Source organism: Pinus tabuliformis, chromosome 9, assembly GCF_031772625.1.
Source record: "Pinus tabuliformis cultivar Carrire ecotype Pingquan chromosome 9, CPIR1, whole genome shotgun sequence".
Classification (NCBI taxonomy): domain Eukaryota; kingdom Viridiplantae; phylum Streptophyta; class Pinopsida; order Pinales; family Pinaceae; genus Pinus; species Pinus tabuliformis.
This window is the reverse complement of record NC_142307.1, coordinates 1978475560-1978547648: the sequence shown is the minus strand read 5'-3', so window position 1 is coordinate 1978547648 and position 72089 is coordinate 1978475560. Positions and strand designations below refer to the sequence as shown.

Below are 72089 nucleotides of genomic sequence, written 5' to 3'. Positions count from 1 at the left end.
TTTAATATAGCAATAATTCGAGTTGTTTGATTAGCATAATTGTTTTTCTTGTCATTTACTTTCTTCCTTTTAATTTTAGTTTTATTATTCAAGTCTAACATTTTATTTCTTGTTGAATGAGCTTGATAGTATACAACACAATCATATAGAACCAGTGTTAGTTGTTGGTATTGTTATGCATATATTTTGCTGATTGCCTTGAAATAAAAGATGCTCTTCGGTTTGATCATTAATGTCTAAGTGATTATTGTTTTATTTATTTATTAAGCAATTAATTTTACCCAACAATTATTCTTGACCAATACTATAGATGAAGAAAAAGGGCTTGAGCTTAGTCGAATGTGTGCTAATGCCAACATCTCCTGGATTTCTCTCTATCTCATTCTTATATGCTTTGGGATGTCAGTAAGGGCTAGTGATGATAGCTTGGACCCCTTCCTCTAGTCCAATGATGTGCTCAAATCCCCTTTCCGGTGGTCGTGCTGGTGATATATCTCCAAAAAACTTGTGGTGATTTTGCAACAATGCCATGATGTCAGGGGAATACTCTATATGTTGTTATGTAGGTTTCTTCTCCATGATTCAACATTCCACAGCCCATATGATATCCCCATGTCGAAGATCCCATCCTATTAGATGTCACAATATTGGGCGGGTATGAATGCATTCCTCTCAACATCGCCTTCTTACCATCTGGACCTATAAATGAAATTCCAAGTCTTGATAGTTCACTATATGAGTCCCAATTGAATATAGTCATTGAGCCCCTAATAATACATGGGAGTTTGGACAGTCCACAACAAAAAAATATTTGTAACCATGTAGTTCCCCATTGTTAGACTCATATTATGGACTATTTTGGTGCATGGCATGTGGTTGTGTTCCTTCTTTCCAGGAATCAAAATTGTAAATCCTCCAAATTCTTCAGTTGTTAGTCCTCTTCTAGCTACAGATTTTGCGTCAATGAAATTGTGGCAAGCCCCACTATCAATCAACACGGTCACCTTCTTTCCTTGTATGGTGCCCCTAACCCAAATAGTGTGGTACCTTGGGACCCATGTAATAGAAGCAATAATCACTTCTTGGTTTTCCTCATATACTACCCCCATACCTTGTGATTCTCCCTTATCCCACTCTATCTCCTCTTCTTCGTCTTCACTCTCAGAAAATACTTCAATTTATTGGGCCTTTCCCTTAATACATTGATGCCCTGGTGCCTAAGGTTCCTGATAAGAGAAGCATAACCTTCTCCTTTTGAGATCTTTCCTGGTTTCATTATCCAACCCGCTCTTCCCTAATAGCTCCCTTTGTTGTTGCTTGACTTCCTTTCCCCTTTGAGGAATAGTTGGTTTGGGTAGGAAACTAGCCTTGGGTGTTGCATCTTGCATATCCCTTGCTTTGCTAATTGTTTCTTGTAAGGTCACCTGTTGGTAGGATTTGACCCAACCACGCAGGGGTTCTGACAACCCTTCCATGAAAAACATGACCATCCGAGCCATTAATAGGTCAGTGATCATTAGGCAAGCCTATGGAACTCTACGCTATAAGATTCAATGCTTCCTATCTATCAGAGTTGGGTTAGCTCCCGAAATTACAACTCAGGGTCCTTCCTGTCAAATATCTCTATCAATCTCTGTGTGAATTTTGTATACGATATTATGTTTGCATGTCCTAGAGTGATAATCCCATGTTACCAACATTTGTGTGCTTCTCCATCAAGATGAAGTGTGGCATATTTAATGGCATCTCTCTCACCAATGGCATTAAGAAGAAAATATGTATCCATCTTCTGCACCCATGATCTTGTAGAACACTTTGTTGATCCATCAAAGTAAGGAAGAGTTACTTTCCCCATAGCCTTTTGTAGATCTAGGTTTGACTGAGGGCCCCCATATATTGTTTCCTTCCTTTTTTGTTTACTCCTCATAAATAATATTCATTGATGGTTAAAGTTGCTTTCATGTTGGGGGGAAACACGTCATATTCCTTCATACAAGCTTTAATTGTCTCTACAATTGGTGAAGGAGAGTCTTACTCCCTGGAGGAATCATCCAAGAATGGAGGCATAGGTGGTTTGCTAAATGGGCTGCTCCGAAGGTTGGCATGTTTATGTGATGGACCATCCCTGCCTGAATGAGAGCCACCTTCCCTGTTATTTCTTTGCAAGTTAGGTTGTCCGATCTGCAATTTGAGAAGTCTATAATTGTGTCTTGAGTGGTGGCGATCTTTTGTAATGCATTTTCAAGCTTGGTACTCTCGTGGTCACCCATTGGTTCATCTAACTCTTCCGGCTCTTCCTGGCCTTCAGTGACGATCTCTTTATTTTTCCCTTCTTGACTTCTAGCCTTCCTTCCTTTCCAACTGATATCAATCCCTTTTTTTTTCTTTTCTTGGCACCCCATAGCTGGCCAAGGTTGTGGCTCAGATACCACTGTAAAATAACTTATGACCAAATATGATGAAAACAAAGATATACTCCCAAATCTTTTAACACCCCACCATTATTTGATCTAAATCCCAATTCTAAAAATCATAACCATACAAAGCAATGGGTCTCATATATGAATCCACTTCATAATCATGAGTTTTATTTCATATAAGAGTCCACTCAACAACCAAACATATGATAAATAAGGTAATCATATGATGCCATGAGAGTCCATTTATTAACCAAACGTATGATAAAAATAAATAATCATATGATGCCATGAGAGTCCATTAATTAACCAATCATATGATTAAAAAGGTAATTATACAATGGCATGGGTATTATTTCACCATGGTGACCCACGAAAACACTAATACGGACATGTGAATGGATCAATGGTTGGCGACTTTTCGCAGCCTTGGCGACCTGCACACAGCACGAACCACAATTTTTGACATGGCTTCTGTCAATGATGGGTGCTCCTCCACCTTATGTAGCTTCTGTGATCTTCTCACAACGTAAACCAACGACCCTTGACGTGGCTTCCATCAATGACAGGCCCACAACCTTCCACACAACGCCCTTCTCGTAGTGTGATGCGTCTTGTTTTTCAAGTGGTGGATCGAACCCCTGTGGTCTGGAGTCCATGATTCAAGATAAGGTCCATGCTCAATCTATCAGTTATGTCAATCAATCTAGAATGGGTGGATTATTTTGGTTTCTTTGTCTCATGAAATAATTGCGCTCAAATGACCCCGAAAGACTATCCACTGAAAAACCCTCTGTATAGATAAGAAATCGACTAGCTAGGGTGATAATAAATACCACTGAAACTGGGTTTCCAACAAGGGTGAGAGTGAATCCCCACCAAAGCTAGACTAAGGATCTCACCTAAAACCCTTGCTGGTTGAAAACTTGCCTGAGCCTTCAATTGAAATGCAAAGAGAAATTATCCAAATCCATGTCTGTTATCATTCCTCTTCCGCCCTTTTAAAAACTTGATGGCTTGAAAGAAACCATGGGAAAATACCTTGGTTGGGAATTACCTAGGGCTAAAAACATGTGCTTTACGCCCCTTGTTTATTTATTTAATTATTTTTATTTTTTTTACTTGGTACAAATGGGTCAATTGGTTAGGGATGTTACAAAATTGTTTAAGGGCACCACCACCTAGACTTGTTCCATCTGGAGTACTAGTTACCCGTTACATTGAGCCTATTATATGGAATAACTAGAGCTATAGTATAAACATTTTATGTTTTTGTTTTTTTTTTTCGGTAATATTTACCCGTCAATTTTACCTGAAATCTTGTAGAGATTTGTTTGAATCATAAGTTTGAGCTATAAAAAATGCATAATATGAGTGATCCATTGGTTTTTCAATGCACTAAATCCATTTATGCATTCAAAAAAAACATATTTTAAATGACAAAAGATCATAATTTCACTAAGAAAAAGCCAAAACTCAAAACGGTTATATTTCCCATTCATAAAAGAGGTGTTCTTTCATTTGTGTAAGTTACTTGTGAGCCTAGGCTCAAGAAACTACCTCTAGGATTGTAGCTTCAATGTTGGATGGAAGAATAATTCCCCCTTGTAAAAGAACTGTGAACTGTGAACCATTTACCAGGTAGGTTGAGTCTATGTTGGGGCTAGTTGTTACTAGGATTGTGGCCTCGAAACAACTTATTTTCTTACAGTTGGATTCTACAGTCAACCTCTCCCGCAATATATTATCAGGTCTAATCATCACACAAACAAAAAAAAATATCTAAACTTACTAACCCTCTAAACCCAACTTAATAGTAATGAGACTGGACGTTGTCTTAACGCACTGATACATGAGTACACCTTGGGAATCATTCACCTAGAAACAAAGCCAAAATTATTACAATTGAAAATGCCTCCAAAATTCCTCTGAACTCACCACCATTACTGAAGCAAACATATACAAGATATTACATCTGTCAAACAAATATTTTTAAAATTTTGATGGTTGTGAACTGATAGCAGAAAGAACATGCTTAAAAATTGCTCTTGTTTATTTATCTCTGACCACCTGCTACAACCCCATATATTAAAACTTGTCATGTGAACGATGTACACTATCCATATACTATCTCGTTGTTTCTCACTGACGAGAAAGAAAATAAATAACGCGGACTATAGCTGAGATGGTTATGCATGATGTATGTATAATTTTTTACAATATTGATTCTTCATATGACTTGAAGACTTGCTCTGTTGTTTTTTCTATATTACGTTATGGGCCACCACTCACATGTGAAAAATATGCTACATCATAGTGTCACCTATGGAACAAAAGAAGTGTCCTTTCAACTACAATTTGTACCAGATCTCCAAAGCCCAAATAGATCAGTTTAAATATCTAAAAGTTCTAGCTCATGAAAAATGATGTCTATCACCATTTATGAAATATAAAATACTTGTAATACATTGTGCTTGCTTGAATACAAACTCTCCACCACGAACCCCCACATTAATTCCATGTGACTATGATCAGGGAGAGGATGTAGAGCATGGAGGATAGCCTTCAGTCAACTCTAGAGTCTTTGATATGGAGACTTCTTCTTGGGAAAATTTCTTTATTCACATTGGTCGAAGAAATCCAGCTGTTTTCATTGAAATTGAAACATTCAAATGGTTTGATAAAAAAACAAGTCAGGAATGCTAAAATGGGGAGCATAATGATTGCAATAATGGCAAGCAATGTGAATAAAACAAAGTTCTGGATTTGCACATAATTTTTTTCCCTCTGTTTTGGAGAAGAACTAATAAGTGGAATCTACATGATTTGGGAGTTTTCAATACCATCAATCCAAATATTTCATTAAATCAATGAAGTTTTTTCTGGGTAGCTTGGATTTAAGGAAATTGAAGAATCCTTCTTAGATGGGTCCGACAAAAAAGTGGAGGAAGACAACAGCAGGAAGAGCAGGACATAAATTATTGTTGGTAGGCTAAATTGTCATATTTTTTAACCTCTATCCTACTTTAGACACATGACCTAAACCTCTACTTTAACCTAAGAACCTATTCATTCCTATACCTTTCTCTAAAATCATGCACATTCCTGCACCCTCTTTGTATTTTCATATTTAAAGGCTTGTCATGGACTTAATTACTTATTTATAGATTTTATACCTTTAATTATCATTGAAACAAATATTTGTCTTTCCTAAAGTATTTGATAAACATATGTATTAATCATTGTGATAGAATGGTCGAGTGCAAGTAGGATTCCTGCACCAGCTAGCGAATTCCTGCACTCCTGTGACAACTCACCAACCGATGCATATCTTTGGTAAAGGATCAGATGACCTCGAGTTGGGCTCGGAGTGGGAGAGAAATCAACAGATTGAAGATCATGACCTGAACCAGATATCTTAGATTAGTATTTTGTAAATAGCCGAAAGGCTTAGTTAAGCCACTGTTATGATTTCATTACAGTAGTAGGCCCGAAGGCTTGTGTATAATGTAAAACTCTAATAGGAATTAAGGAGTGATGCTTTAAAATTTTGTTAAGGTATTGTAATTATTTTGGATTATAGCCTCTCTGGAGTGGATCGCAGATCCAAGATGTATTTTTTCTTTTGAAACTAATATAAAGGAATGCGCCAATACGTAGTTTCATTTTCCATTTGCGTTGTGATGAATCTTTGACCAACTGTGTTTCTCGATTTCTTAACAGGGAAACGAGCTGGTTGTCCAGGGCCTGACCAACCCAGTTCGTTCTCCATTTCTTTAAAGGTGCGTTAACTTAATTTAAAGTGCAAGCGTGAATTTGTTATTTACTTTGATTTTTCTCTCAAGTTACAAATTTTATTTCATTTACAGTTATTGTGTTGTGGATCTATGGTGTGCAGGCTTAAAAGTATTTGATTTCAATTTACATAAGTTTTCCTTTTAATGTTTGATTTCATTTCTGCAACGTTCCTGTACTAGTGCATTTCTAGTTCTACAAGTTGATTTCATTGGTTTAGTTTCACAAGTCTTTTACACATATCCTTTTGCAAGAGTTCTTTATTCCTTTATGCAAGATTTATGTGTTCTTCTAAACTAAGGGTATTATTAATATATGAGGTTTCACTTAAGATTTAATTGTGTTGTGATGAATATGGGATAAACGTTGTAGTAACTTACATGTTTGTGCTTGCACTGAACACTTTCGAAGAAAGGATTGAATTTCATGATTAATTATTAAATGAACCCTCTGAGTTAAAACATTAAAAAGGCAGATCTAAATGCACAACTATCTCAGGAAAAGCCTGTTCACACAACTAGAGGATTTTTGTAATTATATAGAGGAGTTTTATATTTTAAAGAAACATTTACTTTAACTTTTGAAAATCATTTCTTTTCTAGAATCTAAGTTTGGTTGAAGCATATTTTTGCTTGTGAGAACTTACTTTCAAATTATGTTTGTTTTGCACTTTATTTCACTGAACGCACTTTTTATTCTTCGAAAGTAATCTAGAAACCAAGTGCAGAAAATATTGATTATCTAGTGCAGGAACCTCAGATCCAGTACATGATCAGAGTGTTCTAGCTCGAAGACTTACAACTCCTGCATGAAGGTCAGAACTTCAGTACAGTTACAAAACATCCTTCTGGTATCTAAACCTCATTCCAGTGCAGGCACAATGTTCTAGTATAGGAACACTGTTGTAGTACAGGAATAACAATTTAGTGCAGGAAAGAATATCTTTAAAGAAGATAGATACACTACTGTCTCACTGAGGGTAAATATAAAGGGTCATTTCATTACTTAAGATTGTTCACAATGAATTAAGAATCCATTTTAGTTTCTGCAAAAGTAATTTTCATTTATTCTAGCACCAGACTTTCTTTGAGTATCAATTTCCACTTGATCATCATTTTTCTTTTGATTCTGTGAATTTGTGATTTAAGAAGTAGGAATACAACTAGAGAAGGTTCATATCATTTCTTGGCATTCTTGTGTTACGCCTCGAAGTGTACGAAACCCCGGGTTGAAAAATTAAGTGTTGAAAGGAGCTTTATTAACAACAATTCCTGCACCCAACATTTTGGCGCCGTTGTCGTGGAGGCTTTTTTAAAGATTGGTAAGAACTTTCTTGTTTTCTTTCCTTTGTAGTAGGGGTAAGTCTGCTTTTATTTTTTCTACAGTGTGCTTATATTGTTGAAGGATTTCGTAGTGCTAATTTATTTATTCATTTGCAATATTTGATTTAAGATTATTTTTTGTAAATTAATAAGTTTTGTCATTTTTTGGATTTTATTTTAAGATGAATGCCTAAAAGGGGTAGAGGACCGAAGCCCAATAAGGGTCGAGTGAACACTGATAAATCTGAAACTTTTTTCTCATATTGGACCTTCTTTTGCAGGCAAAAAGTCCAAACGGACACAAACTCATCACGCAGGAACTGTCAACTTAGATTCTGGAAACAACAGTTCAGGTGTGACACAACCCAAGAAGGGGAAGAAGGAAACTAGTGGTGCTCCAAAGACCAATTTGAGCCATAGTCAACCTTCTCACTTTAACGGGAGTGGTTTGATCAAGGGAACAAAAATTGCAGAGCACGAGGATCATGATGAGGGGACTGGCGAGAATCAGGTAATTAATGAACAAACCACCTTTGGATTTCCAATAGTGGATTCTGAAACAATTACTCAAATGAAGAACATTTTGTTGTCGGCTCTCCCTCATTTTTATGGTAAGGTGCACGAAGATCCTCATTCTTTTCTTTTCGATTTTGACATCTTATGTAGAGGTTATGATTACACTTCAGATGCCCAGAAATTAAAGTTATTCCCTACCACTCTCAAGGACTCAACCTTACGTTGGTTCATGGGACTCGAAGGGAGAACTATAACTTCTTGGGACCAAATGAAGAGGGTGTTTTTGACTAAATACCAGGAATATTGTAAAACTAGAGAAATGCAGGATAAGATCTTTACCATTGTGCAAGGTGATGATGAGACCTTGGAGGATTACTTAGAGAGATTTTTATACATCCTCCAGAGGTCAAAACATAAATTTGACATAAGTACTATCAGGACCTTGTTCTTACATGGGCTTACTAAAGATTCTAGGCATAATTTGAATTTACTAGGACAAGGGGATATTTCTCATAAATCTTTTGATCAAATTTGTGACTTGTGAAGGAAATTTTCAAGGAATCAATCTAGATCCAATAGAGGAAATCAAAATAAAACTAGTAAACGTGGATCTACAGATGCTATGATTATTGGTTTGGAGAACAAAATGGACAATATGAAAATTGGGATAATGAATATTCTTAGCAAGCAAATAGACTCTTTAAAAATTCAACAGAAATTGGTAGATGAACAAGAGTCTTTGTCTATTTTTTGTCCTAAATGTAGGAAAAAGCATATTTTAAGAGAATGTCCTACTGATTTAAAATGTGTGATTTGTGCAAAGAACCATGCCACCAAGAAATGCTCCTCCATACTAGGATTAAAAATTGTATTTACATGGGAGCATTCTGAACCTGAACCATTACATGCTATGGGAGCACAGAGAAATTGGCCTGAGGTAGGTGCAGGTATGGTTTCTAAACCTTCACCACATTTTTTTGGTCATAATGCACATCCATATTCCTATTATAACATTCAACACTCTCAACCTTGGTAGCATGGCAACCATTATCAATATGGGAAACCCCCTCAATCTTGGCAACAAGGATGGAAAGGGTCAAACCATTCACATCAGTGCTATCCTGCACAGATGTTGTCATATCCTCCTACATATGCACCTCACCATATGTCACAGCCATCCTTTCCTCCCCTACCTCAACAAAGTTAATCTATGCCACCATTACCTTTACCACAACCTTTTTGACCCCACCAAGTGCCTGCTCAACCAGTACCAAATCATAACAATAAGGTGGTGCAATCGATCCGTTCTTTTAAATTGCCCCCTTCTCCTATTCATCAAACCTTTCCAGTTGGGATGCATGAGCTTCAATTGAGATCAGGAAGTGTAGTTAGACCAGAAAAAACAAAAAAATACCCATGATGATCATTGTGGAGAAAAACGAGGAGTAACTCCTGGTCATTCGAAGAAGAATGACACCATTCATCCCATTCCCGCACCATCAGAGTTACCATCTTATTCAAACCAGGCTCCCTACCCAGAGAGGCTAGTTATGGAGAGGAGTGACCTCAAGTCCAGTCTGGCTTCTGAGCTGAGGAATCTTTGCATAAGGGTACCTTTGCTTCAGGATATTAGAGAGATCCCCATCTGCACAAAGATCATTAGGGAACTCTGTCTCAAAAATCCAAGGAGGAAGAGAGAAGAACCTCAGACCATTCAATTTGTTGGTCGAGTAACTGAGTTAATGACAAGATGTGCACAAATGGAAAAGTATACCGATCCTGGAAACCCAGTTGTCTCTGTTCAGATAGGTGGTATCCTTGTCCCCAATGTGTTAATAGACCTGGGTGCGGCCATCAATGTCATGACTAGGCAAACCATGGATTAGCTTGGGTTGGTCCATATTCATCCTACCCCTACCGTGCTTGAACTTGCAGATAGATCAAAAATCAAGCCAGAAGGTGTATTGGATGATGTGGTTATCTAAATAGACTCTTGGGAATACCCCGTAGACTTTATTGTCCTTTAGCCAAAATATCCCGTGGGTGGACATCCCTTGATTCTGGGGTGACCATGGCTTGCCACAGCTAATGCTTACATTGGATGTCGCTCTAGTGATATGTATATTTCACATGGAGACTCTAGGAAGAAAGTCACCTTATACCCGCCTGCTAGATCTATTCAGGAGCTCAAGGACACTTTGTGGTTAGATTACGACAGCAGTGATGAGGAGACTCAACCTGTTTCTTTGATCCACCATCATACAGAGTCTACCCAAGAGGGTGAATTACAAGATTTCTTGAATAATTTGGACACAATGCCTAATTTTGACATGTTTCGTGAAATCTTTAGTCCAAATTTTCAAGAAAATTTTGATTCTCAACCCTCCTCATCACCAGTGTTATTAGCATATTCCTGCACTCTTGAGCTCGAGAATACTCTTGTTAAAATTAGTCTAGGAAAATCCTTACATATCAGTTCAGACCTGGACTCATCTCAACGAGAGCAGCTTGTTGATTTGTCACTTGATCACCTTGATGCCTTTGCATGGGATTACGAGGACATGAAAGGCATACCTCCTGAAACCTGTATTCACCATATTTATATTTAGGAGGGAGCCCGACCTGTTCATCAACCCCAAAGGCACATAACCCCTGCGCTAAGAGTTGTTGTGAAAGAAGAATTACAAAAACTCTTAGATGCTAACTTTATATATCCTATATCAGATATCCAGTGGGTCTCCCCGTTGGTAATAGTCCCAAAAAAGGATGAAAGATGGCGCATCTTCATTGATTATCGAGAACTTAATAAAGCCACTCTCAAGGATTACTTTCCCCTTCCTTTTATTGATCCGGTGCTAGATACCCTTGCTGGTAAAAAGTACTTTTCATTTTTAGATGGCTTCAGAGGGTACAACCAAATTCAAATCACACCCACAGATCAAGATAAGACCACCTTTACCTGTCCATGGGGTACATTTTCTTACCGAGTGCTTCCCTTTAGACTATGTAATGCCCCAACCACCTTTCAAAGGGTTGTGCTGGCCATTTTTGTTGATCTCGAGTGTGTTGAGATCTATATGGATGATTTTTCAGTGTTTGGTAACTCATTCCAAGAAGCCAAAAAGAACTTTAAAAAGTGCTTTTACATTGCCAAGAGGCTCACCTTGCTTTGAGTGATAAAAAGTGTAGATTAATGTGCAAAGCAGGAGTAGTCCTTGGACATTTGGTTTCTGACAAAGGTATCTAGGTAGACCCGACCAAAATAGAAGTTATCTTGCGTCTTCTTGCACCCAAAACACAAAGGGAAGTAAGAGGATTCCTGGGACATGCAGGTTATTATAGGAGATTCATTGAGAACTTTTCTAGGATAGCTACCCCCCTTTTCCGATTGTTAGCTAAGGATAGTGAGTTTCTCTAGTCCACAGCTTGCCAACAGTCTTTTGAGACATTAAAGGAAAAATTAGCACGGGCACCAGTTTTGAGAGGTCCCAATTGGTCACTTCCATTCCACATTTTCTGTGATGCCTCACATACTGCCATTGGCGCAACTTTAGGACAAGAAGAAAACAAACAATCCTATGTTATTTACTTCATCAGTAAAAATTTGTCACCCGCTGAATTGAACTATACAGTGACCAAGAAAGAGTTTTTGGCCGTAATTTTTGCTATCAATAAATTCAGACACTACATCACAAGATATGAAGTCTTTGTGCATATTGATCAGTATGCAATAAAATATTTAATGAATAAATCATTGACTAGCGGTAGAGTGACTAGGTGGTTACTGTTGTTACAGTAATTTAATGTTACTATTATTGATAAACTAGGAAAATATAATGTTGTTGCAAACTATCTTTCTAGATTGAATAATCCTAGTGAAGTAATTCTTGTTGATGATGATTTCCCCGACAAACATCTTTTTTCTATGTCAACAAAGTCTCCATGGTTTGTTGACATAGCTAACTATTTAGTCATCGGAAGAACACTACCACACTTATCTACTCGTGAAAAGCAGAATATCATATTAAAAAGTGTTGCATATTCTTGGGTCCAAGGAGACCTCTTTTACACTAGGCCAGATCTTATCATTCGTAGATGTATATGAGAGAAAGAAGTGTTTGATATACTAAAATTTGCCCATGATGAACCTTGTGGTGGTCACTTCGCTGATAAGAGAACTGCATATAAAATCTTACCCATTGGATACTTTTGGCCTACTTTGTTTAAGGATGCCAAATAGTTTGTCAAGCGATGTGGTAGTTGTCAGCGAATGGGTCAACCTATTCAAGCCAACGAAATGTCTTTATGTCCTTAGATTATGATTGAGCCCCTTGAAAAATAGGCTATCGATTTCATAGGACCAATAAATCCAACATCTATGAATAAAAATCATATATTGGTTTGCATTAGTTTTGTTACAAAATGGGTAGAGGCTAAAGATGTTTCTTTTGTTACATAAAAAGTTGTTGTTGAATTTTTGTTTAGTGAATTTTTCACTAGATTTGGTGTTCCTAGATAGATTGTTACTAACAATGGACCGCATTTTATTTCTAATCTGGTACAAAAAGATATGGATCAATACAAAATTCGACATAGAAAGTCCACTCTGTATCACCCACAAGCAAACAACCAAGTGGAGTCTACCAACAAGGTGATCGAATCCATCCTCACCAAAACAATAAATCTACATAGGAAATATTGGGTCACTCGGTTACCTGAAGCCTTATGGGCTTATCGAACCACTTGGCAAGCTTATCGAACCACTTGGCAAAATAGCACAGGACATACACCATATGAGTTGGTATACGGGAAACAAGTTCTTTTGTCGATAGAGTTCCAGATAAAAACCTTTTGAACAACAGTTTAGTTGGGATTAGATCTCTTAGAAGCATAGCAGCAGCGTCTATTACAGTTAAATGAGTTAGATGAATTTCGAAGAGATGTTGTTCAACAGAACGTGTTAGTACAACAACAACGCAAAAAGTGGCATGACAAGTCTATCAGGAAGAAGCAGTTCCAACCAGGTGATTGGGTACTTCTTTATGACTCTAGATTTAAACATTTCAAAGGAAAATTCCATACACACTGGATGGGACCTTATGAAGTAGTCAGAATTTTCGAGAATGGGGTTGTAGAGATCAAAACTATTGATGGGAAAAATTCAGTATTCCTTGTGAATGGGCATAGACTCAAGGTATATTTTCAACCCCTCACAAAGGAGGACTTCATGCAGCAAGTGCAACAGCAACCTGAGCTAGAGATGGTAGGTGGCCATGCCAACCTATTACAGATCTGATTTTCTCTTTTAAAAAAAAACAATAAAAAAATTGACAAAAACTAAAAATAAAACAAAAAAAAATATTTTCCTGTGATTGTGAAAATCAGTTTGCTGACATGGTCACAAAAGGATCAGCCTGAAAACCAACATGCTGGCAGGAAGATCGAAATTTTAATAAAATGGGAATGTTGCTTGATCTTTATATGTGCTAATTGTCACCAAGAAGAAGTAGGTTTTTAAGTGCAGGAACCGAACCCTTATCCAAGTTTGGGACAGCTGACACGAAAATTTTTATGCAAGCAACACTCAATTCCCACTGCATTTACTTTTTGTTCGGCACTATCCAGGCAGATTTTTGAGGTGAAATTTTTCCCTTCTTCTATTTCCTTTTTCGTAAAATTCCCTCTATTTTTCTTCTTTTTATCCCATGAAGTTTACCACCCCTTTCTTCACATGGAAATTGTCCCTATCCAACTTCGTTTTTCCCTCTTTTTCCCTTGAAATTATTTTCCCTTTCCCTTTTTTCATACGCCCTCTCGGTGGTTTCACATTTGAATTCCCTGTTGAATTTCCTTCCCATTCTGAAAATTTACCCCCTTTCCCACTTCTTTTCTCCCTCATGGATCATATTGCAGAATCTGATTCAAGATTATGAAGCAAATCAAAAGGCATGTATTGATACAGAAAAGCTAGCAAATAAAACCTCCTTTATGATTCAGCAAATCCTTTAGAATCCATCATATGACTTTTATAATAAATATCCCTGGTGCAAGTATATTTGTTTAGTGCAGGAATGTTCAGTGCAAGAATGTTTAGTGCAGGAATGTTCGGTGCAGGAATTTCCAGTGCAGAAATGTTCAATGCAAGAATGTTTAGTGCAGGAATGTTTGGTGTAGGACTGTTCAAGTGCAGAAATGTTCAGTGCAGGAATCTATATTGTTGAGCACTCCTGAGTACAAAACTACATGTCCTGGTGCAAGAACAATGCTCTTTAGTGCAAAATTTTGTAATATGGTGTAGGAATACCTGGTGCAAAAATGTGCATCTAGAAATTGTATACTTGTTTCATGAAAATCGTGTGCAGGCAGAATGACTACACCACTTCTAGATTTATAGCATTCAACAATTTTTTTATTATGATTAGGCTTTGTTTTATCATCTGCTAAAATAGGAAGGAAATCTTTTAAGTACAAGGATAGTTAAGTTATGAAATCTTATTTTTTTTAAAGTACCATGTACAAGTTGTGTGAAATAATGAAGTGATTTTGGGATGTGTATGATTTAACCTGTCATACCATACTTACCTTTGAAAAAAAATCTTGTTCCCTGCTAATGATGACACGACCTCATACCATACCACGCATGACTGTCATATTAATCATGGCACCTTAATTGTCGCCTTCACCAATGATCATCTCTGCTTGTACCACAACCTATCTGTATCGCATCCATCCCAAGGTCTACATTTAATGATGGAGCGTGACTGTTAGGAGGTGGCCAATATAGTGGCGGTCAGATAGCTCAGCTATCACAAGGTTTGTTTTAGACAGAGCTCCTAAATCCTGACCGTGTGATCTTTCTAAAAAGTTTTAGATAGAGTTCAGTGAATTAAGGATGGCACCCGTGAGAATTGAACCCTATTTTGTGAAAGAGTTAGAGAAAATGGCCGAATACCAGAACAGTCTTCCACTGTTGCAGGAATCCAGGTTCCTCCCATTTCTGCTGAAATTTAATGGCTTTGACTAGGTCGTGGCATTAGTTTTTTCTCGAACCTTTAATGGGAGCCGAGCCAAGGTAGGATCACAGGAATTTGAAGTAACGGAATAGTCTATATCACAATCCATGGGATTACCAGCAGAAGGTGAGCAGTGGTTCAAAAAGGAGAAGGTTGAGAAGAAAAAGTGGCGTCAGTTTGTGGTCGACAAAAAATAAAAAGTGGATTGGAAGAAAGGACACCATGTAGCTCCATGCAAGGAAAATGGAAAGACCTGTTGTACATATTACAAAAGTTCCTCACCTATGAGGGTCGCTACTCATTGACCTTCTTGTATCATATTCGGTTGTTGCTACATTTTGAGTGAGGTAAGCTTATCAATTTCCCTTATTTTCTGCTAAGAAGCTTGAAGAAAATGTCAAAAGGAGTTCAGAAAGGTAACTTGATCCAAGTCACATGCAAGTTATACCAGCATGGGTTGACTGCAATTTTAGTTAGGAAGGAATTGGGAGGTCAAGAATATGATCTGGGAATTATTTTTGAACGAGTTACATAAAAGAGGTGCAGGGAAATCCTCCAGAAAGAAGAGTGTAAGCAAGAAGGGGAAGCCTGAAACCCTAACCCTGTGCCCTACCAAGACTAAGAACAGAGAAGAGTTATTGCAGGTAGAGAAGCGAGAGCTCATTGTTGAAACCTCATCTACATCAAAAAGGACCCGAAGCTTGGTCAAGAGGACTGCCTCCTTGAAGGAAGCCCACATTCAATCAACTTCCCCAATAAATTTGGATGACTCCCCACCTCCTTAACCAACCGCAAACAACCTTACAGTGCTTGCATATTTTGTGGCCCATACAATGATTATTGATTGGGATATTGATGAAGAATACGTCACACCCTTGTCGGTTTTGCATGGAAAAATGAAGAAAAGGAAAATTATGTTGACACCTAGTGCAAGTGCAGGTAAAGGCCCGACAAATGATCCAATGGATGTTGAAGTGCAGGGTACTAAAATCGTTCATGATATTGAAAAGCAGGAGGTTAATGACTAGGGTGATATCGACCTCAATGATGTCGACACTTGTTTGGAGTCAACTGTTGAGAAAACTCCTACACAAGAAGAATTCATTAAGGAAGACCCCACTCTCCACCTGAATAGTTAGATAGAAGATCTCAAGCAACGTATCTATGGGTTGGAGGTACTGAAACAGACTTTGAAAGTACAAGGGACAGTGCAAAAACAAAAAAACATAGAGCTGGAAGGAGAAGTGAAGGAGCAAAAACGCCAAGTGAAGATATGGAAATTTTGAGCATCAAAGTGCTACGGTTGTCTCAGAAAGGTGACCAAACGGCTCAAGAAGGCTCAAGGCAAGAAGAGGAAGACAGTGAAAGTAGGAATTAGCATACAAATACAGGACTAAAAAAAGGCTCCCTTGTTTTGGTTTTTTTGCAGCAGGTAAAGGTTGTGTGAGGACACACAACAAAATAGGGATGGGAGGATGTTGGTAGGCTAAATTGTCCTATTTTTTAACCTCTATCCTACTCTAGACACATGACCTAAACCTCTATTTTCACCTAAGAATCTATTCATTCCTATACCTTTCTCTAAAATCATGCACATTCCTACACCCTCTTTGTATTTTCATATTTAAAGGCTTGTCCTGGAATTAATTACTTATTTATGGATTTTATACCTTTAGTTATCCTTGCAACTAATATTTGTCTTTCCTAAAGTATTTGATAAGCAAATGTATTAATAATTGTGATAGAATGGTCGAGTGCAAGTAGGATTCTTGCGCTAGCTGGCGAATTCCTGCACTCCCGTGACAGCGCATTAGTAGGATTCTTGCACCAGCTGGTGGATTCTTGCACTCCCATGACAGCGCACCAACTAACGTGTATATTTGGTAAAGGATCAGTTTACCTCGAGTTAGGCTTAGGGCAGGAGAGAAATCAGTGGATTGAAGATCATGACCTCGGCCAGATATCTTCGATTAGTATTTTGTAAACAACCCAACGGCTTAGTTAAGCTACTGCTATGATTTCGTTACAGCCGTAGGCCTGAAGGCTTGTATATAATGTAACACTCTAATAGGAATTAAGGAACAATGTTATGGTAAAATTTTGCTAAGATATTGTAATTATTTTGGAGTATCGCCTCTCTGGGCTAGATCGCAGATCCAAGATGTATTTTTTCTTTTGAAACTAATATAAAGGAATGCACCAGTACGCAGTTTCATTTTCCATTTGTGTTTTGATGAATCTTTGACCAAATGCGTTTCTTGATTTCTTAATAGGGAAACGAGCTAGTTGGCCAAGGCCCGGCCAACCCAGCTCGTTCTCCCTTTCTTTAAAGGTGTGTTAACTTAATTTAAACTGTAGGCGTGAATTCATTATTTACTTTGATTTTCCTCACAAGTTACAGATTTGATTTCATTCACAGTTATTGTGTTGCGAATCCATGGTGTGCAGGCTTAGAAGCATTTGATTTCAATTTACATAAGCTTTCCTTTTAATGTTTGATTTCATTTCTGCAAGATCGGTACAAGCACACTGCCTGTACTAGTGCATTTCTGGTTCTGCAAGTTGATTTCATCGGTTCAGTTTCGCAAGTCTTTTACTCATTTCCTTTCACAAGATTTCTTTATTCCTTTCTGCAAGATTGATGTTTGTTTCTAAACTAAGGGAATTATTAATATCTGAGGTTTTACTTAAGATTTAATTGTGTTGTGATGAATATGGAATAAACGATGTAGTAAATTACAGGTCTGTGCTTGCACTGAACACTTTCAAATAAATGATTGAATTTCATGATTAATTATTAAATAAACCCTCTGAGTTAAAAAATTGAAAATGCAGATCTAAATGCACAATTATCTCAGGAAAAGCCTATTCACAACACCTGATGATTTCCATAATTATATAGAAGAGTTTTATGTTTTAAAGAAAGATTTACTTTAACTTTTGAAAACATTTCATGTCTAGAATCTAAGTTTGGTTGATGCATCTTTCTGCTTGTGAAAATTTACTTTCAAATTATGTTTGTTTTGCACTCTATTTCACTGAACGCGCTTTTTATTCTTCAAAAGTAATCTAGAAACCAAGTGCAGAAAATATTGATTATCTGGTGCAGGAACCTCAGATCCAGTACATGATCAGAGTGTTCTAGCTCGAAGACTTAGAACTCCTACACGAAGGTTAGAACTTCAGTAAAAGTACAAAACATCCTTCCGGTATCTAAACCTCATTCCAGTGCAGGCACAACGTTCTGGTACAAGAACGTTGTTGTAGTACAGGAATAATAGTTTAGTGCATGAAAGAATATCTGTAAAGAAGACAGATACACTGAATAACTTATTTATCACACTGCCTCACTGAAGGTAAATATAAAGGGTCATTTCATTACTTAAGATTGTTCACAATGAATTAAGAATCCAATTTAGTTTCTGCGAAAGTACTTTTCATTTATTCCAACACCATACTTTCTTTGAGTATCAATTGTCGCTTGATCATCATTTTTCTTTCGATTCTATAAATTTTTGATATAAGAAGTGGAAATACAATTAGGCAAGGTTCGTATCATTTCTTGGCATTTCTTGTGCTACACCTCAAAGTGTACGAAACCCCGGGTTAACAAATTAAGTGTTGAAAGGAGCTTTCTTAACAGCAATTCCTACACCCAACAATTACAAGCTTCATAGGGAGATGTTTGAGAAAAGATACAAGAGGAATATTGAGATTATGATTGAATACTATAATCACATACAAGAATACTATAACCAAATGGAAAATACGGATAGATGTAGGCTCAAGAGTGTAATAGCCTTGGTGAAAATTCCATGTAATAAAAGTTAATAAAGGAAAAATAATAACCATGGTTGATGGTACACTTATTCCAAGTTGAATATTGTGCAAAAGAATAGTGATGGGGATCACTTGTGGTTGTTTTATGGCTAAAGAAATTGGCAAAGGAAATGGCTAAGGCTTTGGAAAGAAAAATGACATTTTTGGTACATTTATTTATGAAAATAATGAAAATTAGGAGAAATGGAGGTGAAAGGTCACAGGTTGCATGTGAGGAGGAAAATGAAGAAAAATAATGGAAAATGAAGAAAATAGAGGCCTCATTGATAAAAATGCTTCTGAGGATCAGTTGGTAACATTTTTTCAATTCAGTGTTGGAGCTCTCTCGTTATTCTCTCTCTCTCTCATACTCTTGGATAATTAATAGTTTTCTTGAAGCACTCTTCGAGGGTGTGGCATACTTGGATTTTTGGAGCAAGAAGGAAAAGGAAGAGCAGGAAAGTGCAAGAGGACATCGAGATCAGAAGCTACAATGGAATTTTCTTGCATATACCGAGTTGCATGTATGTTTTCCTCACTAGTTTTGGCATGCATGGCATATGCATGTGGATTATAGGTCATGATCTGTGACTAGCATGGAGGATTGTCTGGATTGAAAGTGGATTGCCTAGCATTTCCATTTCTTGGATAACCATGGAGATTGTGAGTTTATTTCCTTGTTTTGTTTTGGTTGGTTCTCATGTTTCCTTAGCTTGGGTTGAGTTACTAGTTCCTAGAGCTTTGGTTGGACAAACGCTTTGGAGCCCTGTAACAATTTGGGTTGAGTTACTAGTCCTGTAGCCTTGGTTGGACAAACGCTCTTGAAACCTTGGTAGGTTGAGTTACTAGTCCTGGAGCCTTGGTTGGATAAATGCTCTGGAACCCGGCAACAGTTGTGGGTTGAGTCACTAGTCCTAAAGCCTTGGTTAAAACAAACACTTTGGAGCCTTGGAAGGCTTGGATAAAGACCGATATGATGATGGTTTTGTGATGTCCGACTATGACGTGGAATCACTATTTGATGTGTTGATGTATTTGGCCTCTGGAAGTCCTGAATGGTTTTGGATTGATGTGTTTTATGACTTCCCACATTCATGCTTGGAATATGGCACAGGGGTGAATGGTTGAAGAGAGATTTGGCTCAGTCATTCTACGGTAAGGTGGAACATGGAAGTCTCATCTTAGGTTTGGATTTTTCATCATCAATATGAGGTTATTTCTCCTTGTAATTCTATGAGTATTATACTAGTTATATGTGGTTTATATGGTTGTGATTTCATTGGTATTTATGTTGCTATTATGTTGGTTATATATATGTTTTATGATAGTAGCTATTTATGGCTCTCATCATGTTTTTACTTGTAAATGAATGAACAATGTATCTATGATATAATGGATGAAATGGTAGTTGATGTGTTGAGGCATAAATGTTTCGTAGTGATTCTTAGCTAAGTATGAGACCCCTATGCTCAAATATGTTATTTACACCTGTAGATTACATATTCGTGATATGTTTGACGAAATGTCTATCATGGCTAGTAGGGGTCCAATCAAAGTCTTATTTAAGTAATTGCATTTGTACTGTAATTTCCCTGTTATTTTACTGTTACGAAGATGTCATTCAATTATGGGCAGTGACCTGGGCTCTAAGCCTGAAAAAGTGGCTCAAATCTTAGGGACATTGGCATAGCACTGTGCAAAATAGTCCCTGGACACTAGCTTGAAGGCCTATGAGAGCGTCTAGATGTCCCTGGATATTGGCATGCCCATTGCGTGACAGCGTATAGAGGTCAAATTGTCCAAAATCTCAGTGGGACCCAGCGGCTGGTTGGTAGAAAGGTTGGATTGGTTCCTGACGGTCCTAATGCTGATGTTGAATGTTTGTATGGTATGTTTCCATCGATTCCACTTCCTTAACGTGACATAGGAGGCTGAATCATATCATAGTGGCCTCTCGTCACATGTTTGCCCCGGCTGGCTGGTTGTTTGGGTATATGTGGGAGGAAGTTGTTACAAATAGGGCCAGGTTTGGAGTAGTTGTGCTCGGTGCAAATGTTTCCACCCAGCATAGCATTTACATGAGTCTTTGGGTAAAGAACAAATCACAAGTACAGAAAAGTTAAGCATTTGGTCAATCTTTTAGTTTTGTTTGTAACAACAATAATTATTAATACTTTTGTGGTGTTGGTTTTCATTTATATTTGAAATATTCATTGTTAGTTGAATTTCTATTTTAGAGTCCAAATTTATCTTTCACCGTCTAGAACCAGGTCCATCTTCAATGTCCTGAAGATTGATTTGCACTTCGAACTCAAAAAAAATTCATCCAACTGTGAATATTGTGAACATAAATAAAAATAAGAATTATTATTATTTTTCTAAAGATCGATTTACCCAATATATAAATTCTTATTTGAGAACATATTTTTTTTTACTTTAAATTTGAATAAAAATATAAATTTTTAAGAATTAATAAGCTCGACCAAGGCTTCTGATATAAACCACGGATCTTTAAAATATATCTTGCATCATATGCCTGGTGATAACAATGCAATCATCCAAGATTCCCTGATTCAGATTTCCATAAATCCTTCTGAATGAGTAGGGAAACTTTCAATCATATTTGCGAAGAATTGAATTTAGTGGTTCCCAAGGACACAATGTTGAGGAAAACAATCTGTGAGAGTCAAAGAGTGGTTGTTTGCATACAGAGGCTATTCATTGAAGAGCCATTACATCTAGTGTCCAAGAGATATGAATTGGGGATGTCGAACTATCATAAGTTGGTATTGGAATTTTTTGTTGTTATTCGCTAGGTGCTTCTCCCTAAATATATTATGGGGATTTCCAATGATTGGATGTAGGGCTTGATGAAAGAGTTTGAAAGAATTTATGGGATTCCTAAGGTTGTTGAGGCCATGTACACTACTCATGTTCCTATTATTTCTCCCAAGGTTAATATAGCTACTTACTTCAATAAAAGGAACACTAAAAGAAACCAAAGAACATCCTACTCCATTACATTGTAGGGCTTTGTAGATAGCACAAGTTCCTTCCCTAATATATGTATAGACTTATAGGGTTCTATGTCTGATGACTTAGTCTTAAAGATTTTTTATCTTTTCAAATTGTAAATGGACGGTTTCGCTTATCCACTCTTGGATTGGCTTCTAGTCCCATATGTCCAACATAATATTACTTGGACTCAACATGCTTTCAATTATAAGATAATCGAGATTGAGAAGATTGTAACGGATGAATTTGGTCGATTGAAAGGGAGGTGACACTGTCTAGAAAAGTGCACTGAGGTGAAGTTGCTTGACTTGCCAGTTGTTCTTGGAGCATGTTATGTGCTACATAATAATTGTGAGCAGCACAATGGGGATTTTGATCCAGAGTTGGCATTTGAACTAGTGGATGATGAGATGTGTCCAGAAAATTGTGTGCAATCTCAGAGTTCTATGCAAGAAAGGGATAAAATTTCCCACAATTTGTTGCATCATGCTCATACTAGCACAAGTTTTCTCTAGACATACTTCCAAAGCCCTTTTCTTCTTTTGGGTATATTTATTAGATTCTATTTTCTAAAAACCATAGTTATCTTCCATTCATGCTCATGAGTTTGAAGCATCCCAATCAAAGATGGGATGAATATAGGGTCACTTGTAGCTCATGAATATATTTCCCATAATTTGTTGTATCATGCTCATGCCAACACAAGTTTTCTCTAAACATACATCTAAAGCTCTATGCTTTATTGGTTTTTTGTTAGGTTATTCCTTCTTGATTCCATGTCAATCTCCCTTACATGCTCTTGAGTCCTCCCACTTCTCCTAAAGCTGGAAGCATCCCACTGAGAGATGGGATGAATATCGAGTCACCTTTGGTTGAGCTAGCAAAGCTCATGGCTCAAACATAATTCCATGCTTGCTTGCATTAGGGTTACATGTTTAGATGTTACAAAAAAACAACTAGAAGCATCCCAAATAGAGATGGGATGAAAATTATTTGTCAATTTTCCAAGAAATTCTTTTATCTAAAAAATAAACTAGTTAGATACCATAGGGAGCTCTATGAAAGTGAGCTTGTTTTGATTCTATTCAATGTTACTTTAATACACACTTGTTTTGTTTATATATATATATAGTATGATAAATAGAGGAATCCAAATTCCAACCTCTCCCATTATAATTTAATCAAGTCCTTGCATAAGAAATAGATGGAAATAAGATGCAAATAAATATATTTACTTGGAGTTACTTCTCATCATTATTTATGTTTTCCTCAATATTTATGTAAGTAAAATTGTAATGTACAAACCTATTACCCACCAAAATTTATGCAAATCCAAATGCTTAATCAAGAAATTAATATATCCACTCCACATGTCAATTTATTAGTTTAGAATTAATTCCTTCTAAACTAGACTATAAAATTCTATTTGCATATTAACCACTATTAATTTAACTAAATAAATTATAATTTTATACCATTTTTCTTAATATTTTCTAAACTTTCAGCTTAACGAATAAACTACATTGCCATATATATTTATATAATTATAAAATTATTTTGCAAGACTATTGGTTTGAAAGATATATTCAAAATATTTTAATAATAAATGGTCACGTAGTCCTACCTCAGTGCTCTCCCGACAAAAACGGCCATATGATAAAAGACAGCGATCCAGGGCCGCCGTTATCCGCACCTCCACTTCCGCCTCATTCCCGTGCGTCATCTGCGCCTCGTCTTCCTTATCGTTCTCGTCTGGGTCGTAAGTCTCCATCGGGGTCTTCAATATCTTCAAAGATCTCAAAATTGGCCGTAATGTGTCCTTGGATAACATAGTCTCAAGACATGGCAACTCCTCTACTTCCAGGGCGCAACATCCCCTTGTGTCCAGCCGCTCAAGTTGTGCAAGATCACACAGCCCTCCTATTCTCCTCAATGCACCACAACCCCTCAAATCTAGATGTTTTAGGGTAGTTGGGAATGCTCTAACCTCCACAAGATCATTACACCACCTGATCTTCAGTTTCTGAAGGTTGGGACACACACCTGCAGGGAAGGACACCTCCGATATTTCTGTGAGGTACAGATGCATCTCACGTAGTCCATTCATACCTCTGTCACTGGAAGAATCCAATTCCCTCTCTTGCATCTCACATAGTTGATTCATGTCAATGGAAGACTCCAATTGGCTCGCCTGTGAAGACTCTGTTAACTCAACAGATGGTTCTCCTTGTCCTTCAACCTTCTTTTTGAATGGTAGTGCGCGTAATGGACAACCGCGTACTCTTAAAATTTCCAGACTGTTCAGCTGCATGACAGAGTCTGGTAAATATTGTATTCCACATTTTGAAATCTCCATATTTCTCATCTGACTGCACTGTCCGATTGAATCGGGCAGATATTTCAATTTCCGGCATCCATGGAGCAGCAAATCTTTCAAATTCTCTAGGTAACCGAGCCATGGTGGAAGCACTTTCAACAGCGGGCTTCCTAACATCAGAACTTCCAAATTGTTTAGGCATACAGTAGGCGCACTGGGCAACTCTCTTATGTTGGTACTCAGCAAATTTAACCTTGTCAGGGACCTTTGTTGTAGCACCTGGAGAGGTAATACTTCTATTTGGAGACAACCTGAGAGATCTAAGCATTTCAGCGTGGTGATGTTTCCAAGCGTTTCATTGGAAAGGATCAACCTGCTACAACAACTCAAATGGAGATGCCTCAGTCGCAGTAGATTCTCTATGGAATCGGGAAGCGCCTCCAAACTTATACAGTTGCTCAGACTGATAGTATGAACGTTTGATACATTCTCGGGGAAATTTGGAAGTCTCTTCAAATTTACACACCCTGACAGATCGATTTTTTTCTGAAGGTTCATTAAAGCCCCGATGGCGTTTGGAAGCACCTCCAAACTTGTACAGTTCTCCAGATTGATGTTTTGGAGATTTGTTAAATTTTCAATGGAATTTGGAAGATCCTCCAAACTTATACAACCCTCCAGATCGATCTCTCGGAGATTCCTTAAATTCTCTATGGAATCTGGAAGCGCCTCCAAACTTTTACAGCCCGTCAGACTGATACTATGAACATTTGATAAATTCTCGGGGAAATTTGGAAGTCTCTTCAAATTTACACACCCTGACAGATCGATTTTCTGAAGGTTCATTAAAGCCCCGATGGCGTTTGGAAGCACCTCCAAACGTGTACAGTTCTCCAGATTGATGTTTTGGAGATTTGTTAAATTTTCAATGGAATTTGGAAGATCCTCCAAACTTATACAACCCTCCAGATCGATCTCTCGGAGATTCCTTAAATTCTCTATGGAATCTGGAAGCGCCTCCAAACTTTTACAGCCCGTCAGACTGATACTATGAACATTTGATAAATTCTCGGGGAAATTTGGAAGTCTCTTCAAATTTACACACCCTGACAGATCGATTTTCTGAAGGTTCATTAAAGCCCCGATGGCGTTTGGAAGCACCTCCAAACGTGTACAGTTCTCCAGATTGATGTTTTGGAGATTTGTTAAATTTTCAATGGAATTTGGAAGATCCTCCAAACTCATACAATCCTCCAGATCGATCTCTCGGAGATTCCTTAAATTCTCTATGGAATCTGGAAGCGCCTCCAAACTTTTACAGCCCCTCAGACTGATAATATGAACATTTGATAAATTCTCGGGGAAATTTGGAAGTCTCTTCAAATTTACACACCGTGACAGATCGATTTTCTGATGGTTCATTAAAGCCCCGATGGCGTTTGGAAGCACCTCCAACCTTGTACAACCATCCAGATCGATGGTTTGGAGATTTGTTAAATTTTCAATGGAATTTGGAAGATCCTCCAAACTCATACAACCCTCCAGATCGATCTTTCGGAGATTCGTTAAAGTCCAGAAGGCATTTGGAAGCGCCTTCAAACTTTCACATCTCCCCAGATAGATACTTTCGAGATTCCTTAAATTCTCTATGGAATATGGAAGCGCCTCCAAACTTTTACAGCCCCACAGACTGATACTACGAACATTTGATAAATTCTCGGAGAAATTTGGAAGTCTCTTCAAATTTACACACTCTGACAGACAGATTTCCTGAATTTTCATTAAAGCCCCGATGGCGTTTGGAAGCACCTCCAAACTTGTACAAGCCCACAGACTGATGGTTTGGAGATTTGTTAAATTTTCAATGGAATTTGGAAGATCCTCCAAACTTTCACAGCGGCTGAGTCTGATCTTTTGGAGATTCGTTAAAGTCCCGAAGTCATTTGGAAGCGCCTTCAAAGTACAGTCGCTGAGACTGATATTTTTGAGGTACGGCAGGTGACATAAAGAGTTTGGAAACTCTAAAAGTGGAGCATCAATATGTAACTCCCGCAACTGCAGGGGTGGCTGCAAAGTTCATGTTTCAATCATAAGAAAGATAAGACATAACATCATGATTCTCATCTATTCAAAATTAGAAATTAAGTTCATCTACATCCTACTCACATACCTCCTGAGATTCCAATCTTTCCAATCTGTTCCCCTGCACTCCTAAAAATCTTAAATCGCGCATTGGGATACAGGAGGGTAGGGAAGAGCAGGGACAATCAATCCAGCGGAGCCATCTGAGATTTCGTGACCGCACTTTAGTCAATATGCCTTCAACAAAATCTCCGTCACCTTCAAGAAGTTGCAATTTACTGATTCGGACTACCTTATCACTGAAACTTTCATCCTCCCAATGATCTGGTTCTCTCTTGGACCACCGAGAAACCATTTTAATTCCGCGCACTTCTATTACCTGTTTGTGACATAAAAACAAAAAATGGATTACAACACAGCACGCTTCAGAAAAAAATTTGGATAAAAAATCTTTGAAAATTGTTGACACAAATACAAAGGTTGCGATGATTAAAGCACTTACAGATAATGTTGATTGCTCCAGCAGATCATAGACGTCTTTCGGCGTGGCATCCCCGAGACGACGAGGCAATGATGGATCCTGAGCAATACTTCTCCCCAAATCTCTCATGTGATCGTGCATTGTTATACAATTGTACTCATCCACATCAACAAGACATTTATTCTGCAAATTTCGAAACCCCAATGAACCTTTCCACCCTGAACACTCCCATATTATAATCCACTTACCCTTATAGTCTCCTATAGAAAAACAAGCGATATCTAAAAATATCTGCTGCTCCTCTTGACTCAGTGAATCGTAACTTATTTTAAGTCTTTCCTGTATTTCAGGAGGTAGCGCTTGAAGTCCCTTCAGTTGCTCTTCCCAGCAGGATCTGTCGTCTTCTTGACAGAGTAAAGCCCCAAACACTTCCAACGACAGAGGCAATCCGTCGCAGGCGTCTAGAAACCCATCTACAAGCCCTACAAATTCTGGTGGTGGACGTGGCTGAAAGAAGGCATGCCAACAGAAAAGATCTAGAGAGTGTGTTCTATCGAGGCCCTTGAGCTGATAAATTGACGAGTCTGCAATTCTTGCAGTTCTAAGAACATGCTTGTCACGAGAAGTAATCAAAATCAAGCTCATGGGGTCAAGAACATGTTTGATTGACAATAAAGCATTCAATTGATGGAGATGATCTACATCGTCTAATATTATGAGAGCGTGAGAAGATTTGAGATTCTTTTCAAGTATCCCAATACCTTCTTCCCAGCTCTTAATTTCCACATCTATTCCTTTTATGTCCTTAATTAGCTCCCTTTGTAAATGAGTTAGAGACTTTGTACGTGCATTTTCTCTTACATCAAACAAAAAAGAGGAGAAATTGTAACTTGATCTCTTACGGTTAAAAAATTCTCTGGCTAGTGTCGATTTCCCAATTCCACCTGAACCCACAATCCCCACAACCTTGGCCTCCAGCCGGTCTTGCACCTCCAGCCGTGATAGGACTGTCCTCTCAAAGTCTTCAAGTTTTTCCTGCAAACCAATTTTATGTTTGGCCACAAACAGCGGTGGTTTTGGAACCTCTTTCAAAACTCTTTCCACAACCTTATCCACCAGCTCCACCTCGTCCCTGATATTCATAATCAGAGAACTAGTGAGAACAGGCCTACCTAAGTTTGTCATGTACCAATCTAGCACATAATATAATTTTGCAAATTAAAATCTAGCACAGATTGGGATAGTGGAAGATGCTTACCCATTGCACGCCTCTAGCTCGAAGCCGCTTATACCTGCAACACTAGAAAGAGCATTTTTCCATCCCTGAATCATTTGCAATTCGTATCGTTGATCCTCTTCGTGCTTCTGCAGGGCTTCAGCGTACTTTCTTTTGTGTGACCACCGGAGGTCAGCAGGATTAACGTTGTAAAAAACAGGAAGAATTGTACCCCTCGAGTTGATCATGAGGACAAGCTCTTCTAGGCACCACTTCGATTCTGCATAGTGTTCAGAGAAAATCGCGATGTGCACAGAGGCCACTTCAATAACGCCTTTTATTTGATCGGAAATGCTGTGTCCAGCCTGCAGTTCCGGCCTGTCAAGAAAGACTTGCAATCCCCTGGATTTAAGTCTTTGGTAAAGATGGCCGGCAAAGGTGTTTTTGACATCAGGTCCCCTGTGATTTATAAAAACGTCGTAGGAAGATGCACCAGCGGATGGAAACTGCAACGCCATTGGGATTTGGATGATCAGATAGGCAGTAATAATAACAGGAAATGGCGAGCGAGCGAAGTGATCAGGCAGATCGATCAATGGAAACGAAGGGAAGTTCGAAAGAGCGTTGGGTAACAGAAACAATAAGGCTTTGGCTTTAATTAAAGGCTGTCCGTATATCAAAAACAAATTGTTATTATCTTAACCGATCTTTACTGATAAAAAATAAATAAATGGTGGTCCTCTCTATATGAAATCTCTTTATGTTGAAAAATATTATATAGTTGTATCTTAGAAGCGACATCTGAACTTTGGCATGGATTTCACGACGGTACAACTTGATTAAAGATTCTTTTCTCTGCATATTTTTAAAGAGGGAAGTTTCCCTTGTCTTATCAACATCATATCAATGCTTTTGGTTGGAGACAAAATGAGTATGGTGTCACACCATATGACTTTTTGCTAGGGTTTGCTTGATTACATGATTTTTATTACTTATATTTATTTTCTCTTTAACAAGTCTATGGGCATGTTGTCTATGGATGTGAGGTAGTTAACATGTATTTTTATGAAAATAAAGTTTTATTTTAATCTTTGATTTATGAATATATTTTTTCGTAGTGATTAAAGGTAAGCTTGTGGTTTTAAATATAGGTACAACATATATATATTTTCAGAGTGTGGTGTATGTGTTATTGAAAAGATAGAGAAAATGGCTACTACATTCCAAATGTAGATTAAATTGTTATTGGGTGTCTCTTAAACCGCGAGGTTTTGTGGACGTCATTAGAAAACAAAGTAGTCCAACAAGGCTACAATTTTGCCCAGAAAATAATGGAAATTTCGGCAGAAATTTTGGGAAATTTGGGTTACAATTGTCAAGCTTCAGGATTTTGGATGCCTTAGGGGTTTTTGATGGTGCGGAATCCATTTCCACCATAAAAAAACACTTCAAACACTCCTATGGTAATATTTTTTGGAAAAAAGCAGCCAGATTTTGGCGAAAAATCACTTTTTAGGCGAAATTGTGGCCTCAATAGACCATAATGATAAACCCCTTCTTTGCAAAGTTATTTGGAAGCATGGTAGAAAATAAAATCAACAAGTGGGAGGAAGAAAGAGATAAATGTGCTAAAGGGCAAGAAGTTTTTAGACCTTGTTGACCTCTACTGGTCAACTACCCATGCAGTGCACCCCGTTTCTTGACAGAAAGAAGCAGCACCTGATCAGCATGTCCGTGCCATCCTGCCATCAGCAACAGCTTGATCTTTTTGATTGTAAACCCAGTCTGCATGTATTAATTGTAAATAATCTTAGCAGACATGAGTCATGTATGTATTTTGCCTAGGTGGACCTAACTTTCTGATGATAATCTTCGTCCCGGAAGGTTTTTCGTCTCACCGATCCACGGATTGGCAGAGTTTTCCTTCAAACCTGACCCCAAAGCCGGGATTGATTTTGTCATTAGAACTTTAGGAGAATCCTAGTGTGTTGATCTGCTAGATTATTGTGGTGTCGCAGAGCTGGGTGATTTATGAGGGTCTGTATTAAGTGGGCTTGTCCCCTTGAGATGTAAATTGTAAAAGTCATGATGTAATGTGTCCTGAGGGTCGAGAAATGTTTTAAGTCCCCTCATGAGTCCTAAGTCCTAGGTCCTAGGTGATGTTTCCGAAAGCTTAGTTCAGTGATCCATGTTAAATGAATTAAAAATTAAAAAAATGAATAAAAATAATAAAAAAAAATAATAATAATAAAAAATTAAAAAATGAAGCAAAAACCCTAACTAATAAAATAATAATATTTTAAGTTAATAAATCGACGGATGAGATCAAGAGATGTCTTGATCCTCATCAACGGTCGAGATCATTTCTACATGGATCACTCGAACTAGCCGTTAGGATCATTTCCTTTATATAGGGTCTTAGGGGGTCATTTCAAGGCATCTGATCTGTGAGTCTGTACTGAGAAAGCTTTCTTGTAATCTGATTTTCTGATTAATAAAAAGACTTTGGGGTTCAAACTGGCTGGTGTTACTCTCCGGAATTGTTGTGAGATGATTGTTTTTTTTTTTTTTGCATATTTCAGTTTTCAGCAGTTAATAATAGCTGGTTTTCAGAGTATTGTGAGTACAGGTATCTTGCTCACGTGCTAGGGTTTGAATGTTGTAGGGTTTCTGGAATAATGGCAGGTATCTCCATTATTCCTTGAAATCTAGCAGCATTTCTTGCCCTCTTTACTGATGTTTGCTTGAGGTGTGCAGGAGATTTTTAGGTAAAAGTTACAGGTGGGCGTTTGGGGAAGTTCTAGGCTGAACCAGCCGACTCCCACAGGCTTTTCTGTGCAGAGCCCAGCTGATTTTGCCCTGGGTTAACCTTTTAAATTTTATTTTGTGTTTTACGTTGAGAGATTTTTCTTTCTGTTCACAGTGAAGTTCAAGTTTTTCTGATATTTCAAAAGTATTACTGTTGTTATAGCTAAATCTGGCATTTCAGGGGCCACAATCTGTAAATTATTGGGCTGTCTTAGGGTTTCAAATTTTTTTTTCTGTTCTAGGGTTTCATATTTTGGTTCAGTTTTCATTAGGGTTTTTTCTAAAAAAAAAATCGCATATATCTGCAGGCTTTTATTTGTCTATCTTGCAGGCTACCAAATAAGGACCAGAGAAGGAAATTTTGCAAGATTCCTATCTCAGTGATTTAAGGGGTTTCTAGAGCGAGAGAAACTGAATTTTTTTTTGTGCTCCTCAATTGTCGAAAACTTTTCATAAGGAGATCCAGCCATCCTGCAATTGCTGCCGAATTTCCTTGGGTTAGCAAACAAAATCATGCCAGGTCTCCTTCCACGAGAACAAGCAGTGGCTTCAGCGTAAAATACATTGATCTACGTACGGCATCAAGGTTTCATTAGCGGTAACAGCTAAGTCAAATTTTTCTTTTGATCATATTCTGGTTCTGCATCTTCTATCTTTGTATCTGAGTTAAGGCGTATACATTTGAGAGGCTTTGTGTAGCATCGTATTTTCCTTGGCCTGTGTTTGATCTTTTTGTGTGAGCCAGGGTCACAATCAATTCGTGAAAGCTGTAGATCACCCTCAGGTTGCAGCACGTTTAAAATTTAATGGGTCAGATATAAAGCGTCCAAGTATCTGCCATTTCCAAACCAAGCACGTGACCAGCATTTCATCGATTATTAGATCTCTGCGTCTGCGTCCAGGTAAGCTTCAAACGACTGCTGTTTTCTCCCATCGCATTGGAATCCTGTTTGCATTCAGACGTGGCCCCTTTTAGGAATACGGCTCAGTGTTTCATTTTCGGATTTTCTGAATACCCTTGCAATTTCGCTGGTGTGTATTTTCACGCTATCCATTTTTCCTCCTGCCGCGAACTGCGTTTCCAGATTCATTACTGCGTGCTCATTTCCTTTATTCATTGGATTGCTATAGAGTGTCAAAGAAATCGCCGTCTGTCTGCTTGCGTCCTTATCAGGTTTCAATTTTGAGTTATATGTGCATAGCGTAGGTAATAAAAATCGATTTTATTTTAAAAAGATTTACGTTTTGTTTTAGTTTTAGATTAGGGTTTAGATTTATGACCATAGTTTCGTTCCCTTTAGTTTTTTTTGTTTAAAATTGTATTTTAAATAAAACAAAATAAAAAAAATAAAAAAGTTAGCATAGATTGTAATTAAATTTTAACTTATATTAGTTTAGTTTAGGTTTTGTTGTATTTAGATTTTAAGTTAGTCTTTTAAATTTGGTTTTTTTTTTTTTTTTTAAATATGAAAAATAAAAAATAAAATAATATATATTTTTAGGTTTATTTTTTAAATGTTAGATTTTAGTTTTAGAATAGATTTTAATTTTTTAGATTTTAAATTTTCATTTTTTGATATTTAAAAAAAAAAAAAAAAAAATTTAAATTTTTTTTTGAAAAAAATATTAAAATTTTGTGAAAAATTACTTTGCCAGTTTCAGTTGCTTTCGTGATATATCTTCCATGCTGAGATCTGAAATTTTCAAGTCGAAACACGAAATATGATATCTGGATTAGGATTCTCGTGGTGGTTTAGAGCATCTATTTTTTTGAATCTTTCAGTTGCTGGATATCGTTTTGATTTAGCTGATGATTGATGATTGCTGTTCATGGTCCATGTTTTTTATATATCATTTAACAAGTAATCATTTTAATAACAATCTCTTAAGGCACTGGTCTATCAAATCAATAAAACCATTTTAGTGCATCTCGTCTCCCGGCCCAACTGTTTGGCAGTTGGCCTTCATCTTTCCTCAGGGTCTACCCCCCTTAGCCGTGGGAGACAGGCTTAAACGGAGGGATCGGGGATCAGAGTGACAGCCCCCGGTCTGAGTGTTGTCGTGTCAATCTACGCGACAACATTTTTTGGCGCCGTTGCCGGGGACACTTTGTTCTCGGTGTTTCAAACGACAATCATTCATCTTCTCATCTTTCTCATCTCTCAGTTGAGCTGGCAGATTCAATATTTTGGCATCTTTTCATCATATATCAGCAGCGCCTCTTGGGTTTGTTTCCTGTTTGGGTGGCGACTCCACTTTTCTTATTTTTTCCCAGACAAAAAGCTTACCGCATATCTGTTTGTTGATTGCTTCTCGGATCTTAGAATCAGATTTGTTGTTCAAGTGGCGACTCCACTTCTTTCATCTTTTAATTTTCTTGAGCAAAGATCTAGTTCTATCATCCCTTATTGTTCATCATGGATTATTCATTTAAACCATGTCGTTTTACTCACCGTCTCCATGATTTTCCGGAGGAGGCCCTTCCTGAATTGCCTATTTTTTCAGATGGTGATCCAATCGCTGCTAAAAGGCATATTGACTTGTTTATTCGCTTCATGATCATATATTGCAGACCCCCTCAGTTTCATCATGGTGATATCAAAATGCGTCTATTTGTCCTTTCTTTAGAAGATGATGCTTTGAATTGGTTTAACAATTTTCCTAAGGATTCTTTCTCTTCTTTGGCTGATATTATCAATGCTTTTGAAGATAGATATGGTTATCCAAACAGCTTGCCTTCTTCCTCCAAAATTGTGCAACAGAATGTAAGTAATTTGATAGGAGGTCCAGCTGAAAGATCCCAGGACGATTCTTCATGTCAAAATGTGTCATCCACCGAAAATATTGCAGATCAAGTTCATGATAGTGAAAAACCAGGGACAAATGACAATGAAAAAGAAGAGCAAAAGCAAATTATACGAGATTTAATGATGCTGGTAAGAAATATGGAAATCAATCAAACTAATTATGTCAATGATGTGAAAACTTTATGCACTCACCTGGAGAAACGTAATAGAGAGATGGAGGTCACGCAAAATCAGCATGCTAAGGAAATTGAGGCCATGAAAATTAAATATGAAACAGAAATTAGAAGCATGCAAAGCAAGATGTCAGTCTTAGAGGAGAATATGGTGACCATGAAAGCTGATCATGATAGGGAAATTGACTCTATGACATTCAATCATAACAATCAGTTGGCTGACATGCAAGCGAATCATAAAGAAGAAATAAATTTCATGCGACATTGCTTGATGGACATAGAGGAAAAGAATGATAAAGTAATAAAACACATGCAAGAACACCATACCATGCAAATCAGCGCTATAAGGGATGAATGCTCTAGTCAGATGGATGCCATTAGAATACAAGTTCAAAAGATTCAACAATGGTCAGATGATAAGAGAAACCAAGAGCCTTCTCATTTACCGCAACAAGCTCCATCTTACTATGAGGAGGTCATTAGGTGGATAATTGAAGGTGATCCAGATAAGCTTAAAAACGATAAAAATCAGATGCAAGACACAAACGGACTTAGCATGCATATCTTACACACTTCATCTGATAGTTTCGAAACAGAAAGTTCCAGATCATCAGTAATTCATCCTGCCAGAAAGAAAAAGCGCAAGAGGAAGAAAATGAGAAGAAGATTTGACGCATCAGACGGCCGTGAGCAGCTTGATTTTCGGATAGGAAAGAGTCCTACCATATGCAAAATTGGACATGGCACATCCGACAAGCAGCCGACAGATTTGCTTGAAAGCAGGCAAATGCTCAGTATGCACTATATTGAACACATCTGATGCCGTAGGGCATCCTTTGTATCGTATTTCTAACTCTACTCCTTGTTTTTTCCGCATTTTCGTTTCTGCTTTAGATAGTTAATAAATGAAGAGCTTTTTATCTTTATTGTGCTTAACGTATATGCTGATTTTTGGATGGACGCTACTTATTTTTTGTGTTGTATGGATGCAGATTCTGGATTCTCACATTCCTGCAAGCAGCAACGTGTCCCCAAGTAGAGCCAGATGTTGACCTCTACTGGTCAACTACCCATGCAGTGCACCCCGTTTCTTGACAGAAAGAAGCAGCACCTGATCAGCATGTCCGTGCCATCCTGCCATCAGCAGCAGCTTGATCTTTTTGATTGTAAACCCAGTCTGCATGTATTAATTGTAAATAATCTTAGCAGACATGAGTCATGTATGTATTTTGCCTAGGTGGACCTAACTTTCTGATGATAATCTTCGTCCCGGAAGGTTTTTCGTCTCACCGATCCACGGATCGGCAGAGTTTTCCTTCAAACCTGACCCCAAAGCCGGGATTGATTTTGTCATTAGAACTTTAGGAGAATCCTAGTGTGTTGATCTGCTAGATTATCGTGGTGTCGCAGAGCTGGGTGATTTATGAGGGTCTGTATTAAGTGGGCTTGTCCCCTTGAGATGTAAATTGTAAAAGTCATGATGTAATGTGTCCTGAGGGTCGAGAAATGTTTTAAGTCCCCTCATGAGTCCTAAGTCCTAGGTCCTAGGTGATGTTTCCGAAAGCTTAGTTCAGTGATCCATGTTAAATGAATTAAAAATTAAAAAAATGAATAAAAATAATAAAAAAAAATAATAATAATAAAAAATTAAAAAATGAAGCAAAAACCCTAACTAATAAAATAATAGTATTTTAAGTTAATAAATCGACGGATGAGATCAAGAGATGTCTTGATCCTCATCAACGGTCGAGATCATTTCTACATGGATCACTCGAACTAGCCGTTAGGATCATTTCCTTTATATAGGGTCTTAGGGGGTCATTTCAAGGCATCTGATCTGTGAGTCTGTACTGAGAAAGCTTTCTTGTAATCTGATTTTCTGATTAATAAAAAGACTTTGGGGTTCAAACTGGCTGGTGTTACTCTCCGGAATTGTTGTGAGATGATTGTTTTTTTTTTTTTTGCATATTTCAGTTTTCAGCAGTTAATAATAGCTGGTTTTCAGAGTATTGTGAGTACAGGTATCTTGCTCACGTGCTAGGGTTTGAATGTTGTAGGGTTTCTGGAATAATGGCAGGTATCTCCATTATTCCTTGAAATCTAGCAGCATTTCTTGCCCTCTTTACTGATGTTTGCTTGAGGTGTGCAGGAGATTTTTAGGTAAAAGTTACAGGTGGGCGTTTGGGGAAGTTCTAGGCTGAACCAGCCGACTCCCACAGGCTTTTCTGTGCAGAGCCCAGCTGATTTTGCCCTGGGTTAACCTTTTAAATTTTATTTTGTGTTTTACGTTGAGAGATTTTTCTTTCTGTTCACAGTGAAGTTCAAGTTTTTCTGATATTTCAAAAGTATTACTGTTGTTATAGCTAAATCTGGCATTTCAGGGGCCACAATCTATAAATTATTGGGCTGTCTTAGGGTTTCAAATTTTTTTTTTTCTGTTCTAGGGTTTCATATTTTGGTTCAGTTTTCATTAGGGTTTTTTCTAAAAAAAAAATCGCATATATCTGCAGGCTTTTATTTGTCTATCTTGCAGGCTACCAAATAAGGACCAGAGAAGGAAATTTTGCAAGATTCCTATCTCAGTGATTTAAGGGGATTCTAGAGCGAGAGAAACTGAATTTTTTTTTTTTTTTTTGTGCTCCTCAATTGTCGAAAACTTTTTCATAAGGAGATCCAGCCATCCTGCAATTGCTACCGAATTTCCTTGGGTTAGCAAACAAAATCATGCCAGGTCTCCTTCCACGAGAACAAGCAGTGGCTTCAGCGTAAAATACATTGATCTGCGTACTGCATCAAGGTTTCATTAGCGGTAACAGCTAAGTTAAATTTTTCTTTTGATCATATTCTGGTTCTGCATCTTCTATCTTTTTATCTGAGTTAAGGCATATACATTTGAGAGGCTTTGTGTAGCATCGTATTTTCCTTGGCCTATGTTTGATCTTTTTGTGTGAGCCAGGGTCATAATCAATTCGTTAAAGCTGTAGATCACCCTCAGGTTGCAGCACGTTTAAAATTTAATGGGTCAGATATAAAGCGTCCAAGTATCTGCCATTTCCAAATCAAGCACGTGATCAGCATTTCATCGATTATTAGATCTCTGCGTCTGCGTCCAGGTAAGCCTCAAGCGACTGCTGTTTTCTCCCATCGCATTGGAATCCTTTTTTGCATTCAGACGTGGCCCCTTTTAGGAATACGGCTCAGTGTTTCATTTTCGGATTTTCTGAATACCCTTGCAATTTCGCTGGTGTGTATTTTCACGCTATCCATTTTTCCTCCTGCCGCGAATTGCGTTTCCAGATTCATTACTGCGTGCTCATTTCCTTTATTCATTGGATTGCTGTAGAGTGTTAAAGAAATCGCCGTCTGTCTGCTTGCGTCCTTATCAGGTTTCAATTTTGAGTTATATGTGCATAGCGTAGGTAATAAAAATCGATTTTATTTTAAAAAGATTTACGTTTTGTTTTAGTTTTAGATTAGGGTTTAGATTTATGACCATAGTTTCGTTCCCTTTAGTTTTTTTTGTTTAAAATTGTATTTTAAATAAAACAAAATAAAAAAAATAAAAAAGTTAGCATAGATTGTAATTAAATTTTAACTTATATTAGTTTAGTTTAGGTTTTGTTGTATTTAGATTTTAAGTTAGTCTTTTAAATTTGGTTTTTTTTTTTTTTTTTAAATATGAAAAATAAAAAATAAAATAATATATATTTTTAGGTTTATTTTTTAAATGTTAGATTTTAGTTTTAGAATAGATTTTAATTTTTTAGATTTTAAATTTTCATTTTTTGATATTTAAAAAAAAAAAAATAAAAAAATTTAAATTTTTTTTTGAAAAAAATATTAAAATTTTGTGAAAAATTACTTTGCCAGTTTCAGTTGCTTTCGTGATATATCTTCCATGCTGAGATCTGAAATTTTCAAGTCGAAACACGAAATATGATATCTGGATTAGGATTCTCGTGGTGGTTTAGAGCATCTATTTTTTTGAATCTTTCAGTTGCTGGATATCGTTTTGATTTAGCTGATGATTGATGATTGCTGTTCATGGTCCATGTTTTTTATATATCATTTAACAAGTAATCATTTTAATAACAATCTCTTAAGGCACTGGTCTATCAAATCAATAAAACCATTTTAGTGCATCTCGTCTCCCGGCCCAACTGTTTGGCAGTTGGCCTTCATCTTTCCTCAGGGTCTACCCCCCTTAGCCGTGGGAGACAGGCTTAAACGGAGGGATCGGGGATCAGAGTGACAGCCCCCGGTCTGAGTGTTGTCGTGTCAATCTACGCGACAACAGACCTAAACATTCCATATTTGATCATGGTATAACTTTAAGGCACATCGTTGAAAAAGTTTGGGAGAAAAAGGAAGAAGCATTTTGTTGATTTGTTGAGTTCAGAAAAGCCTTTGACACAATCCCTAGGGATAAGCTTTGGCACGGAATAGAGGAATTTGGGGTTCCTAGGCATTTTAGAGCAGTTGTGCATAAGCTGTATGAAGAGGTGAAAGTCAAAATTAGAACTTGAGCAAGAATCTCTAAAAGTTTTAGAAGCGATATCAGGGTCAAGCAAGGTTTCTCATTGTCTCCTACCCTTTTTGGTTTATATATTGACAAACTTGAAGAGTGGTTAAAATCACAAGGGGGTGGTAATGTCCATTTGGGCGAGTTTGTTGTAAGGATTCTTTTGTATGTGTATGACCTTATTCTGATTACTAAATAGGCAGTAATAATAACAGCAAATGGCGAGCAAGTGAGTGATGGGGCAGATCGATCAATGGAAACGAAGGGAAGTTTGAAGCACCAAAAAGAGCATTGGGTAACAAAAAAAATAAGCTTGCAGGTGGCTTTGGCTTTAATTAAAGGTTGTCCATATGATATCTGCACCATGCTGTGATTCAGTCAAAAGAAAAATTACGAAGTCCCACTATCTTCTGAATTGAATTACGATGCCACGTGTATGCGTTTAGAACTATTGTCATGTCATGTAACATGGATTCTTGAGCACTCTGCATTGATTAGACGTTGAAAAATGCTAAGATGTTACACAACCTCATGTGTTTCCACTTTAAGAGTGCATAGATACGTTGGGAATCACCATGAAATTTCACATTGGGTTCACAAGTTCAACAATGACGAGCTCCACAATTTTTCTCGTTGCCCATCCTAATCTTACATACTGGCACAATCGGCATTGAATCTCTATTTATAAAAGAAATTATTATTTATTTGTACGAGAGTGGGCATTTTTCAACGTGACAGTGGTACACTATTTGGTTAAAGGTTTTTCAATGCATCTTCCTCGCCATACTCTTTCGCTTTCTCGGTGACTTTTTAATGGCTGAATGTTTTGGCAGTTACATAGGAGTCAAATAGGATGTCTCTTTCCTTCACATTGTTTAGTTTATATATTGATAAGCGTGAAGAGTGGATAAGAAATAATTAAGGAGAAGGCATCCAATTAGCAAGATATATGGTGAAATTGTCTTTATATGCAAATGACCTTATCTTTATTGCTAAATCTGCCCTAGGTTTGAGAAAACACTTGAAATCTCTTGAACTCTTTTGTCAAGATGTGGGAATGCAAGTAAATACCAGCAAAACTAAATTCATGATTTTCTCTCGAAAAAAAAGAAACAACATGTTACTTTTCTCTTTGAGGGCAACCCCTTGGAGGTTGTAGATGAGTACAAATATCTAGGAATTGAGTTCCACTACAGGGTCAGCTGGGATACATGGATCAGAGAGAATCCAGGGAGGGTGCAAATATTCCTACCTTCTTCAGAATAGGTGTAGACAAGCAGAATTATGGGATTGGAAGACTAAGAAAACCCTTTGGTTTATTAGTGGTGCCAGTGATCCTCTAAGGTTGTGAGATATGGAGGACTGACATGTCAAGCCACAAATTGCGGCAAGTAGAAAGAATCCAAAAGCATCTAATCACAAGTAGCCTCGAATTCAAATCAATAGTTCCATATGATTTACTTTTAGCTCAGGTTGGTATGTTTCCAATTGGGGCTTCAGTGTTAATTCATTTGCTAAGTTACCTAAAAAAGGTTGAAAATATGGATAAGCACCAATGACCCAAGTTGGTTGTCAAAGAAGAGCTAAGTCAACGAAAAAAGACATGGATGAAGAAAAATAAAAAGTGGTTGGGCAAATGGGAAATAAATCTACATGAATGTCCTCACACTAAGGAGGAGATAAAAAAGTGGGTGTTATAAAAACTCATCACTGCCATGTGGATAAAACAAGTAGGCAAAAAAAACAAAAAACAAAAAACGAAAAAAAAAAACATATTATGTCAAAGAATTTAACCCTGTGTGGAAGCATGATGATAAAGAATATTTGAGTTCCACAATCAAGGGAAATGATAAAATATTAATTGTGCAGCTGAGGACTAGTTCCCATCATCTAAGATGTGAAACTGGTAGATGAACGACCCCTAAAGAAGAGTGGGAAGAATGAACTTGCATTTTTTGCAACACAGGGGTGGTAGAAATAGAATGGAATTTTATCAAAGAATGTGCAACGTATGAAGGTATTCGTCGTCATTTTGATAACAATATAAAGGTGAAAAACCTCAGTGAGCTTTTTGAGGAGGAAAGGCTTCAAAACATAGTGAATTTCTTACTCCATATTCACAACAACATAATTAGCATGGAAAAGAATCTGAATATGTTTTAAGTTGTTAGTTGGTGGTCCCTTAGACCATGGGGTTTCATGGATGTCATTAAAAAACGTTCATTCATTCATTAATAACACTGTTGAGGACTGGGTCTCATCATCTCAATTTGAAACTAGGAGATGGACAACTCCAAAGGAAGAGTGTTAATGGCACTACATGGCACCATATCGTGGATTGTCCCACTTATGAGGATACCATAATTGGTTTGAAAGTATTATGAAGGTAAATTGTTTGAACAAGTTGTTTGAGGAAGCGATACTTATCAAAACTGCAAGCTTCTTGGTCAAGATTCATGACAAGAAAGTAAGCTTAGAGAAAATTTGAAGTTGTGATGTGTATGTAGTCCTTGTTGAAATAGCAACAAGAAATGCTAAATATAGAAGTGCTAAAAATAGCATTGCTATAAATAGCATTTCGGGATACATTCCAATTTTAGTTAGTCCCTGAAAGACAAGCTTCGAAAAATCAAGTGTGAAAAGGGCGACACGATCTCTACATATTTGAACAAGCTCACCACCTACAGGGATGAGCTTGGAAGTGTAGGGATCATGACAACCGATGATGACATGATGAGTCTTTCTCTCCTTGGTCTTCCTAAGCGCTGGCATAGCTACCAAGACTCAGTAAATGGAAGAGAGAAACTACCAGATTGGGAACGACTGTGGTTGGATCTGATGCAGGAGGAGATAAGGAGAAGCACCAGCGATGGTTCTTCATCAAAGCATGATGATGAAGAAAATCTAGCCTTAGCGATTAAGGCGAGGAAAGGGAAAGGGAAAGCTTCCCATTCCAAATCGATTTCTTCCCATGGTGGGAAGAAGATTGACAAATCGAAAGTGCGATGCTTTCATTGTCATGAGGCGGGCCATTATGCTACGAATTGTCCACAAGAGAAATACAAGAAGGGATCCTCGAAAGGATCAGATGGTGAGGCACTGGCCTCACAGTTCAAATTGGATTTCACCCTCATCACATGCATGGTTTCATCGATGGTGGTTGTGTTTGGTACTTGGATAGTGGAGCCTCATTCCACATGACCGACGACAAGATTTTATTCAGTACCTTGGAGGAGAAGGACCTCCATATGCGCATAGAGATGGGCGATGATGGAAAGTACCATGTTTCAGGTGAAGGCATGGTTGTGTTTCAGAGGGAGCATGGAGCTCCTCTCACCTGACTAATGTAAAGTATGTGCCTGGTCTGAAGAAGAACCTGGTATCCGTCGCTATGTTGGAAGACAAAGGCTATGATGTAGTCTTTAGTAAAGGAAAGGCATTCCTAAGGCACATTAGCACTAGACAGACCAAGAGGATTGGGATTCAAGTAAAGAATCTCTACAAGCTGGAGGTAGATGACTGTGCTACATTGAGTTCCAAAGTAGAGTTGGTGCAAAGCCAAGATATTGGTGAACTATGGCATAGAATATTGGGCCACTTGCACCATGGGGCCTTGAAGATCATGCAGCAGATTTCTACTAGACTTCCCAACGGTAAACTGGAGCAAGTGGATACATGCAAAGGTTGTACCTTGGGTAAGTATGCAAAATCTTTCTTTCAGGATCGAGATAGTCGAGCTGGAGCAATCCTGGAGCGAGTTCATACAGATGTGTGTGGACCATTCTCAACAGCCTCCATCGTTAAACAAAGGCACTATGTTATTTTTATTGATGATTTTTCTCGTAGATGTTGGATCTACTTCATGCAGAAGAAGGATCAAACCTTCTCAAGGTTTTGTGAGTTCAAAGCCTTGGTTGAGAAAGAACCTGGAAAGAAAATAAGGGCCTTGCAAAGCAACAATCGTGGAGAGTATGTCTCAATAGTTTAAGGACTTATGTGCAGCAGAAGGAATTAAACGGGAGTTGACGGCACCCCATAACCCACATCAGAATGGGGTGGCCAAAAGGAAGAACATAATGATTGTGGGAGCAGCTCAGGTGATGCTGCATGACCAAGGTCTACCACTTCATTTGTGTGCTGAGGCATGCAATACAGCAGTATACTTGCAGAATAGAAGCCTGCATCGTATACTAGGGATGAAGACACCAGTGGAGGCCTTCTCTGGGAAGAGACCAGATGTGAGTCACTTTAGGATCTTTGGATCATTGGTTTATTTCCATGTGACCAAAGATGCCCGGAAGAAGCTAGAGCCAACAACTGAGTTGGGGATACTTGTGGGGTACATTGATACACCCCACAACTATCGGGTGTTCTTGCCTACCAGTCAGAGGACAATGGTATGCAGAGATCTGAAGTTCGACGAGCAGAAGGCCATGCGAGTTTCCCTTGAGAGGGAGCTCAAGTTGCATGTAGAGGAGGAACTTTTGGTTCCTAAGGAGGAGGAGCCTTAGACTGATGTGGAGCAGTTGCATGTAGAGGATCCAGGAGTGGAGACATCCACTCATGCAGAGTCTTCCAGAGATGGGCTGTAAAGGGAAGCTGCCAGGTTGGTGATGGATGCGAGAGAGAATGTGGGACAACCATCTTCTCAGCGCAGATAGAGGAGGTCACCCGAGCAGTACACTGGTTACATGGCCCTGGTTGGGGAATGTATAGAGACCGAACCATCTTCCTTCGAGGAAGCAGTGCAGCAACCAGTTTGGGTTGATGTTATGGTGGAGGAGTATGACTCCATAGTTCGGAATAGTGTTTGGGCTATTGTTCCAAGATCGGAGGACAAGTCAGTGGTGAGTTCCCGATGGCTTTACAAGGTAAAGCAAGTAGCTGATGGGAGTGTGGAGAAACATAAGGCAAAGTTTGTTGCCTGTGGTTTCTCACAAGTCGAGGGGATCGTCCATGATGAGACATTTTCTCCTGTAGCTAGGTACTCATCTAACAGATCGATGTTGGCACTATTAGCACAGATGGGTTGGAAGATCCATCAGATGGATGTGAAGACTGCGTTCCTCAATGGCAAGATTGAGGAAGAGGTATACATAGAGCAACCGGAAGGATTTGAGACCTTCGATTGTGAGTCGCATGTGTGCCGACTCAAGAGAGCTTTGTATGGGTTGAAGCAAGCACCTCGTGCTTGGTACACCAAGATCGATAGTTATTTCACTGGGTTGGGCTTCACAAAGAGTGAAGCAGATGCGAACCTATACCACATCATGGTAGAAGGTAAGGAGTTGATCATTGTTCTTTATGTTGATGATATGATATTGACAGGTGATGATCAGTTGATCATGTCTTGCAAGGTGGACCTTGCAAGAGAGCTCGAGATGAAAGACATGGGTCTCATGCACTACTTTCTAGGCATGGAAGTATGACAGAAGGATGGGGAAGTGTTTGTGTCTCAAGGCAAGTATGCTAATGAGATACTCAGGAGATTCCACATGGAGAAGTGCAAGCCCATGCAGACTCCTCTAACAGGTAACTGGAGGAAGGAGGATGCTACTTCAGGTGAGGTAGTAGTTGCTATTGTTTATTGGCAGCTTGTCGGTTCATTGATGTATTTAGTGAACACACAACCAAGTTTGTGCTTTGCGGTGAACCAGCTGAGTCAAGCTATGGTTCAGCCTACCAAGCTGTTTTGGAAGGCAGCGAAGCATGTGCTCATATACCTCAGAGGCACATCTCAGTATGGATTATGGTACATACGGATAGAGGGAGTGAAGCTTCAGGGCTTCACAGATGCAGATTGGGCAGGGAGTCCATAAGATCGGAAGAGCACTTCAGGAGGAATTTTCAACCTTGGTTCAACTGCAGTTTCTTGGTACAACAGGAAACAGAGGTCAATTGCACTTTTCTCAGCAGAGGCTGAATACATGGCTACCAGTCAGGCAGCATGTGATGCCATTTGGATGCGGAAAATTCTAATTGGATTGTTTGATCAGAGGATGGATCCAACTGTGATCTATTGCGATAATCAGAGTTGTATCAAACTCTCTGAGAATCCAATATGTCATGACAGGTCCAAGCACATTGATATCTGGTATCATCATCTTCGAGACTGTGTGGTGAAGATGATCATGCTGTTGCAGTACGTTTCGAGCGAGGAGCAGGATGCAAATATTTTGACTAAGGCATTGTCAAAATGCAAATTCGAGTTCCACAGAGACAGGATTGGGGTGACAGATAATCCCTTTCTTGTTGAGAGGGAGTGTTGAAAATAGCAACAAGAAATGCTAAATATAGAGGTGTTAAAAATAGCATTGCTATAAATAGCATTTCGAGATACATTCCAATTTTAGTTAGTCCCTGAACTAAAATTGAGAATTAAAATTTGAATTTGATCTTAGCAGCTGTTTGAAAAATAATTAATTAATTCATCTGGAGTTAATTAGTTAGAGAAAATCAAACATGAAGTCTATGTGAAGACATCCAACAATTATCCCTTTGATTGAGGAAGTGATCCCTTAATGAAGGAGATCATGATGAGTTGTACTTTGAGTTGTAATTAGTTAGCTCAGTTAGCTGAGTTAAGTCTAGTTAGATTAGTTCCAATAGTTTGTGGAACTGATTATGAGTTCAGTTAGTTAATGGATGCATGCATGTAACTAGTGTACTTCAGATAACTAAATATTCTCTCATAAATAACTCATGCATGTCAGTTCAGTCAGAGACCTAGTTGAGATCAGAGGATGGGATAGTGTACTATCAGTTGCAGAAATATTCCATTGAAGATATCTCTTGCATGCAGAAGGAATTCATTCCTTGAGGATTGCGTAGTTATTTCTGAGTTTGGTGAGTTGTGTGAGAGGTGAAATCACACAGGTGGTAGCCAGAGAACCCAGAAGAAAATGCCCAAGTACATAGGAGGCTTGGAGGACTAAAGGAAGGCATATGTTGTGTATATTCAGTCTATGAGCAGAATTGAGGGATTGTACTGAGAGTTGGATAGCTTGTGAGCTAAAGCTTTGTGTAATCGGAGATATTTCCACTTGTATGATAATATAGATATTGGGGTTTTTAGTTGAGGCTTTCCCCAGAGTATTTTTCTATGTTCATGTGTGATTGATTTCTCATTCTCTGTTATATGTGTTCTATTTGATCTTGCTCAAAATCGATTAAGTTTCCGCAAGTTTGTTTGTAGAAGTAGATCAAGTATTTTTCTTTAGTATATTGCATTATCAGGTGATCGACAGTGAGAATTTATACAGTCCTCGGTCTCTTAGACCACTTGGTCTGTGGACATACTCAAAATCACTTATACTATAATAATATTATGAAAATGAAGTTGTTTTTGTAATAGGAATTTTCAAAATTATAAGTGTTTGATTTCATCGAAATTTCTTTAAATTATGCTTGGTAGTGATTTTTTTCTTCTAATTAATTAAAAAATAATAATGTATAAATGTAATATAATTTAAATGAAAATTTTGTATTAATGGTATTATGATTTTGATAACTACATTGATGCAAGGAAAACTAGATGATCTTTATTAATTATGTCGTAAGGCGTAATGAACTTCCCTCTGGTCTTAGTTGTCTTCAATATGGGCCATTAGGATTGAAATATTTTTATCCATTGATCAATCGAATAAAGTTTCAATTAACTCCTTAATTTACTCGCCTCAACTAACTCACTCATTTATTCATTTATTTTTCCGGTTTGACGATTGCATCCCACCCACTGAAATGAACTATCACGCAATTCGTTAAGTTTCGATTGAACTGAACTATCATCGGAGTCATTAGGTTTTCGTTGGGTTGCTTTAACACTCAAGCTCATGGGGAATCTAACCCCCGAGGTGATTGTGGGAAATGCCCAGCCTTCGAGTTCAACCGACTACCTGGATTTACCTCTCAAGCTCATAGTGACTCTAACCCCTGAGGTAATTGTGGGAAATGCCCAGCCTCTTTCCTCCATTCGCGATGCTTCTGAAGCCCACATCACAATCTGCCAACTTCATTCGATTCTGCGCCCAATTTGCATCTCTTCTCCAGCAGTTGTCAATGGCATTGGAGTTGCTGCTTGCAGAGAAAGATAAGGAGGCTTGCAACAACATCGAAATCAGAGCTAATAACATCCAATACAAAGAAACCAATTGGATAGAGTTGATCTCTTTGCCTATGATCGAAGAAAATGTTTCTATGGGTGCATCTCTCATGCCCTCCATCATTCCCTTCTTGGCCTACATGTTCTTTTGAGATCCTTAGGCTTTGTTACTTTAAACGAATTTTGTTATACACTGATCCAAAATTATTTGGCAGATTTTGTTGTTAGAAAATTTGAAAGTAATTTTTAATTACAATAGTATGCTATAATAAAAGTAATTTAAAGCAATAATTATGAATGAGTACAAATTATAACATGAAGCATTCATATTCTTTGAACTTCAAAATCGATACATCAATTTTATGTATAATTTGATGATAATTTTATCGTACATAATTTTATATTTAAATTTTATTTAAATTATTTTTTAATGTATATTTATATTTATTTTTATGCATGAAAGTCTTTGTTATTTTCTGCTTATTCATTATCTTAATATGAAAATATGATTTACAGAAATTATTAGTTTTTCATTGATATTGCATGCTATCTCAATAAAGAACTTACTTAAAAGTTTAAGTGAATAATTGATTTATTATTTTTCCATTTTCTTTTACACTATGGGAAAATCTATCATAACTTAGTGGTCAAACCAACAACAAAGACAACTATTTCTGGCTGCTAACGACAAATACAAACGCCGTAGTCTAACTAGCCGGAGGAATTAACTAGAAAGTTATGGAAATTCCCGTCATATTTAGAGAAAATCCGGCAAGGATTTTTGTAAATCCAAGTTATAGTTGTTAAACTTCAAAATTTTAGGTGGTCTAGACGTTTTTGATGGTGTTGAATCCATTTCCACCATCAAAAACATGATTCAAACACTGCCTCTACAAGATTTTTTGAAATTTTTTTGTCCAGATTCCGACCACTTTTGACTTTCAGGCTGATTATTTTTTAATGTTATCCATAAAATAAAAATAATAAAATATTTAATAAATAAACTAAAATTAAAATAAAATTATTATAATATAATATTTACCATTAAAACATTGATTAAATCCCTACATTTCCGTACTTCTTATTTCTCTGCTCACCTACTACAATGTTTTAAGCTGTACAGAAGAGCCTTCAGCAAACGCTATGCAATTGTCCCACATGCATTGATGTCCGTTATTGGATCCTCATCTTTAAATGTTAAAGATGCCAAAGGACCCATGCATCTTTTCCCACCACCGACATCGCTTTATGTTATTTCAGAGAGCTTTCAACCCCGGTTAAACGGATCATTATTTCAACGCATCTTTACAATTCTAAACAAATAAATGAATGGTGGTCCTCTCTCTATGAAATCTCATTTATGTTAAAAGATAAGATATTATTTGTGCGACCAGCGACATCTCGCACAAAGGCAAGTTGCCCTCGTCTTATCAACATCATATAACGTGCCACTTTACCAATTCTATTTCTAGTACTGTGCTGGGAATCCATGGCGATGCTGCGAGACAGCTGGTGTAGTTGTCGCTTTTCTCATGCCTTTCCACCCACGACCAACGATGCTGCTGCGACAGAGCTGGTGAAAGACGCGCCTCTGCTGTCACGTCGCTTTTAGTTCATCAATTTTGACTTGACTTTGCGTCACTGCTTTTCATTCCTGGAATATTTTTTATTGGGGTTTTCAAATTTTTTTTATGCAAGTTGGAAGGCGTTGTTTTCGGATACTAAGGTAATGTAGGGTAATTACGAATAGAATCATTAATAAATATTTTATTTTTATTTTTAAAAATATAATTATCTCGGTAGGCAAGTTTATTATTGAATAGATTTTTTATAATTTTAATTTAATCAATTTATTTGTACTTAGTGCTCTACTTCTATCAGAAATTTCAGTTGCATATGAGAATTCAAGCTCTCTTGGGTCAGTATGGGATGCAGATACGAAGAATAATGATGTTGTCTATCAAGTTCATAATTTGGGGGGTTTATAATGATGTTGTCTATCAAGTCCATAATTTGGGGGGTTTTTTATTGCTTACGTGCAGGACGTGTTCGAGGACTTTGCATGACGTGTTCGAGGACTTTGCATGCAGCTTGTCTTATTCTACCAATGGAAATGCAAGGTTGGAGAGTTTGGATCCCTGGAACAACTTAAGAATTCTAGAGGTCCAGAAATTTTCTCACTGAACGCACAATATGCATAAAGAAGGATGATTGTAAAGATATGTGTGCATCATCTGTGAGCTTACTAAAGTTCACATGACAAATTCATACAATTTATTAGTTAACAATGGTGCTGCTGCTGGACAAGTGATATTCCATGTAAGGCATTTTAAGATCTTGTATTTCTACAGTAACTGTTTTTGCATTAATTATTATTCATTGGAAGACTAATATTTTCGTCATGCCTATCTAAAAAATGCGACATGATCATTCCAGACACATTTTCACATTAGCCCCAGAAGCATGCATGATAAACTTTGGAGGTTTGAGGTAAATACACAAATGCATCTTATCTTTAATGCTCACGAGTAAGCTCATACATTTAAAGACCTCGATAGAAGGCATTAGAATAAGATATAAGAGAGGAGTGACGTCTTTTAATCTACCCTATTGCAATGGGGGTATACTTGTTTCAATCAAAAAAGAGTTAAACAAGATGCCAAGATGCTTGAGGCCATGAAGTTCCCCCTGGATAACCCCTGGAAGTATGATCGTAAGTATATATTGGCTTAGTTAAAGGGAAACAAGCAGCCAGGGGCAGCATCAACTTCAGAGTTATTACATGTAATGAACAGGACACCTAGGTGCTTTGATTTTTTATGCTTTTTACATAGATTTTAAATAAAAAGAGTAAATCTATGTTGTATACATTTTCAAAAAGATGCAGTGTATTTGTGTTTTTTTTACACAACTTTTTTAATTACAAGAAAGTGAAAGGAGATTTACAATATTGCACTTATTAGATATTAAATAAATTTTCTCATTGAACACACAATATGCATAAACGAGCTTACTGAAGTTCACATGACAGATTCATTCAATTTATTAGTTAACAACGGTGCTGCCGCTGGACAAGTGATATTCCATGTCAGGCATTTTAAGATATTGTATTTCTACATTAAATGTTTTTGCATTAATTATTAGCACATTCAGTACTTCATGCATGCATCGCCAAATAGGTGCTCTAATTCCATCAGAAATTTCAGTTGTATATGAGAATTCAGGCTCTCTTGGGTCGGTATGGGATGCAGATACAAAGAATAATGATGTTGTCTATCAAGTCCAGAATTTGGGGGTTTTGAATGCTCATGTGTAGGACGTGTTCGAGGACTCTACATGCAGCTTGTCTTCTCCTACCAGTGGAGATGCGAGGTTGGAGGGTTTGGATGCCTAGAACAACTTAAGAATTCCAGAGGTCCTGAAATTTTCTCATTGAACGCAAAACATGCATAAAGAAAGATGATTGTAAAGATCTTGTATGTCTACAGTAACTGATTTTGCATTAATTATTAGCGCATTTAGTACTTCATGCATGCATCTTGCCAAATGGGTGCTCTATTTCCATCAGAAATTTCAGTTGCATATGAGAATCCAGGCTCTTTTGGGTCAGTATGGGATGCAGATACAAACGATAATGATGTTGTCTGAAGTCCAGAATTTGGGGGTTTTGAATGCTCGCGTGCAGGACGTGTTCGAGGACTCTGCATGCAGCTTGTCTTCTCCTACCAATGGAGATGCGAGGTTGGAGGGTTTGGATGCCTGGAACAACTTAAAAATTCTAGAGGTCCGAAAATTTTCTCGTTGAACGCACAATACGCATAAAGAAGATGATTATAAAGATATGCGTGCATCATCTGTGAGCTTTCTGAAGTTCACATGACAGATTCATTCAATTTATTAGTTAACAATGGTTTTGCTGCTGGACAAGTGATATTCAATGTAAGGCATTTTAAGATCTTGTATTTCTACAGTAATTGCTTTTGCATTAATTATTATTCATTGGAAGACTAATATTTTTGTCATGTGTATCTGAAAAATGCAACATGATTATTCCAGACACATTTTCACATTATTCCCAGAAGCATGCATGATAAACTTTGGAGGTCTGAGGTAAGTACACAAATGCATCTTGTCTTTAATGGTCACGAGTAAGCTCATACATTCGAAGACCTCGATAGAAGGCATTAGAATAAGATATAAGAGAGTAGTGACGTCTTTTAATCTACCCTATTTCAATGGGGGTATACTTGTTTCAATCAAAAAAGAGTTAAACAAGATGCCTGAGGCCATGAAATTCCCCCTAGATAACGCCTGGAAGTATGATCGTAAGTATATAATGGCTTAGTTAAAGGGAAAGAAGCAGCCAGGGGTAGCATAACTTCAGAGTTATTGCATGTAATGAACTTGACACCTGGGTGCTTTGATTTTTGATGCTTCTTACATAGATTTTAAATAAAAAGAGTAAATATCTGTTGTATTCAAAGAGATGCAGTGTATTTGTGTTTTTTTACACAGCTTTTTTAATTACATGAAAGTGAAAGGAGATTTACAATATTGCACTTATTAGATATTAAATAAATTTTCTCATTGAACACACAATATGCATAAAGAATATGATTGTAAAGATATGTGTGCATCATCTGTGAGCTTACTGAAGTTCACATGATAGATGCATTCAATTTATTAGTTAACAACGGTGCTGCTGCTGGACAAGTGATATTCCATGTAAGGCATTTTAATTCTTGTATTTCTACAGTAACTGTATTTGCATTAATTGTTAGCGCATTCAGTACTTCATGCATGCATCTTTCCAAATGGGTTCTCTACTTCCATCAGAAATTTCAACTCCATATGAGAATTCAGGCTCTCTTCGGTCGGTATGGCATGCAGATACAAAGAATAATGATGTTGTCTATCAAGTCCAGAATTTGGGGGTTTTGAATGCTCACGTGCAGGACGTGTTCAAGGACTCTGCATGCAGCTTGTCTTCTCCTACCAATGGAGATGTGAGGTTGGAGGGTTTGGATGCCTGGAACAACTTAAGAATTTCAGAGGTCTAGAAATTTTCTCATTGAATGCACAATATGCATAAAGAAGATGATTTTAAAGATATTGTATTTCTACAATAACTGTTTTTGCATTAATTATTAGCACATTCAGTACTTCATGCATGCATCTTGCCAAATGGGTTCTCTACTTCCATCAGAAATTTCAGCTGCATATGAGAATTCAGGCTCTCTTGGGTCGATATGGGATGCAGATACAAAGAATAATGATGTTGTCTATCAAGTCCAGCATTTGGGGGTTTTGAATGCTCACGTGCAGGATGTGTTCGAGAACTCTACATGCAGCTTGTCTTCTCCTACCAATGGAGATGCGAGGCTGGAGGGTTTGAGAATTCCAGAGGTCCGGGAATTTTCTCATTGAATGCACAAAATGCATAAATAAGATGATTGTAAAGATATGCGTGCATCATCTGTGAGATTACTGAAGTTCACATGACATGTTCATTCAATTTATTAGTTAACAACGATCTTGCTGCTGGAAAAGTGATATTCCATGTAAGGCATTTTAAGATCTTGTATTTCTACAGTAACTGTTTCTACATTAATTATTAATTCATTGGAAGACTAATATTTTTGTCATGTGTATCTGAAAAATGTGACATGATCATTCCAGACACATTTTCACATTATTCCTAGAAGCATGTATGAAAAACTTTGGAGGTTTGAGGTAAGTACACAAATTCATCTTGGCTTTAATGGTCATGAGTAAGCTCATACATTTGAAGACCTTGATAGTGTAAAAATTTTGAATAATATGACACATATTCAACAGAGATTATCCTGATCATACAATTTAAGCGGAACATGTATAATACATAATCTCCTCTACGTTGATCATCAAATTACAGAAGCAGAAACATCCACAGGCACACATAGAAGCATCAATCAAACTCATAAACACAGTATGTATCCCGGGGAAAGCATCTCGCTAAAAACCCCACACTATCTGTATATTATATTGATTGAATCATGTAACAATACAAAGCATAATACTTCTCACAAGTATCTCCACCTGTTACACACAATACAGCTCAGATTTGATCTCCAAATCTCTCCCGCTGCTTGCCTGCCTCCACTGCTCAAACCTGCTCGAGAACTGATGAGAATAGCTTCCCAAACTCGATTTTACACTGCAAAATAGTCACCCACACTATGTTGGACGTGAGCAACAGCTATAATATCATGAAGATACGTGAGCAAACTCATTGGCATACTCAATCCTTTGATTGTGCAAATCATCATGCACAGCTATAGTCACAACTGATAGCAATCTGATCCTCTAACACCTGTCCCTGCTGAACTGAACATGCACTGACATGCAACTGAGTTAACTGATGTATTCTATAGTTGCATTATGAGTTAATAACTTGTGAATTAATTAATAACTAATTCACCCAACTCATCTTTAGTCTATTGATCAGTTAGACTAAATACAACCAGTTTAACAAAGCTAAACTGAACACAACTCCATCAACTGTACCTCCAGTCCACTAAACTCAACTCACTTGAGTTCTAACTGAAGTCATGCATGCAACAACTCAACTAACTCATAAGAAAAACGATTTCCTTCTGACAGCTGCATGTGCCACTTCCGTAGCTCAAACTGAAGTGCTCCAAGAGAATAAGATTAAGTTTATAGTCCAAATATTATTGTGAGATAATAATATTTGACTTTTCTATTTTTGACTTTGATCACTCACACTGTGATCACTCACACTGTAATCACTCACACTGTGATCACTCACACTTTCATCAAAAATAGAAGTCCATCTATTTTTCCCAACTTGATCAATCATCCATAGACATGATCCATATGTCTAAAAATAGACATAGTCTAAAAATAGACTTGCGCCAAAAATAGCCTGCGGGCCCACTTAGTGAAGGCGACTCTTTTCACTAAGCTCCATCATCTTGTTGCACTCTCAACAAGCATTTCTTGTTGCACACTTTTCAACAGATAGAAGGCATTAAAATAAGATATAAGAGAGGAGTGATGTCTTTTAATCTACCCTATTGCAATGGGGGTATGCTTTTTTCAGTAAAAAAAGAGCTAAACAAGCTGCCAAGATGCTTGAGGCCATGAAATTCCCCCTAGATAACCCCTGGAGGTATGATCGTAAGTTTATAGTGGTTTAGCTAAAGGGAAACAAGCAGCCAGGGGCAGCATCAACTTCAGAGTTATTGCATGTAATGAACAGGACACCTGGGTGCTTTTATTTTTTATGCTTCTTACATAGATTTTAAATAAAAAGAGTAAATCTCTGTGGTATACATTTTCAAATAGGTGCAATGTATTTGTGTTTTTTTGTACACAACTTTTTTAATTACAAGAAAGTGAAAGGAGATTTACAATATTGCACTTATTAGATATTAAATAAATTTTCTTATTGAACACACAATATGCATAAAGAAGATGATTGTAAAGATATGCGTGCATCATCTGCGAGCTTATCGAAGTTCACATGACAGATTCACTCAATTTATTAGTTAACAACGGTGTTGTTGCTAGACAAGTGATATTCAATGTAAGGCATTTTAAGATCTTGTATTTCTATAGTAACTGTTTTTGCATTAATTATTATTCATTGGAAGACTAATATTTTTGTCATGTATATCTGAAAAAATGCGACCTGATCATTCTAGACACATTTTCACATTATTCCCAGAAGCATGCATGATAAACTTTGGAAGTCTGAGGTAAGTACACAAATGCATCTTGGCTTTAATGGTCACGAGTAAGCTCATACATTTGAAGACCTTGATAGAAGGCATTATAATAAGATGTAAGAGAGGAGTGGCGTCTTTCAATCTTCCCTATTGCAATGGGGGGTATGCTTTTTTCAATCAAAAAAGAGCTAAACAAGCTGCCAAGATCCTTGAGGCCATGCAAGTAGATAACTCCTGGAAGTATGATCGTAAGTTTATAATGGTTTAGCTAAAGGGAAACAAGCAGCCAGGGGCAACATCAACTTCAGAGTTATTGCATGTAATGAACAGGACGCCTGGGTGCTTTGATTTTTTATGCTTCTTACATAGATTTTAAATAAAAAGAGTAAATCTTTGTTGTATACATTTTCAAAGAGATGCAGTGTATTTGTGTTTTTTTTACACAACCTTTTTTAATTACAAGAAAGTGAAAGGAGATTTACAATATTGCACTTATTAGATATTAAATAAATTTTCTCGTTTAACACACAATATGCATAAAGAAGATGATTGTAAAGATATGTGTGCATCATATACGAGCTTACTAAAGTTCACATGACATATTCATTCAATTTATGAGCTAACAACGATGTTGTTGCTGGACAAGTGATATTCCATGTAAGGCATTTTAAGATCTTGTATTTCTACAACAACTGTTTTTGCATTAATTATTATTCATTGGAAGAATAATATTTTTGTCATGTGTATCTGAAAAATGCGACATGATCGTTCGAGACACATTTTCACATTATTCCTAGAAGCATACATGATAAACTTTGGAGGTCTGAGGTAAGGACACAAATGCATCTTGGCTTTAATGGTCACGAGTAAGCTCATACATTTGAAGGCCTTGAGAGAAGGCATTAGAATAAGATACAAGAGAGGAGTGACGTCTTTTCTAAGTGATTAGATTTAGATATTGTTTGGAAGGGTAATATTTCAGTAAAATCTCAAACAATATTTCCTTGATCCCTCTTGATTCGTAAATATGTATTGTTGTTGCAATAAATTTTCATCCTTTGTTGTTGAATGGTGAATATTGAAGCACACTTTCAGAAAAAGTCTAGACTAACATAGCTTTGATTGAATAATTCACAGTTAAATTTACTTTCAGAGGTGAAGGGAATAAAAGTTGGCTGGCATTACTTACAAAGAAAACAATAAAATCTTGGGAAGAAATGATGGTCTTGTTATTAAAGTTGGTTTATCTCTGGTTATTATCCCTGAAATATTCCTGTATATTTTACAGAATGTTTGTTGGAGATACCTCTATTTGAATCGAAAGACCTCTCTTCTTGTAGAATGTATTCGGGGAACATTATCAGCTCTGCAAACTGCATAATCTGGGCCATTCTAAGAGAGTCCAAATTCTTGTTCAACTGCATATGGTTGTCTAATTGATGTTATTAGATTTTGATTCTACAGGTTCATGTAATTTTCAAACATGTAAGCTGAACAATAAGCTATGTTTTGAAAGATTCAACTTCTGCCATGGTGGTGAAGTCATACTAACATATTTACAACAATTCTTTATGGAGTCCAACTTATAAGTGCCAATACCTTTACTCTTTCCTTTAGGCTGTGTCCTTACAAAGGTCTTGAATAAGGAATGTAAACTAGAACAATATTATATGATTTTTTTTTTTTGTTTCCAATTATTTCTCTAATTTAAACACAATTTGATATCGTAGTCTACGGGTTGCTTCAATTAATCTGCGGACATTCATTTATAGACATTGGTAAAGTATCCATTAGTTGATTTTGAAATTTGAAATACACCCATGACACTGGTAATGCCTCCTTCACGATCATACTTTTGTTAAACTACTGGTTGATTTTTATTAGATCTGGATAGTGTCATTGTAACACTGAACTTGAGAGTTGTGAAATAACTTTACATGGCTATAAAAGAGAGAGGAATGGTCTAGAAGCTTCTTTGCAGAGAGTTGGTCAAGAAAAAACAAATTTGGAGGACCACCTTAGCTCACTGAAAGAAACATTGAGAAATTCAGATACTGGTGTGGATACGCTGAAACGTTGTAAGGATGAGCTAGAGAGAACAGTTGCATCCCTCGAGTTCACATTGGAGGACAAGCTTACTTAATTATCAGCCTTTTCTGAGATAAATCAGGCTTATGATACTCTGTCTGATCCACAAAAGAGAAAAGCATATGATAATCTGCACCTCATACCCAAGTTTGACATTTCCAGGGTTGCTTTTGGTTATGTATTAGAGACGAATAAGACCTTTCAAGCTCGTACATTCTAGAGAAGGCAAAGGACCATGATCTGTGGTGAAAATTTTCAGGCTGCTTGAATTTACTTTGGTAATCTGCTTCCTATTTATGTATGGTGTGATGCTTGGACCCATGCCCTCTTGTTTAATATATGTTATTATGTATATAGTTCTTTATGATGGGCCGACCTTGTACTTAGTTTTGGTGGGATATTTGTCTGGAGCATTCTTACTGCTATCATAGTAGTCAAGATGGTCACTAATCACATGCACATCATTGGATAATGGAGATCATCACAATGCAGCTTGCTGCAAGAATGCTTGGAACATTGAAGAAGCCATCAGATTTTTTGTGCCTCTTTCCATCTGTCCCTTCCCTCAACAATGGCTTACAACATCTATGGTATTTTATACAAAATTTTATGCAAGAACAAGATATCCATGCCTAACAATCAACTTGACTTATCATGACTTTAATCTTTATATAAAAAAACATAGATAGATAGATACATTGATTTTGATTAGAATTGTAACTTGTTTCCAAAATTGATTTTTATACAATATCTATCATATGTTTATTGTAAATATTATCTAGCACCATTCATAAGTTGTTTCCAAAGAAAGTACCTTCATCATTCTCATTTGTGTCCTCATACACTCATACAGTGATCACAAGCCTATTTCCCAGGTCTTTATATTGTTATTTGTCATGGTAATAAATGTTGATTGAATGATCTTGAACATTGTAAATATATAATTTTGAAACATTATAATGATGTGTAGAGATTGCATTGATTTTACAAGACACTTCAAGCTACTAGTTCCTTTTCTGTTGCCTTACGGCGTGTTCTTTGCAGCATATGGTGCAAATGCTAGTTTATTTTTATTTTTAAAAATATAATTATCTCGGTAGGCAAGTTTATTATTGAATAGATTTTTTATAATTTTAATTTAATCAATTTATTTGTACTTAGAGTTATAAGTGTAAAATTAAGATGGATTTAAATTGGGTATTTTATAATAGTTTTTTTATTTTTAAGTAAGTTTCATCATAACAAATACCATGGCTTATGCAATATTATGGCTTGTAAACTATTATTGGTAAACTCATCAAATTACTAACTCAAATTAGGAACGCGGAATAGTCTCCCCAGAACAATAAAATGGTGACATATAAAGAGAATATTCCAATGACTATTGGTGTACAAGGAAATAGATCATCATTATGTATCATGACATTTTCATGAATGACATACAATTTCATGGGAAGCTTCACAACATTCACACTTGCACTTCCACATGAAAGGTCAATAATTGGATTATCAGATCAATAAAATAAGTTATAACAGTAAATTGATGAATGTCAGCACTCTCGCATGACTTTGGAAACTAAAATCATTCATACAAAGACTCTGTGTGTTACACATACCTATACACATATACGCTAATGGATTGCCCAACTGGAAAAGAAATTGCCCAACAACTGGAAAAAGAAATATAAAAAAGAATATAAGAATATCAGTTAACAACACCCAATATCAATATATACATAAATTGTGTTGAATCTAGAATATTTTGGTTTGAGTATTTCTGAAAACAATTATACCTCTTTAATGTGAGTCATACGTTGCTTTCACACCAATGTTTTCTCCCAAAATAGAAGATAAGATGTGGGTTGTCCCATTGGATTTTGAATGAGCATAAGCAATACTGTAACAAGGAGTGAGGTAGCAGGCAGGCAATTAGATCGATTAATGGAAACCAAGTTACAAACTCTGAAAGGGAGTACGGACCAGAGGAAAGTGAGCACAAGATTGAGGTCCAATACCCAATATCATACAAGTTATGACACCTCGCGCAGGCGTTTAGAACTATTTTATTCAGAAGAAAAAAGCATTGTATTCATTCATAGAAATAAAACATTACATCTATATAGAACCAGTAGATTCATGGATTTTATGTAAACTTTAGAGCGATTTTAGTCAGGCCAGTTTATCAGAGGTTCAAAAAACTAAAGCAGTTACAGGTAATTTCTTCATAATGGCCCAATGGTACAAACCTATATCATTCACAACAGAGATTCAAAAAAAGATAAAAGGTGCAACATGTAAACTAGGCAGACATGTTATCCGAGTAATGGAATCTCCCCAGCATCATGCCAGGTTTCCTTCATTTTGATATTCACATGGAAGCCATCTAGCACCTCCTGCGCTCCAAGCTTGGATAATTTGTCCGCCTCCATATTGAGATTTATGCATATGTGTTGTATGGAAGATTGTTTAAGGGAGCGCCATATTGTCTTGATCTGTTTTAGCCAGCCCTGTAGAGAGGACTTGCGGATAGTGGTTTTTTCTCCCACATAGTCAATTACTACCTTTGAGTCTCCAAATACATGAATGGTTTGTATGTCTAGGAAGTGGGTGAACCACATAAGCCCCCATAGTGCCATTACCTCTGCCTTAGTGTTAGTGCCAAATCCTGCCCCCCAGTGAACATGGTATGACAAGTCCGGATGGATGTATAAGATGAAACCACATCCACAATTTCGGTCCTGTGTTGCTCCATCGAAATAGCTTGTCGGATAGTCAATCTCAGGATTTGTATGTGATCGGGTAGGCTTTTGAATGGATACACTCTGTAAGGCTGCCTCGATCTTGTTTAATATTTTAATAAGCACATATGTCCCCAGTTCTCTGTGGTTGTTGAATATTATGTTGTTCTGCCACTTCCATATCTCCCACATGAAAATAGCAGGGATGAGGCGTCATAAGCCATGTTGGTTGCTCCACCATATTAGCCAGTTTTTAATGTCTCCAAAAAGCGGTACCAAGAAAGAAATTTTGTTTTCCAGATATTGCCAGAGTATTGAGACCTCCGAACATGTTATGAAAAGGTGTAAGTTATCCTCTGCTGCCCTCCCGCATAGAACATAGTATTCAGGGCCAAACCAATTTCACTTCTGAAAAATAGAGATTTTAATGGGGAGGTGAGGACTCCAAAAGTTGGCAAACCAACCACCCCCCAGATGTTTTGTTTGCAAATAGTAGAGTTTGTTGTAAGTATCCGCGACCTCAATATTATCTTTTGTCATTTTACCTTCCCAGGCAATCGTGTCAAGTTCCTCTTCACGATAGGTTCCTGATAGTCTCATATGAATCCGGATGTTGTCACAGTCAACCGCGACAACGCCCATTAGGTTCAAGTCAGATGTATTTTTCCATATTGGGTAGTTATTAACCCAGGCAGTGATGAGTTGGTGCCAAAAGAAGATACCTTGACAATTTAGGCACTAAATGATGGAATCTGGGAAAGGGTCTATATCCACCAATCCTCAAATGTGGTTGCGGCCAATAATGATATGATGTCCAGTGCCAAGTCACCATGTAAGCATCCTGAGAAATGTATTCCCGATCTTTGTGAAACTATGCCAAATGGCAGAGCCAGATGTTTGTCCAATTCGGCCCAGGCGCATCCATACTTTGAAATCAATGTTTTTCAAGTATTTTTGATTAATAACTTGACACCAAATGCCAATGTCGAAGATCCCATGCCATATGGATTTTAGGAGGAGAGTCTGCCCAAATCGCCGCAAATCAAGGATGCCCCATCTGCCCATCCTCTTTGGCAGAGTGATGTGATTCAGCTTCGAGAGGTGGTATTTTTGCTTTTGTCTCATGCCAAACCAGATAAAATGTGCAGTAATTCCATCAAGCTTCTTAATGATGGATGAAGGCAACTGGAATAAGTTTTCCCAGTAAACGCTAAGTTGCATTATCACTGCTTGTACAAGTGTGAAACGCCATCCCATGGAGAGACATCTGAATTCACAACCCAAAATTTTCCGAAAATATCTGTCAACCAGCCATTGCCAGTCCAAGATCCTATACTTACAGGGCTTTAAATGAAAACCAAGGTATTTTAAACCAGCAGAAATACATTCAGAAGCAATACCAAACAGATTAGCAATATAATCAGTAGTCTGAGAAATCCCCAGTGCATGCATAATGACCGATTTGCTTTGATTCATTTTGAGACCAGTAGCATTTCCAAATCTATAAAAAATTTGAAATAAGTGGAGCCATGCAAACCTGTTTAGGAGCCCCATTATAAGCACATCATCCACAAAAAGGTTGTGAGAGATCCAAATATTTCTCCCAATTTTAAGAGGAAGAAAATGTCCGGTGGCAACAACATCTGATATGTGTAAACTCAAACCATCCAAAACAAGTACGAATTAGAGGGGCGATAATGAACATCCTTGTCTAAGGCCCCTGCCCGCCTTGAAATAAGTTGTCGGATATCCATTGATGATTATAGCAAATTGAACGCTTATGACACATGCCATGATCCATTCAATGGTAGGGGGTTGTATAACAATTTTATGGAGGACCAATCTCAGGTAACCCCAGTCTTGGCAGTCGAAGGCTTTTTTGATGTCCAACTTCATAATAACAACGTCGAGTTTCTTAGAGTGGATGGAATGTAAACATTCTTGAGCCGTTGCAACAACATCAAGGATCTAGCGATTTTTGAGAAACCCAAATTGTTGTGAGGAGATAAATGATGATAGGATGGGCCTCAGGTGGTTGGCAATAGACTTAGAGATGATTTTATAGACGAGGTTACAGAGAGAAATGGGTCGGAAGTCAGAGAAGGTGTGAGTGATGGGCTTTTTCGGAATGAGGGCAATATAAGTGGAGTTTAGATGGGGGTGGACAGTGCCCAGAACCTGGGTTTCCCCGACGAGGTTAACCAGGTCTGACTGAAACAGATCAAAAAAATGAGTAAATAATTCAACGGTCCAATCGTTCAGTCCGAGGCTCTTGTCGTGATGAAAATAGAAGGACATCATGTATTTCCTCCGCAGAAATAGGTTTAAAAAGACCCCGATTCGCTTCCTCATCGAACATTTTTGGGTAGTGCATAATACCCCACAGTAAATCCTCCAGGCAGTTTGGGGGTATGTGGCTGTAGGCCGATTGAAAAAAGGTCAATGCAGCCCCATTGATGTCTTCTTGTGATAGACACTTGGCTTCGTCTACGTCATATATCTCCCAGATAGAGTTCGTTTGATGACGAAAATTTGCAAAACGATGAAAAAACTTAGTATTGTGGTCACCCTCCCTGAGCGAGATGGATCTACTTTCCATCTTCCAAGTTGTTTCCCTTTGGAGCAAGATTTCAAATCTTCTTTTCTCAAGAATCTGAATGCAGGATCAGATGTCCTATGGAAGCGAATGACCAGTCAGTTGTGGGTGGATTGATTCCAACTCAAGTTCAATAACCGCAAGTTCTTTTCTTAGATGTCTCTTCTTGTCAATCTCCTATTTCTTAGTTGCCTATCACAGGGTCCTTAATTTGTCCATAAATGGCCCCATATTTGATGGGGAGCAACAAGTCGCATTGTGCCATATGTTATTGACCAGTTCAGTGTAGGATGGGTCTTCTAACCAGATCCGGTTAAATTTGAAAGGTAGCCCTCATTTGATATCCCTTTGACGCCAGTGTAGAATGATAGGACGATGATCAGAAATATGGCAGCTGATAATGTCAGATGTGACCAACCCAAGTCTTTCAATGATCATATCATGCAAGAGAAACCTATCAAGCCGTTGTATTGATGTAAGAATCCCCTGACCGACCATTATCCTAAGTAGGAGAGATATTTGAAGGACAGATGTCAACAAAGTTATGGTCCATGATTATGGCGTTTATTGAATCTGCCATGGCATCACGACATGAGCGACCCCAATTTTCATGTTCCAAATGTATAGTTTAGGTCCCCCACTAGAATGAGGGATGTTAGATTCAACAGCTCCGATGCAACCAACCACTACCAAAAAAGCTCCCTGTCATGGTATGGTGCATAGATATTGAGAATGTGTATATGACCCAAGAGGCCACGTTTACTCCCGGCAAGTAGAATACTGGCAAAACATGAGAATGCCCGCAGTCTGACCCTGTTAGGATCTGAGATAGCAATCAGTCCCCTTGAGTGTCCATTGGCATCAATGGCTACCATGTGCCATTTAGGAAACATTCTGTGAAAATATCCAATCACTTGGAGAGCAAGATGCATTGTTTATTGTAAGAGTATAATGAATGGGCCAATTGTGGTGAATAATTCCTGTAGAGCTAGAAATTTGGGGGCGGCTCCAAGACCTCGCATGTTTAGCGAGAGGATAAAAGTCATGTTTGTCCTGGAGCGGGTGGCCGTGCTCCAAGGGCTCGAGGTATGGTATCAGCAATGGGGACATCAATAAGGGAGTGTGCGTCCATAGGGCAGAAAGCGTGGGGTTTACGTGGACGGCCACGAAAGTGTCGGCTATCACGTGGCTTTTTCTTCCTGATAGTAATGTTTCCAGTGGATGTAGGGCTAATGCGGGGTGATGGCGGACCCGGTGGTTTGTGGATGGTGAGGGACCGAAGGTCCAAGGTTTTCCTTTGAAGAAGAAAATCAAGGTCACTATCCATCGAGTTTGTGGGAGATTTTATCGGAGAGTGTGGGGTAGTAGGGGTAGATGTAATAGGCAGGTCAGTAGTCGGAATAGGGAAAGCAACACGTGAGAGGGGGTTTGCCTAGACGTAGCAGATGTGTGTGGTTAATATGGGGTCACTGTGAGTAGGTTGTGGTGGAGCGTTAGGTGGCGGGGATGGGAAGTCTTGAGTAGGCTTAGAATGCTCAAATGAAAAGGTGTCAATGGGGGGGTCTAGGCCATCATAGGGTGAGGTGGAAGGTATAAGAACGTGAGCAGACTGTGGGGGATGTTCCATAGAATAATGAGAAGGAATGCGAGGTGGGTGATGCAGAGGAATACCTGAGTGAGGTGGAGTGCCATTGCCGCGAGAAGGAGTCTCGGATCCGCCATATGATGAATTGTCTGCACCATGGAATATATCCCGATGTCATTTCCCTTGTCGAGACCTGTGAGCAGTTAAAGGTCTAGAGCTCCATTGACGAGGAAAATGAGCCAGAATATGTCCAGTACGATGGCAATTTAGGCAGTGGAAAGGACACCCTAGTAGTCAAGACACTGAATAAGATATGTATCATTCCAGTATATAGTAATATGATATGGAAAACCGCCCCGATAGTTTTTTTCAATAAGGATCCAGGCTACACGCTTGTCTGGTGCCCCTAGGCAGCGGGGATACCCAAGGAGGGAGTAGTTCGTGGATGAGACAAATGCCTTCAGCTCAACCACTTGAAATTGAAGGAATCCTCGATACACAGGTGGCCAAGAGGACTAAGAGAAAGGAGTACCTACAGTACCTCATCAAATGGAAGAACCGCCCTATTGAGGACAGTTCGTGGCTTGACACAGGACAGATACAACGTGAAGGGTATTCTATCAAGGAGATCATGGACCGGAGCCATGAATTTTCTCCTACCCCAGGACCCTGATGCAGGAGCATCCAACTTAGGGAGGCCATGGCTGGGAGTTTGTCTTTTCTAATAGAGTGAGTTTTATTAGTTTTCATTTCCATTTAAATTTCTAGGAACCTTACGTTCTTTTTTTTTTTAGTTTTATTTAAAGTTTACTTTTGGATTACAAGTCAAGAAATATCAAAAAATATCACTTATAAACAATGCCTAAAGTCTCACTTATATCAACCGACCTTACAACATTCGGTGAGGTTCACTATAAGAGTCATTAATATTATCACTTATAAACAATGTCTATAGTCTCACTTATATCAACCCACCTTACAACATTCGGTGAAGTTCACTGTAACAAAGTGATTAATATTTCCTATAACCTTATGCTCTTTGTTCACATAGCAGGGTGATTATTATTTCCAATAACTATATGCTCTTTCTAAACATAAATAATCAATACAATGTTGTTTGATAAGGTGATTAATGTTACTCTTATTAAGGATAATTAATATTATTTTTATTTTAAAATACAAATAGCCTATAACTTAACATAATTATGTTGTCAAACATGCTAATCAATGTTTAAACATAATTAACCAATTTCTACAATCATTTATTTTAGCTCTGTTATTATGTGATGTGGTGCAAATGATTGAGCACACTACATAAGTTAGAGGTAAAAATTACTTAAAAGTTTAAGTGAATAATTGATTTATTATTTTTCCAATTTTTTTACACTATGGGAAAACCTATCATAACTTAGTTGTCAAACCAACAACAAAGACAACTATTTCTGGCTTCTAACCACAAATACAAACGCCGTAGTCTAACTAGCCAGAGGAATTCCCCAGAAAGTTATGGAAATTCCCATTAAATAGATCATTATTTCAACCTATCTTTACAGTTATAAACAAATAAATGGTGGTCCTCTCTCTATGAAATCTCATTTATGTTAAAAAATATTATTTGTGCGACAAGCGACATCTCGCACAAAGGGACACAAAATAAGTATGAACATCATATCAATGCTTTTGGTGGGACACAAAATAAGTATGGTGGTAATTAATATGACTTTTGGTTACAGATAAATTTATTGAGGTGGAGAAATTGTCTGATTTTTGGTTACTGATAAATTTATTGTAGTTTCTTAATTGTTTAATAAATTATTTTTAGTTGGAATTTGGGTAAATTTTTTTTAACTAATATGGTAGAAGTAGTATTTATATTATATTTTTGAAAATGATAATAAAATTAGCACCATCAAAAATTTCTAAAACATGTAGCAATTTTAATCTAAATTTACAAAAAAGACTTTGTCAAATTCTTTTTAAAAATATCAAAATTTCATAATTTTCCGAAAAAAAAGTGTAATTAGACTAGGGCTTTCACCACGGTTTGCTTAATCATGATTTTTGTTACTTATATTTCTTTTTTAAGATATAACGTGCCACTTTACCAATTCTATTTCTAGTACTGTGCTGGGAATCCATGGCGATGCTGCGAGACAGCTGGTGTTGTTGTCGCTTTTCTCATGCCTTTCCACCCACGAGTCACGACCAACGATGCTGCTGCGACAGAGCTGGTGAAATACGCGCCGCCTCTGCTGTCACGTCGCTTTTAGCTCATCAATTTTGACAGTGGAGATAAATTCCACGTTTTTTCTACGTTTGTTTAAAGATAATGGTGCATTGACTTGACTTTACGTCACTGCTTTTCATTCCTGGAATATTTTTTATTGGGGTTTCCAATTTTTTTTATGCAAGTTGGAAGGCGTTGTTTTGCTTTTCATTCCTGGAATATTTTTTTTTATTGGGGTTTCCAATTTTTTTTATGCAAGTTGAAAGGCGTTGTTTTCGGATACAAGGGTAATGTAGGGTAATTACGAATGAAAGCATTAATAAATATATTATTTTTATTTTTAAAAATATAATTATCTCGGTAGGCAAGTTTATTATTGAATAGAGTTTTTATAATTTTAATTTAATCAATTTATTTGTATTTAGAGTTATAAGTGTAAAATTAAGATGGATTTAAATTGGGCATTTTATAATAGTTTTTCGATTTTTAAATAAGTTTCATCATAACAAATACCATGACTTATGCAATATTGTGGCTTGTAAATTATTATTGGTAAACTCATCAAATTACTAACTCAAATTAGGAACGCGGAATAGTCTCCCCAAAACAATAAAATGGTGACATATAAAGAGAATATTCCAATGACTATTGGTGTACAAGGAAATAGATCATCATTATGTATCATGACATTTTCATGAATGACATACAATTTCATGGGAAGCTTCACAACGTTCGCACTTGCACTTCCACATGAAAGGTCAATAATTGTTCCACATGAAAGGTCAATAATTGGATTATCAGATCAATAAAATAAGTTATAACATTAAATTGATGAATGTACTTTCTTACACCTGCTTTATTGCTAGTCAGCACTCTCGCATGACTTTGGAAACTAAAATCATTCATACAAAGACTCTGTGTGTTACACATACGTATACACATATACGCTAATGGATTGCCCAACTGGAAAAAAAATTGCCCCACAATTGTAAAAAATATATATAAAAAAGAATATATAAGAATATCAGTTAACAACACCCAATATCAATATATACATGAATTGTGTGGAATCCAGAAAATTTTGGTTTGAGTATTTCTGAAAACAATTATACCTCTTTAATGTGAGTCATACGTTGCTTTCACACCAATGTCTTCTCCCAAAATAGAAGATAAGATGTGGGTTGTCCCATTGCATTTATTTATTTATTTTATTTAATTTATTTTTATTTTAATTATATATATATATATATATATATATATATATATAATTTTATTATTATTATTTTTTTTTTTCTTTAGTACGAAAAAAGGCATGATTTATATTCATATGAAAGATATTTACATAAGAGAGGTACTGTAAAGAGCAGTGGTGTATATATGCAGCTGGAATGTTTCGCTGAAAGATTAAAGCCAATCAGGGCCATCATAGAAGCATAGGAAAACAAAATTCTCTGGAACAAGATATGGATAAGAAAGATAGACATAGACAGATAGCGAGGAACCAAATACATATATTATACCGGTCCCATCACACATAAGGGTCCGGGGATAAATAACGTACCTTTATGTTAAAGAAGAAGGGGATGATTCAAAAGGAAACAAAAACCAGTTGGAAAACTAGGTACCTAGAAGGGGAAATTCTTCTATCAGATATATTGAGTCTTGTATTTGTACCTCCATTTTCCATGTTCCAAGTTCTGTTGCAAGGCCCTTCTTTGACAAGATGTCCGCATGAGAATTCAAAGACCTGTCCACATGGTTGATAGTGAAAGCCGGATTGCTGTTCCATAACATTTTTATCCTATTAATCCATTAAAAAAGTGTGGGATTCTTGTTTATTAGCTTCCCTGAAGCCAAATCTATTATTTTTTTGGAATCCCCATATATCTGCAACGATTTTATATTCAGGAAAGAGCTGAGCTGAAGAAGGCCCACCAAAGCCATTGCCTTGGCCTTATTGTATGTACCACAACCACCATGCCAATAGATGGAGTAATGAAGGTCTTCAGACATTGATATAAAAGCACCACATGCACACATACCGCATTGTGCAGCTCCATCAAAAAATGCCCTTGGATTACCCATGAACTTCATTGTGTGGATCCCTGGAATGCTAGATTTTCCTGTAGACAACTTTTTAGGAATGGAATAGTACAATGATGTGATCTGTACTAACAAAGGCAAGTTTGTATCTTTCCCATCTTGGAATATGGCATTGTTCCTTCTCTTCCAAACTGTCCAGAAGAGCAAAAGAGGAATTGATCTGTGAGAGACTTTCTGTGAGCTCCACCAGCATATAGCCACTTGGACATCTGAGTGATCCACCAGACGAATACCAAAATAATCTGCAAGTTCCCTCCATAATTGATAAGTATATCTACAAGTAAGAAAAATATGATTGCTGTTATCTTCCCCATTTTTGCATAATAGGCATATACTAGGACCAGACCAATTCCTTTTTTGTAGATTTTCCCAGGTTAGGATCTTGTTATGAAATACAAGCCAGGAGAAATGAATAATTTTGTTTGGCACCCCAGTATTCCACAATGTCATGGGAAAGATGTGCTGAGAAGGGAGCAGAATAGACCTTGTCAGTACTAAATAAATATCTTTGACTTTTAATTCGTCCCACCTCTTTATACCTCTCCATGTAAGATGATCCCTTCCTTCAGATTTGCAAATGTCAGAGCTCCTGATAGATATCATAATACTGGCCCACTGATGTGCATAATCTTCACTAAGCCCCAAAGATTGAAAATTCTTCCATATAAGAATGCCCCCCTGCTAGTCTTTAGTAATTTGACTCCAGGAAAAGTTCTCGGATCTATGCAGAGCCATTATGATAGAATGTGGAATGATAAAATCCTCCCCCAGACCATTGATATGATCATAACCTATAAACACATCTTTCCCATTTCGGACATTCCAAAATAAATTCTTAAGGAAGAAGGATTCTATTCTATGGAAACTTTTCCAGATTGCCGATCCCTTTGATTTTCCAATTGTGCCAAGTCTATACCAGAATGAAAGGTCTTTATTTTTCATGTACTTCTTTCTGATAGTGGCACTCCAAAAACTATCCCCATTAATGCCCCTCCAAATGGATTTACATAAGAGGGCCTTGCCAAAGTTCCTAATATTCATGATGCTCCATCCCCCCAGAATCCTAGGAAGGGAAATTTTTGAAAGACTGGTCAGATGGTATTTGCTTTTATGCTTTCCTCCTCCCCATATAAAATTTGCCATAAGCCTATTCAGATTAGCAATGATACCAGAGGGAAAATAGAATAAGTGGGCCCAATAAACAGTAATCTGCGCCAAAACAGATTGGGCCAGAACTGCTCTGCCTGCTATGGAAAGGCACTTGTACTCCCAACCTTCAATTCTTTTATAAAACCTTTCCGATAAGCACATCCAGTCAGCATTTCCGTAACCTGCAGGTCTGAGATGAAAACCCAGGTATTTAAAGCCCTCCTTTAAAGGCTTAATTCCTATGTTAAACAGAGAAGACAGATAGTCCAATGATTCCCTATCTTCAACTTCGAAAAAAAGAAGAAAATTTTCCTTCATTAATAAAGATTCCTGAAGCATTTTGAAAATTTCTAAGAATGCCATGAATGCATTGCTAAGAAAGTCTACATATCATACCAAAAATCATAATATCATCAACAAATAGGTTTTGGGAGATAAATGAACCACGACATATCCTAATTGGTATATATTTGTTTTCTTTGACCACACCATTGATATGTAGACTTAGTGAATCCATTGCAAGGATAAACAGAAGTGGAGACAAGGAACAACCCTGTCGAAGACCCCTGGTGGCTGCAAAAAAGTTTGTAGGAAGACCATTTATGAGGACAACAAAATTGACATTCTCCACACAGGCCATGATCCATTCAATGCATTCATTTTTTAGGCCAATCTTACAAAGGATGCATCTTAGAAACCCCCAATCTAGGCTATCATAAGCTTTCTTCAAATCCAATTGTAGGATGGCCGCCTCCATCTTTTTGGAATGTAAGGAATGTAAACACTCTTGTGAATTGGCTACAGCGTCTATGATATTCCCGTTCTTGAGAAATCCATGTTGTTCTAAAGTAATATAATTTGACAGGATGCCTCGAATTCTATTAGCAATTATTTTGGAGGATATTTTATAGATGGCATTACAAAGGGAGATCGGTCTAAAGTCTGAAAATGTAGTTGCTTTCTTCTTTTTGGGAATAAGGGCAATATAGGTAGACGTGAAATGGGGGTGGAAAGACCCCCTTCTCCACGATTCTTCCACCATTGCTAGGATGTTTTTCTTGAGAAAATCAAAGAAGTGGATATAAAATTCAATAGTCCAGCCATTAGGGCTAGGACTTTTATCTTTTTTGAAAGATTTCATTACTTCATATAGTTCATTTTCAGATACAGGCTGGAAAAAGGTATTGTTTTGTTCATCTTCAAACATAGTAGGGAAAGGAGCAATTCCCATAAGATGTCCTCATTGTTAATATTATCATTCCATTTATAGAAATTTCCAAAATATGACACTGCTTCCTTTGAAATTTCCTCTTGTGAGAAAAGCTTGATTCCACTATCAGACTGGATTTCCCAAATAGAGTTGATTTCCCTCCTATTATTCGCGAATCTATGGAAAAAATTTGTGTTCCTGTCACCCTATTTTAGCCACAACGCCCTACTCTTCAACCTCCAAGTGGCTTCCTCAATTTCAAGTAATTTGTGCCTTTTCTTTTCCAATTCATGAATTTGGACCGAAAAAGAGATATTTCCTTCTTTTAGTGTTCCAGCTAAAGCATCCAAGCCTGCTTGTAGCTCTTTCAAAGCAACTCTATTTGCTTTCATTTTTTTTCTCTGCCATGCCTTGACCTTCACCTTTAATTCACGCAGATTGTCTAGGAGGTGTTGGGAAGGAGATATAATTTCCTTCGAACAGCTAGCAGACCAAAAAATTTTGACAAGGTCATTGAATTCCTCGTCCTCCAGCCAAACTCTGTTGAATTTATATGGAAGACCTTTCTTATATCCTCTTTTACCCCATTGTAATGATATTGGTCTATGATCAGATATGAAACTGTTAATAATATGGGATAAAGGCCTACCCATACGAACCAACAGATTGTTGGAGATCAGAAACCTGTCCAATCTTTTAGCCAGATAGGATGTACCAATTCTTCCATTATCCCATGTGGGCCCCATGGATTGGGGAGATATATCTATCATATTGTGATGTAAAATGGCCTCTTTAATGCAATCAGCCAATGGATCCACCTTTCTACCCCCTCCCCATACTTCATCACTACATAAAGTACAGTTTAAGTCTCCACCAATAAGAAGGTATTCTAGTTCCAAAAACTCTGAGGACAAAAACCTATTCCAGAAAGGTCGACGATCCTTATATGGGGCATATATATTTAAGATATGTATAGATCCAGAAAGACCTCGGATGTTTGCAAGAAAAAGAATTCCGGCAAAACATTTGAAAGCCTTCGCCGCTATCCATATAGGATTCCATAGGATAACAAGACCCCCCGATAGACCATTTGCATCAGTAGCCACTATATGCCATTGAGAAAACATACGACGAAAGTATCTGATAGAGTCTTCAGCAGAATGCATTGTTTCTTGAATTAGGATAATATTAGGATGATTGTATGAAAGAATCCCCTTTAAGGCAAGGAATTTCAGGTCCGCCCCCAGACCCCTTATATTCATTGAGATGATGTTAGTCATGACTGACGGTCACTAGCCATTCTTGCTCCAAGGGGCCCATTTACAGAGAGGTCGATTATCGAAATATCAATCAAGGTATGGTCCAGGTTCCTAGAAGAAGCTTCAGTTCTACCCCAGAAGTGTCTTGTACCTCTGTTGTGTTTTCTCCTGACTGTAATGTTCTGAGCAGAATTTGGACTGATATGAGGTGAAGAGGCAGATCCCGGTTTATGTATAGTGAGAGGAGATAGAGCGAGAGATTTTTTCTTAAGAAGCATATCCAAATCACTTCCTAAAGAGTTTGTTGGAGAAGTTATCAGGGAGTTTGGAGGGGTTACAGAAGGGCATGGGAGATTCCCTTTTAAATTCTGAGATTTCCAAACAGGACTAGAGCCCTTCCCAGAAACAGATAGCGGAGACTTATCAGAGACAATCCCTTTCCATTTAGAGAGAGAGGTAGGTTTATTAGGAGAGGGGGAAGCTGATGGTACATAAGTAATATGAGGTATAGATGGAAAATTTGTTCTGGGATTAGGAATTTGTGGAGGCAAAGGAACTTCATTACAGGGAAGAGGTTCAGGGGGAAAGGATGAAATCGGGGGTCAGAATCAGAACCATGTGAAGAAAACTTTCTAGGCGAATAGGATGCAGATCGATGGTGCTTCCTAGGAAAATCACATGCCTTTGAATGAGGAGATAGAAAAGCAGATAAAGATTTAGCCATACCTCGTGAAGGCGACCTGCTATAAGAAGAATTCCTACCTCTCGCCGAGTCCTTCTGCTTTAATTCTAGAGAATTATGTGTGAATTGATTACTCCTTTCAAATTTTCTCTCCCTTCGTTGAAGGTGACAGTTCTCCTTCAGATGTCCCGTTCTATGACATGTAGAAAATCAAAATGGGACCCCCCAAAAATATCGTCTCTGTCTCATATTTAATTCTCCCCACATAAGCTCGATATGATCAGGAAAACCCCCATAGAATTCCTTTTCTATCAA

General features: G+C 37.5%; 1 protein-coding gene across 1 annotated transcript; it reads right to left on the bottom strand.

Annotated features, from left to right (window-relative positions):
• Positions 1-18283: 18283 nt before the first annotated feature.
• On the bottom strand, positions 18284-28511 carry LOC149156942 (uncharacterized). Its single transcript, XM_089444918.1, has 5 exons — positions 28036-28511; positions 26799-27909; positions 26385-26675; positions 23522-26281; positions 18284-18364 (listed from the first exon to the last, which is right to left on the bottom strand). Exons 1-5 carry the CDS (start codon positions 28509-28511, stop codon positions 18284-18286), a joined length of 4719 nt encoding a protein of 1572 aa, XP_089301044.1.
• Positions 28512-72089: the final 43578 nt, after the last annotated feature.

Coding starts and splice junctions, on each gene's coding strand:
- LOC149156942 (XM_089444918.1), bottom strand. CDS start 28,511: ATGGCGTTGCAGTTTCCATCCGCTGGTGCATCTTCCTACGACGTTTTT. Junction 27,910..28,035: donor GAGCTAGAGGCGTGCAATGG/GTAAGCATCTTC, acceptor TATGAATATCAG/GGACGAGGTGGAGCTGGTGG. Junction 18,365..23,521: donor TTTGTCGGGAGAGCACTGAG/GTAGGACTACGT, acceptor TCTTCTTTACAG/ATATTCTTTCATGCACTAAA.